Source organism: Setaria viridis, chromosome 8, assembly GCF_005286985.2.
Source record: "Setaria viridis chromosome 8, Setaria_viridis_v4.0, whole genome shotgun sequence".
Lineage (NCBI taxonomy): Eukaryota > Viridiplantae > Streptophyta > Magnoliopsida > Poales > Poaceae > Setaria > Setaria viridis.
In genome coordinates, this window is record NC_048270.2 from 10,860,053 (window position 1) to 10,931,603 (window position 71,551).

General features: G+C 44.3%; 4 protein-coding genes, 1 long non-coding RNA gene and 1 pseudogene across 9 annotated transcripts in view; 1 reads left to right on the forward strand and 5 right to left on the reverse strand.

Moving 5' to 3' along the window:
• Window positions 1-6,477: 6,477 nt before the first annotated feature.
• LOC117866629 (cysteine-rich receptor-like protein kinase 43) lies at window positions 6,478-17,642 on the reverse strand. Of its 5 annotated transcripts, none has more exons than XM_034750905.2 (14): window positions 17,450-17,641; window positions 16,959-17,060; window positions 16,663-16,844; window positions 16,308-16,566; window positions 15,217-15,439; window positions 14,977-15,100; window positions 13,117-13,374; window positions 12,958-13,026; window positions 12,294-12,437; window positions 11,936-12,191; window positions 8,415-8,627; window positions 8,201-8,324; window positions 7,402-7,593; window positions 6,478-7,317 (listed from the first exon to the last, which is right to left on the reverse strand). In XM_034750905.2, exons 3-12 carry the CDS (start codon window positions 16,819-16,821, stop codon window positions 8,278-8,280), a joined length of 1,752 nt encoding a protein of 583 aa, XP_034606796.1. In that variant the 5' UTR covers window positions 16,822-16,844; window positions 16,959-17,060; window positions 17,450-17,641; the 3' UTR covers window positions 6,478-7,317; window positions 7,402-7,593; window positions 8,201-8,277. The 5 variants fall into 5 exon arrangements, with proteins under 5 accessions (XP_034606796.1, XP_034606795.1, XP_034606797.1 ...); XM_034750904.2 differs by having other exon boundaries at window positions 16,959-17,294; XM_034750906.2 differs by having other exon boundaries at window positions 7,402-7,587; window positions 16,959-17,300.
• LOC117834293 (vesicle-associated protein 3-1-like) lies at window positions 6,907-7,488 on the reverse strand. The gene is made up of 2 exons (XM_034713901.1): window positions 7,402-7,488; window positions 6,907-7,317 (listed from the first exon to the last, which is right to left on the reverse strand). Exons 1-2 carry the CDS (start codon window positions 7,486-7,488, stop codon window positions 6,907-6,909), a joined length of 498 nt encoding a protein of 165 aa, XP_034569792.1.
• A 2,669-nt stretch (window positions 17,643-20,311) lies between the features above and the next one.
• On the reverse strand, window positions 20,312-33,210 carry LOC140223653 (L10-interacting MYB domain-containing protein-like). Its single transcript, XM_072295714.1, has 3 exons — window positions 32,949-33,210; window positions 28,033-28,036; window positions 20,312-20,897 (listed from the first exon to the last, which is right to left on the reverse strand). Exons 1-3 carry the CDS (start codon window positions 33,173-33,175, stop codon window positions 20,337-20,339), a joined length of 792 nt encoding a protein of 263 aa, XP_072151815.1. The 5' UTR covers window positions 33,176-33,210; the 3' UTR covers window positions 20,312-20,336.
• A 15,405-nt stretch (window positions 33,211-48,615) lies between these two features.
• Window positions 48,616-51,775, reverse strand: LOC117866159 (cysteine-rich receptor-like protein kinase 41; annotated as a pseudogene).
• Window positions 51,776-61,302: 9,527 nt separating this feature from the next.
• On the reverse strand, window positions 61,303-62,481 carry LOC117866160 (uncharacterized). Its single transcript, XR_004642780.2, has 3 exons — window positions 62,169-62,481; window positions 61,955-62,052; window positions 61,303-61,871 (listed from the first exon to the last, which is right to left on the reverse strand). It is a non-coding gene; the product is annotated as an uncharacterized lncRNA (long non-coding RNA).
• An 8,130-nt stretch (window positions 62,482-70,611) lies between these two features.
• The window catches only part of LOC117833061 (disease resistance protein Pik-2), a 6,748-nt gene continuing 5,808 nt past the window's right edge, over window positions 70,612-71,551 (forward strand). Inside the window, exon 1 of the mRNA XM_034712430.2 lies at window positions 70,612-71,551. This exon is cut by the window's right edge and continues 216 nt beyond it. Within this exon, the coding sequence (XP_034568321.1) occupies window positions 70,697-71,551 (855 nt within the window). The 5' untranslated portion in view covers window positions 70,612-70,696.

Genomic DNA, 71,551 nt, shown 5'->3' on the forward strand with positions numbered 1-71,551 from the left:
TTGATACTTATTCTATATATATTGTTTAGAAACTATGTTTGTTTAGCATAAGTGCCAATGTAGATTAGTTAATGAACTTAGAATCGTAGCTAAAATATTGAAAGTAAGGACCTACTGTAGTCGCTTTTGGCAAAAAAAACCCCTCAGCCAAAGAGCCTTACATGTTTAGAAGTTGGTGGAGTAGTTTCCCACCAGTCGGTTAAGTCTTGTTGAGCTTAGCAGCTCAGCCTTGCTTGTGGCATCTCTTTCAGGTGATGTTGAAGCTTCTGAGTGTGCTGTTGTTGGCACTTGGCTTCCCCAGCTTCCTCCTGGGTGGACGGTCGAGTGGGATCCCTCCTTGAACGGCGAGGAGAAGGATCATTGAAGTCCTGTTCGGCCTCAGCAGTGACATCCGACACGGTGCTAGCCTCCGCTGTTTATCTTTTCCGCTGTTTTATCTTTTCCGCTGCTCATGAACTTTGTAAAACTCTGATTTCCGAACCAGTGTTGAAAGAAATAAATGTACTTGTTTAAGTGGATGATCTGTTGTATTCTCTGGAACCACTCACCTTCGTGTGAGCTATGCTAACTCGGTCCTGTATAGTGGTTTATCGAATGAAATCCGATGGATCGTCGAGTTAACTTGATTAAAGCATATGATCGCGTGTTAGGCGACTTAAATGTGCTTTAGCTAAGTTAATCCGAGTGGTTCCGCCACACTAGGGTTAGCGAGCTCAAGCGGTAGCGCTAGAGCTTGCGGCTTGGAGATTTCGACAAAGGAGGTCGCGGAGGTGGTGTTGGCAGTTATAAAGGCGGTTGTGGCCACTCCTTGGCATGTGAGCCAAGGCCGGGAGGTGGAGGCAGCGCCCTAGAAGGGATGACGTGCGGGCCTGCATGTCAGCGGCAAGAGGCGGGGTGGGAATTGGGCCATGCTGGCAAACGGCCTAGCCACTAGGCCGACACATCCGAGTAGGCTGCCGGCCAGGCGAGTTGCAGAAGCTTGCTGAAGCTGCGCTGGTTGAAAAAATCTAGCAGGTCGAAGGAAAAGGAAAGGCGAGGAAGAAGAAGAAGAAGAAGAAGAAGAAGAAGAAGAAGAAGAAGAAGAACTTTGCTATTTTTAAAATAGATTCAAACTGGAAATTTGAACTCAAAGACAAAAACAATGCACTAGCATGAATGCAATAATGAAAACCTATGATTCATTAAGTAAATTTCAGAAATGCATTTAAATGGCTAGGTATCAAATAAAACCTTAGAAAGGTCCTTAAATCCTTAAACCACTCAACAAAATCTAGAAAATTCTTGCAAATTTTATTAAATTGTAAGAATGGAAATTTAGGGTGCTCCAAATCCTACCCCCTTAAGATGAATCTCGTCCTCGAGATTCGGATGGATTTGCAAAGAGCTTCGGAAATTCTACCTTCACTTCATCCTCTCTTTCCCAAATTGCCTCATCCTCTGCATGGTGGCTCCACTGCACCTTCCACTCCCTGATCACTCTGTTCCTAGTAACACGCGCAAGAGCATCCATGATTTTTATGGGGTATTCAGTGTAGGTGAGATCATCCTTTACATTCAACTCCTCCATAGGTAACTGTTTCTCTGGAAATCTGAGGCACTTCTTACTCTATCTGCTGTCCAGACACCCACCAAAGTTGAAAAAACGGGTTTAAGTTTTGTCCAAAACAAAAATATACTGAAAGAAATCCTCAATGTGCACATAAAAAAGGAGTCTGTGTGCATGGCAGCAAAATGTTTAGGGCCTGCATATAATCCAAAAGTGGGAAAAAACGTTATATATGTTTTAGACCACCGCATATGTCGAAAAAGAAAAATAGAAAATAGTAGGAACGTTGATAAAAGAAAAATAAGGGTTGGTCCAGAGGCAGGGGAAACTAATGAGATGAAGAGGGAGGAAACAATTTATATTCCATAAGCGCACCACTCTATGGTCCTGCACATTATGCATTAGCTGACGCCCTGCATTGCCAGTATGATTTTGTTTCAAGAACTATTCGTTGTTCAGATGCTCCTTTTTTCTCAATGAATTGCATGAAAACTCATAGCAAATTAATACTCATAGACTCACTAAGGATGTTGAAACCTATCTAAATATTAGTGAGTAAATATGTTGGGACTATTCACCAGCGTATGATGCAAGCTGTCTGTCCGCACCCTAAAATTTTTGGATTTCATGATGTAATTAGAAAGAACAATTAAACAATAAATTTTCTTATAATTTTAAAATTTCCCCTACATTTATTTTCTTGACAGAAAATTTAGTATAGGAAAATAATTAGTTGTTAATTAATCAAGGTTGTTTGATGTGTGTTGTATTCATGCTGGTGCATTGATTTTTTGGTTGTTTGAATTCATTTGTTTGAATCATTTTAACTAATAGGAAAAACCTTTCTTTTGCTTTCCCTTTTCTTCTTCTGCTTCGGCCTACCTTTTCTTTCAGCCTGACGCCACAACGCATGTCAGCCCAGCAGGCTAGCCTGTTCCCGCCACCTTTGCAGCATAGCTCGGCCCACCTCCGCGCCTCCTCCGCACCGCGCCATCCGCCTCCGCTCTTACCCGCTGATGCTGAGGCCCCACCTGTCATCCGCCACCTCCGGTTGCCCAAGTCCGAGCCACACCCCGCCGCCTCCAGCCTGGGCGCACACGCCAAGGATAGCTAGCCCCTATATAAAGCTGCACTACCACTGCTAGCCGCCCCACCAAAACCCTAAACCCCGCGCCCCAAGCTCTCGAACCGCCGCAACCCTAGCCACATACCCGCTGTGCTCGATCTCTGTCGCCACCGCCTTCTCGATGCCACGAGCACCGCCCGGAGCACCGCAAGGAGGTGACGCTCTGTGAAGATCTCGTGCCCCCTCGTTCCTTCTACCACGCAAACATGCTCCTCCTCCACCGTGCAATCAACCACAAGAACACCCTAGATGTGTTCGCCGTGCTCTCAGCTTTCTCCAGGGCCAAATCCCATCGCAAACCGCGCCCGGACGCTCGATTCCAAGCAAAACCAGGTGTGTTCCCTTAGCCGAGCAGCTGCCGTTGCTGCCCCGCACCCTCGCCACATGCTGCGCACCGCCACCTTGCCGCATCGCGTCCCCTTCAGCGCGCCCGTCGCCACCCGCGCCGCTGGCCATGCCCTCCCCCCTAGACCCGTGCGCCTGCCACCTGCGCGTTGCCACCGCCGAGGCCCAGCCTCCACTATCTCCTGAGTCCTTGGCCCGGCCGCTGCAGCCGCCAGGCCTGGCCGCTGCCAGCTGGAGTCTATCCCCGGCCATGGGATTGACTGGATGGAAGGAGGTTGAAGATGATGTGGTCGTTTGCAGTTTAGCCCTCAAAGAAGGTTGTAATCTCATGATCCAGTCCAACCTTTAAGTTCTTATGCGTTTAAGCCCTCGGTTCTTCCAGTTAAGCTCCTGAAAGCTTAGTTTTTCTCGTAGTTATGCCCTTGTATCTTGTTTAGCTCATAGATTTCATGTTTGAGCTCCATTTCACCTCATTCTTGTTGCGTTAGATTCATATCAATTTAAATTATGCATTAGAAGCAGTGTTGATCATATTCTCTATTTTGTAATTTGTTCAAAATATTAATAGGATTAAGTACTTATATACTTACTTTTCTAATTAAAATCTAATTAGAGTTCAACCCCGCGGTTTCATAACTAATGTAAATTTGGTTAATGTTTATTTAAATAATTTTTCCAATTAAAAGCTAATTAGAGATATACCTCAGCTTTTTATAAATTAAACTTAAATTGATTAATTCTTATTCAATTTTTTTATAAATAAAAGCTACCTAGGTTATATCTCAGAGTTTTTATAATTAAATGTTAATTTGACTAAAGTAAATATAAATGTGTTTTTGAATTATATTTGGTTAGTTCAACCTGAATCATAAAGATATGCGCTTAGATGTTTACATATACTTTATTTTCAAATTAAATGTTTAATTTGCATAAATTGTACTTGAATGTTTATAAATAAAATTAGACTAAGCTTTACATCATCTTTTCATATATAAATATGACTTGATGAATTTCAACTAAGGGTATTTCTCTGAAAAATTTGAAGATTAAGAGTTTCAAGAGAGCAAGAGCTGAAGAGCAGTAAGAGTAACTTTTTGTTGGAGAAAGTCAAGTGTCCCTAACCATCCTTCTATCTATGCTTTTTTACAAGAATATAATGTATTAATTGGAACATGGAGTGACCTTCTAGAAAAACAGTACAACCATAAGACCAAGTCTTGGCTAATTAATTGGAGACTCTAGTTTGTGATAGTCTTACCGAAAGGGCAAGAGAGGCTCATAGGTTGTGCGATGGCTTGTCCAGCCAAAGGGTGTACACACCACTTGGGGGAGGGTTCACCCATTATGAGGAAACCTTAGTGGGTTATCACTTATTAGGGAATCTTTGTAAAGGCCTTGTATCGTCCCTATACAATCACACCTTGGTAGTGTGATAAGTGCTTTGCACAACACGGTTGGGTCTAAAGTTCTTCTAAACTTTTACGCGACTTGTGGTGAAAGTGTACAACTTCTGCAGAGTGTAAAATTAATATATCAGCCGTGCTCACGGTCAAGAGCGGCCTGAACCCTCACATGATTAATAAACTTGAAGATGGACTTAAATCGTTATTCGGGTTATTTCCTATGGCCTTGCTGAGTACCAACCATAAGTGTACTCACCCTTACTTACTGGTGCTCAGAAGAAGAAGGTGTGTGAAGTTTTATGAAGATGATGCTGAGTTCTAGGCGTACGCAGCCCCTAGTCAATTGCCTGTGAAGTTTGAAGCCTCCGTTTCCAGGATTAAGCTATATATCTCTAATAGACTCGTAAGTCATTATTTATATTCTTTACGTGATACTATTATTCACTGATGATGTCACTGTATGTATGAAATTAGATCTTGACATACATATAGGTAGCACTTGGTTTTATTTTAAAACCGGGTGTGACACTCCTTGTATGTACCATTACTCGGATCAAAAAATAGAGACAGCATCTAAATACGATGACACAAACTAGTAAATTTGTGAAGCTACCAGAAAAATTAAACTACTAATTGTGAGTTCTAAATCTAAATTAAACTGCTAACAATGATCTGCTTTCTATTATCACAATGGGCAGTGATACTCCTTGCAGCATCCTAAATTCAACGAAGTACATTGAACAAATCTAAGATCAGCCTAGATGGTTATGCATACGCACAAAAAGGCATGAATGTAGATATGTAACTGGATCAACTGCAGAACACTCCAACCTCATATGCTCAGCTTCTGAGATGCAGAAAATCAATGATTCGGCAAGCTATTTAGCATTTCAGCTCAATGATCTACCAACGCCTGAACAGTCAACAGCTAGTCAGGAAATTGGAATCCATGTGATTCAGAGAAGCAAGGTTTAAAGTTAAGCATCAACAACTAAGCAAAATCTCGAATAAATAACACCCTGTCGTCTATGACGCATCAAATACAGGATGACAGGAACGACTTTCAATCCACAAATCCCATCTCCTGCACCTTCCCCTTGCTTTAAAGAGAAAAAAAAAATCCTACCTTGCACCAGAATGAGTAATGGGGCAGCACCGCGGCAGGCAGATGCGATGCACGGCCGTCGAGACCAAGACCCGGAAGCCCTTCCTCTTCAAGTTCGAGCTGCTAGTCTGCTGCTGGCTTGAGGTCAATGATATGGGGCTGCAGTGCCGGCGGCCGTGATGGGAATCTCGCGGCATTGGTGGGGGGCGACGGGGCTGGAGAATGGGAGATGGATTTGGGGCCGGTGGTGGATTGAAGAACTCTAGTCAACTCAGGTCAACTTTTCCTTTCTTTTCTTTCTTTTAGGCAAAAAAGCAAAACTTTTGTGTACGCAGGGGAACGGAATACTCAGCAATAAAGACGCATCGTACTCTGCATTTTTTTTATAAACACCGTACTCTGCATTAAGGTGCAGTAAGAAGACAAGGAAAAAAGCATATTGGTAATTTGGTATCATTTGGGTGCTGAGGAAAGATATTGGTGAAAATTGTGGTTGGCGCCGGAATTGAAAGTAGGCAACTCTATATCGATAATCTCAAAAAAAAAGAATCAATTCACAAACAAAGTTTATTTACTCCCCTTTTAAATTACCTTGCTAGGATGTAAATCATTTTGGCATGATAACTCTGACAATACCCTTTCATCTATTGTATACTCGCTAGTACAATTTTCATCAACTTTCAAATAAAAATATATATGGCAAATTTACATGCCAACATTTTTTAGGGAATCAGCAGAGGACACCCCTACTTTTTTATATGAAAATATATACAGCATAGGAAACTACTCTGCTATTGTTTGATCCTCCTACTGATGGTTAGTTTTGCTCTAAGAGTAACCAGCTTAAGCTCCTCCACCGTGCAAAAGATCTAGGTTCATTGTCAAAGATAATGTTGTACCTGTGGGTCCAAATAGCCCAGCAAGCTAAGATCACAATTTCTTTGAAAATGCATGATCCAAACTGCTCCCGTGTCTGTATAATCATGACCGGTGTCTGTGACATAAAAATACTGTAGCAAATTTACATGCCAATTTTTCATACTCTTGCCAACAATGTCCAAATGGATCCAGTCAACCTACAATACCCCTCGTTCAAGTGTTCCGAATATCACAAAATTGGAGAAAAAATATGATTCCAGCAATATACTACTCTGTCCGTTTCAAGTTGTAGGTCATTTTAGCTTTCCTAGATATACGTTATGTCTAGATACATAACAAAATCTATACATCTAAAAAAGTTAAAACTACCTACAATTGGAATGAAGGTAGTAGTAATCATCTGATGACAAATGCCACATCCATATATAGGTCTCAGTGTTGAAACATATGTGCAGTCTCCCCAGGTGACTCTGCTACCTCTTGATAATTCACAATATTTTATTTAGGATTCCTCTTCCAATGGTGGCCTGCCAAGAACAACCATCACATTCACCTCATCAACCACTTTACCCTCCTCCTCCATGAACATGCCTTTAGTTATATCCACAGCACTGAGACCTCCATCTAGTCTTGTGCTAAGCACGGTGATCTCCTCCTTGTAACGATTATTTAGCAGTACCATGACCTGCGCTTGCATCATTGTTACGGTGACACTGCACTTGGATCGTGGTGGCACAATGCCTTTGTCTGGCTCTGTCCGTAAGCGGTGTAGACTTGGCTTTGTGACGAAGGCAAAGTGATCATCTGTATCGTTGCTCAGCTCTACTGTGTGTGATACCTGCCAGTAATGTTCAAAGGGAAACTGTATTTCCAGCGGCTCAATCCCAAGCATGTCCTCCAAGGAAGGGATTACCTGTGATGGGAGAGAAAAATGCCTTATCACAGCTTGTCAAAGCTAATAGTGCTCTTGAGGTTCAAGGTGAATATATGCTCTTACCTGGAATTGGTGATCATTACTATCTATTTCGTTGAGCTCTTGTACTATATCTGATATGTCAGGTCTGTCTGCCGGGTCATGTTCCATGCATCTTTGCGCCAGATCAATGCATTTTGTCACTTGTTGATAACCCAAGGGTGTATGTTTCATTGATTTAATCCACCTGTGCCTCCATTTTCTAAGCACCTGTGCCTCCATTATCAAAGGCTAGTATAAGATTACTATACATCAAAATATTTAATGCATATGATATGAATATGCACCAGCTTAAAAATATTAGCTATTGAACTAAATCAATAATATGGCCCGTATATGTCAAAAAAAATCTTGATTCCAGTCAGCATTAAATTATTCCCGTAAAAAACCTAGAAAGTTCATGTGCAAGTACCTATATATGAAATCCTTTGTTAAAAAATGGTGCCAAAAGATAAACATGTAACAGGTATAGTCATTTTTAAAATCCAGAACTGCGGAAAAGAATGAACTGACAATAAATAGACACTGTGAGACCAAACAATTAAATAGTAACTTTTTGTCATTATCAGTCTCACTTTGACGACATAATTTGATTCAATGTTCATCGAATAGGTGAAATCCAGCAAAAACATCTCAATATCTAACATGTACTGTAGATTAAATCAGAACTGTAATTGTATTTGCTATAGGACTGATACAACTTTGGTCCACCTGAAGAATCTGTGTGTAGATCTTTCTCCTTTTCTATTGTTTATTTACTGTGTTATCTGGAAGGCCACCGTAACGTGCAGAATGCAAACTTTCAAACAAAGGAGTTACTTACTTTAGTAATGTTAGGATTATTTTTGCTCCCTGACACCAGTTCTAGTATTATTACACCCAAACTATATATATCTGACTTCAATGATGATTTGCCTTCTGAATGGTATTCTGGAGCACTATATCCTCTGCATGATAACAACACATAATGACACTGTAACATAAAGAACTTGTAAGATTTCAGAAACAGCAATATATTATTTAAATATGCAGCTTACGGTGATATAAGACGTGATGTGGTTGTAGCTTGTGGATTATTATCGAGTCACCAAAATCTGTAATTTTTGGCACCATCTGATCATCTACTAGTATATTGGCTGGTTTGAGATCCATATGGGTGATATTCTTCTCCTTGTGAAGATAACACAAACCATTGCATATTCCCACAATAATGTCGAAACGTGTACGCCACTCAAGTCCCCTTAATTCATCTGCAAAAGCATATGAAGAATCAAGAGTTCCATAGAAGCTGAAAATACTCAGGTAACTAATTTACCTGTGTTATACCCAAATATTGGTCACTTTTAGTTGTTGGATCTGCTCACTATTATTCATCCAGTCTGACTTAAAGTTCGTGCCAAGTAGGGAAGATGTTGCAATAAAGGAAAAACCAGATCATATGAAAATGTGATTCCTTAAGCGTTCACTGCTTTGGTTATTGGAACATTTATATTAGAAAAGGAAATTGAATATTTAGCAGCAATTACATAAGCGCTTATCAGGTTTCTTCAAAGTCCAAGGTGAGAGGTGGTGTTAGAATCTGATACCTCTCGTTATACGCAGCAGCCCCTCGTTCTAGAAAGGATATTGTGAGTACGACACGAGGTTGCACCGTATCAAGAATAATGTAGATGAATCTCGTAAAAAACCCTAGATGACGGCGTTGAAGCAACCGTGACAACAGAATAGGATTTTGGTGAAGCCTACCGCAATTTCTTTAAGCACAACTCCAAAAGAGTACAAGTAATTATCGTTCCCTCACAACCCTACTCGACCCTGTAGGACCCTTTGATTCTTGCCGTATACAAGAATCTAGTGCTATAGAACCCTCTAGCCTATCCCTCTTGAGCGCTCCTAATTGCCTCTCACAAGCCTTGGATGAGACCTTGGTGTTTGCCTTTGGCTTGGTTTATTCCTAGAGGCTCCACCTTCTTGTTTATATAGTCCCCTCCAAGGCCCTATATACAAGTAGGAGTCCTACACCTAGTTGGATTCAACGCCCAAGTCCAAGTAGAACTACCAGTCCTAATAGCACACCCCTATTGAGTCCTAATCTAAGTAGGATTCGAGTCACCATACAACAATCCCACCTTGATTCTAATCATTCAAAGTCATTGTGCTCCTCCAAGAATTCGCTCCAAATCGGCTTCTTTTTTTCTTTTTTTTATTTTTTTATACTCCCACCATAGGAGTGCCCCCACCACAAGGCTCGTGCACATCACCGTGATGTGCATGTTAGCGTCGAGGCTTGAGTACCTAGACCCTCCACCTGAGAGCTCCTTTGTTGTGTAGTTTGGTTAACCACACTGCCCTCTCCTACAGCCCTCCATACCATAGGTTTGTACCGTCTTCGAGCTCCACCTACTCGTTGGTACTGTGTGGTCGGTCCCACCACGTCTTCCTCCTTCCAACAGCTCGCAGCTTCGCCTCTATGACTGTTAGGTTTTGCAACCACCTTTGCAGCCTTGCTCTTGACTGCAAATCAGATTTGAGTACCGGTTGTTGATAAGACGACTTTCTTCTCCTGATCAGAATTTTTACTAAATTTCCCAATAGTTGCACCACCTTTAAGATTTCCAATCACTCGGTATCCTCCATTAATCTAGATACTTTTCATGATTACTTACCCTTTGCAAGTAACTCGCATAACTCCACCTTGAAGCGATAAGCCACAACCTTGGAGTTCTAGCGACTTCACAGATATTAGATTCTTTTTCAAACCCGAGATATACCGAACTCCCGTCATTTTGTAGTGTGTTCCATTATGCATCTCCAATGTAACCGTTCCCACCTCAGTGACTGCATACTCCTTGCAATCCGCCAAGTGAATAGTTCCACTCACCAGGCGTAGAGATCCTTCGTCAAATATCTCACTCGCCGAATATATATGGAAACAACTCCATGAATCTAATATCCATTCATAAGTAGTATCTGGTTGACCGACGATAAGTACATCACTTTTATCCTCACTTGCCACTGAGCATACTCATCTCATAGTCTTCAAATTTGGACAGTCCTTTATCATGTGACCCTCTTTATCACAAAGATAGTGTGTACGATTGCCCTTACTCTTGCCTTTCTTCTTCCCATGATTCTTGACTTTGCCTATTCCTCCTGAAACGGTCAATGCTTGATCACCCGAGGATGAAAATTCATGTGGCTTCTTCAAGAACTCTGCCTCCAATAGGTATGCAATTGTCGTGTTGGAGTTGAAAGTAGTTTTCCCGATGAGAATTTTCATTACCAATTGTTCCCATGATGACAGTAAGGATGAAACCAATATGACGTCCTTATCGTTCTCCTCAATATTCTCATCCACAATAATCAGTTGTGTGACAAGCTTGTTGAAGATATTCAGATGGTCGACGAATCGTGCGCCTTCCTCCTTGCGCAACCTAAATAGTTGACACTTCAGCACCCACCGATTTGTCAGCGACTTTGCCATATACAAGTCTTCTAACCTCTTCCATAATTTCTTTGATGAATTCTCCTTGATTAATGAGTACTTTACCTCATCGAAGAGATATAGTAGAATTGTACTGACAGTCTTCCACCTCATCACCTTCCATTCTCATCAGTTGTGCTCTCCGGTTTATTCCCTCAAGAGCATCAATCAACCCTTACTGGACAAGCACATCTGTCACCACGCACTGACACATGTTGAAATTTCCTTTGCCATCAAATTTCTCTACTTGATTCCACCTCCTTGACATTGTCTTATCATGCTTCCCAACCTCCTCGCAAAATAAAATCAATCCGACTTAGGCTCTAATACCACTTGTTAGAATCTAATACCCCTCGTTATGCGCAGCAGCCTCTGGATCTAGAAAGTATATTGCGAGTACGACACGAGCTTGCACCGTATCAAGAATAATGTATCTGAATTTCTTAGAAAACCCTAGATGATGGCGTTGAAGTAACCACGACAAGAGAATAGGATTTTAGCGAAGCCTACCGCAAATTCTTTAAGCACAACTTCAAAATAGTACAAGTAATTTTCGCTCCCTGACAACCCTGCCTACCGCAAATTCTTTAAGCACAACTCCAAAAGAGTACAAGTAATTGTCGCTCCCTCACAACCCTACTCGACCCTCTAGGACCCTTGATTCTTGCCCTATACAAGAATCTAGTGCTATTGAACTGTTTAGACTATGCCTCTTAAGCGCTCCTAATTGCTTCTCACAAGTCTTGGATGAGACCTTGGTGTTTGCCTTTGGCTTAGTTTATTCCTAGAGGCTCCACCATTTTATTTATATAGTCCCCTTCAAGGTCCCATATGCAAGTAGGAGTCCTACACATAGTAGGATTCAACGCCCAAGTCCTAGTAGAACTACCCGTCCTAATAGCACACCCCTATTAAGTGCTAATACAAGTAGGATTTGAGTCACCATACAACATGTGGTGCTACTGGAGTTGGCTCTTCATTTGCTTATCTCTGTTTTCTCCGAGTTGTGCTGACTAATATTTATACGCTATGCCTTCTCCTAGTCTGTCATCTTTTCCGTGAAAATAATCGTACCTGTAAGATGCCTCTCAAGGCTTCCGTTGCTGATGTACTCGAAACAGAGCAGCCGCTCCCGTATTTCGACCATAACTGTTTGTCCTTCAACTGATATCGCGCGTTCTTCTGTAAAAGAACAATAACCAAGAAACCGTACTATATTTTGGTGCCTAACGGTGATCAAACTTTTAACCTCCCGATGAAACATCTTGTCTTTAATTGTACGGTTATTGAAAAGTTTCTTCACAGCAACATATGCATTTCGGAGGATCCCCTGTTTAACATCTCTTGTGAGCATGACCATGTGCATTATACAAAGTTCTGCTGTTTACTTAGGTATCATGAAGGGGTGGTGCCATAAACAACTAATACTTACCATGTAAACTTCTCCACATCCACCCTGGCCGATTCTTCTGTTCTTAGAGAAACTTTCCGTGACGCTATATAGAAGTGGCAAATCTAGATGGCTCGGTTCTTCACGCCCAGCTACTATGCGCTCCAGGATGTTAAGCTCCATAATCTGTACCGATGCAGGGTAATAGTGCATGCTTATTTTAATTGAATACTAATGTAGTGTTGTTGACTGTGTAAATAATTGCTTTGGAAGAAATTCTACAAGGAAAGAAAACACTGTGGACTCCCAAAACAGCCAACGGTCAATGTGTGACTGTTTTATAAACAGCTAGGGGCGAAGCTACAGCAAAATGAAGGGGGTGCAACACTTTACCTATAATATAGTCATTTTTTTTCAAGTGAGATTGTAGCTCAAACGTAAATTTCAACACTGATAGTTCAACATTAACCATGGATATGTAAAACGAGAATGAAATTGTGGTAAAGTATTCACTAAACAAAGAAACCACTTTTCGAATAATGCCGCAGTACTAATGCAGGCTTCAAAACTAACAAATCAAATGACCAAAAAAGATGTTTTCTATCCACCACTATTCGAAAAGGGTCACTAGTAAATTAGCTGGTATGGGACAAGAACTGTTGTCGTTCGTAAAAGTTTAAAATCATGAAGTTGGTGCAGAACTCACCTCAGAGCTTTCTACTCCAGATATCGTAGGAGTGCTTTGCTGCACCCCATTGGAAGGTTCTTCTGCTGGCTGAAAAATTTATGAGTAAAGATCATCAACGATTGAGCATGCAATCTCAAAGAAAAATGAGGTTAGGTGAGATGTCCATGAGTGTCCTACCGATAAAATATTCATGCCAGATTCGAATTCGATAAACTCGTCCATGCTTTCTGTGTCATTAAGCATCTCAATTATACGTTGTGTGTCCGGCGTCATGCTTTCTGTTTCATCAAGGGCCTCGATGATACGCTGTATTGCTGGTCTCTTTTGGGGGTTATAGTCCGAGCAACGTATGCATATCTCGGCGCATCCTCTTATCTGTTCTAATGGTGTGTCTTCCCCTGACTTCCCCAACCGGTTTCTCCAGCCTTCGAGGACCTAGGAAATTACATCATTTAATTAATTTTTGTTTAAATAATTAAGAATATATTTTCACATGGGCTGTAAATAGAACATAGCAACGAAGATTATGCTGTTGAAGGTTTTCCTCCTTTTTTAACTAGACGTAATCCTGTTCTAACTAGTATTATATTAATTACAACTATTCTAGCTGAGGATACGGATTCAACCATGTTAACGATTTGTTTTGGCAGCACATACAAAACATTGCAGTTTCAGCAATCAGCACCTTTCACTCCTCTGAATATCTGGGACGATCCCTGTCCCACTGGTAGTTTCTCCAATGACATTGCTCTTTATCAAATCGAGCTCCATGGTTTTTCTTATTTGTCATGTAAAATATTTTAACTAAAACATATTTTCTTTTTTGTGCTGAAGTTTGCAATCATAATACATTCCTCCTGCTGCAGTGGCATTGTGGCAAGTATTCAGTTCCTATATCTTTCCTTTTCCTGTCAGTTAACTAACACCCCCTCCATCCTAAACTACTATTTGTTTTGGCTTTTCTAGATGCATAGCAAAAGTTATGCATCCAGATTGATATTATGTCCAGATACATAACCAAAACGAATAGTATTTTGGGACGGATGGAGTACTGTTCACTTATGCCTGTCTCTGCATTGGTGTGATACTGATGGGTAGTCAGCTGAATCATATCCCCACCACCACTCCTTTTCGTACAGCTGAGCAACTACATAATTTTTTTTGAGGGAACTACATAATTTTTATTAGTAGGTCAGCAACTATGCATTTTAGTTTTAAATGACTGACATGGTTGAAAGAAACAATCCTTATGTTACATATCATCTTAACTTTGTATAGTTGTCAGACCACTAAAGGCAAACCAAATTGACACACAAACCTTTTTTATTCTAATTTCTATGTTCTTAAAGTAATTCACCTACGGAAAGAAAAAAGACTTGACAGTCGCCTTGATTTGGCCCTTAAGAAGGTTCTACCAATCTTAGAACCCGGACAGCTGACAGGGGTTTCATTGACTCCCGGATTTCAGCGGTCTAACTAGTCCAACCCTATCGGGAGAAGTTTGAGTGATTCACCTGTAGATCTATCAGCATGGATCAGTATGTGCAATATTTCCATTTTTGGCCATTGGTTAGGTTGGGTGGTTTTACTTGGAAAGTGGAGAATATTCTTCTTTTCCTCTATAGTTAGTTCCATGGCATCAAGTTACTATGTTGTAACCTCCATCATTTATCTTTGTTTCTATCTTCAATATTTCTCAAAACATACCATGGTTTATTGTCTATCATTGGATTTTTTATCAGTTGACAAACTTTGCTAAATTCAAGCATATAGAGAGTTTGTTATAGCACATGTTTTTTTATCCTAATTTCCACTTATTTTTATAATGTATTTTTGTAAAGCTCTCTTAGGTAACTCAAAAAAAATATGTGAAAATTATCCTTTAACAGTTCTACTGTTACCATCATAGTACGAGGAAATGTGATTAACCTCTGCTTTAAACTGCTCCATGTGCTATAGCTAAAATAAGGTGTCCAAAGTCAGACATGGCGTAATGTTTCAACGTTGAGTCTTTATATCAGTACTTATTGTTCTTACATTCACAACGGAGGAACATTGCTTCCCCCCTGTCAGTATCTCTGAGATTATAATACCAAGGGCATATATGTCCGACTTGAATGGGACCACTCCAGTAATATACGTTTCAGGTGCCAAGTACCCACTGCATGAAAATATAACAGATCGCATGATTAATGTGGAGAACGAATGAAATGCAGTTTATATCTATCTAAAAATAATGAAAAGGAAGAGAGTTTTTGAGAGACCAAGCTAGCTTACAGAGTTCCGTAAATATGTTCTGTAATTTCTCGGGTTTGACCTTCACCAATAAACCTTAAGGTACCAAAGTCACAAATTTTTGGCACCATGTTATAATCCAACAATATATTCCGAGGTTTGAGATCTAAGTGAGCAATACGCTTATCATGAAGATGATGCAAGCCCTCACAAATTCCCCTGATTATTTGGTAGCGCATTTTCCATTCAAGTCCGAGAGATACATCTGCAACGGCAGCAAAAGTAAGTCCCTAATTTTGTTAACATCCTTAAAGCACTTCAGTTCATCTTGTTTGGCAGTCTCACACAATGTATAAATATTCTTTTGAGCAAATATAAGATAATCATGCTTATATTATGTGAAATAGATGACATCAAGCCCTATGTTCTAGCGTATTCTCATGAAAATTATCATAAAACATAAGACAGACTATTTCTTAAGATGCGATATATATGTCGCCAAAGCCCATACTAAAACATAACTTGCATAAAAAACATAAAAATACAAATATAGTTGTGTAGTGAAGTATATCCTCATTTTGATTGTCCGTGAATAAAGTGAAATGGGAAAGTACTTCGGTGGTAGTATGGAGAACTGGGAACTTCTAGGGAGTAAATTAGACTTCTCCGCAGAAAACTGCATATTTGTTTAGCTCACATCGGTACTATACATATAATTGACATCCTGGCCCGCACGTGAACATTTTATTTCACAGGCTCTGAATATTTATTACCTGCAGCCAGGCATATGTCAGTATAGTTTTGTTGTATGGTAGAGGAACTTCAAAACTACTCCATCAGTCAAAATTTGCGACAGAGGTGTACATAATTCACTCATTTATTTCATTTCTAAACTGCGCTATGCTATATTTTCTGTGTGGAGGAAATGGTTGCCACAAATGTGCCGAATTTTTGGTATACAAATTCAAAACCATGTAAAATTTGTTTTGTTCTATGCGAACCAAACCTCCCCCTAACATGAAATGCTTCATAATATTTGCCTACAGTACCTTGTGTAATAACTCTATGTTTTTGTTTAGTATATAGATGTTGTCAACGGAATATTATGTGTCACAAGATATTCTCTTACGCACCAGTGATATAATTGTCAAGGCTTCCTCTAGGTACGTACTCAAAGCAAAGCAACCTTTGCCGGACCTCAGCCATGATATAGTTTCCCTCATGATCGAACACTTTCCTTTGTGTGTTAGAACAATATCCCAGAAATCGGACGATATTTTTGTGCTTCACCCTCATTAGATGATTAACTTCATTGTCGAACATACTGTCTTCTTCATGGTGAGCTCGAGAGATCAACTTCTTCACAGCAATCGCTCCATTTTGAAGCAGACCCTGCAGTCACATCAGCATTGCTTGTCAACAAGCACAAGAGTTTTTAGATAAACTGTTACTCAAACAGAAGGCAGGTTCGTGGGGGGTTAGTCGCACCTTGTAAACCACAGCACTCCCACCACTGCCAATTTCCATGTCATTAGAGAAATTATTCGTGATGGCTATTAGCAGTGATAGGGGCAAGTCTGTTGGCTCTGCACTTCCATCAAGTAGCATTTGCTCCAAGAGATTGCGCGCGCTAGTTTCTGGATCCATTTGTAATTACATATAACAGTACCCTTCAAACAGAAGACGGACAGAATTAAATGAGGCAGATGAATGTTCAAATAATCAGGAGGCTTTGATGCTTATCCTGGTGCTATTACTTGTTTCGATCCAAGAGAGTAACTTACCAGCAACCAGCCAACCGAAAACAAAGCTTGAGACGAAGGGTCAACTCCCCGGTGTAACAGAGAGAAGAAAGGAACACAGCTGTACTGTGAAGAATACTCAATCTGAAATGAAGAACAAAAAGAGAAGAAAGAGTCAGGGAACACAAGCTAGATCTAAACAAGTTGAGTGGAATCCACGGAGAGGCAGGGGAAATCCCTCTGCAGAGCGGCAGGTTGGAGAACAACTATATTGCAGAGCGGCAGGTTGGAGAACAACTATAGATTTAACTTCAACAGGCTTTCGTGAACATTAACACAATCGGAGCAGCGAAGCTACAAACGAACTGTACTCCAAATCTGGATCTGGTCAAGTACAGGATGAGTGCCATGTCGTTGAGAAAAAATAAACACTTGCGAAGAACAGTTAAAAGTATCCCCTCGAGTTCAGCATGGATTTCAATAGAACAGGAGAAGAAGAAAAAAACTAGAAATCGGAATTGGTGCACACGCACCTGTTCCAAACTGAATAAAGCTGGCGAGGGAAGAAATAGGTTGGAACTGGATCTACTGCAGCAAGCCAGAAGACCACCTCTGGAGTGAGTCCTCGCTTCTTCCTTTCTTACTTTTCTTTGGTCTGGAACACTTCACACATTCTGGACAAGTGCCCACGTGAGGTGAGGTGTCCAGCCTCTGCACATTGTTTCTTAATGGCTGCCTTTAGAATAAGAAACGGATTTACTACGGAAACCAAGCAGACTGGTCCTCTCATCACATTACCACGTTATTTGGTACCATATATTCCCTCCTTTTTTTTTGAAAAATTGGAGTATTTCATTTCATTAGAACAAGACTTTAAGGAACAAATTAATTACTAAATTAATATATTAGTTATGTGATCCAAAATCGTATCCATAAGTATGTTGTACTTGTATTAACTCTATTTTTAAATATATGATGTTTAGAACAAACTAATGTCCAATTTGTGCCATGAAATTTATGTATTAATAGAGTAATTGTCGGTCAAACCTTGTTCTACCAAAACAAATGTGTCTTGTAATTTAAAATTAGTTTCAACTCTTCGTGCAAGAATTAGTGGCCTACCTCACTACTATATAAGCAGGGGCTGTCTCAATTAGCCTAATATCTTAACCACAACTATACTCCCCCTATAAAGCTCGACTCTTATGTCTCCACGACACCTCAAAATTTAACACCATCCGATCAAGAGTTGTCGGTCAAATCTATCTGTCCAAATGCAGCAATACATATTGACTCAGTCCTACCCCGGTTACCCATACGCACTACCACACTACCGTGACCACAAAAGGCATTGTGTTGCTTCACCTCCCTCTTATGCTTTTGCCTCCTGCTCTGTCCCACTCGCCTCAGAGCCGGCCTGATCTGAACCACCAGGCCTACCGCACCACGGCCTTCCCTTACAAGATGAAATTAACCTACGCACCTGCAACCGCATCTAATATAATGCGAGTTGCGGATCAAACCCCCACATGGTGTAGGTTCACCATGTATAAATACTGTAGTGTAAATTCCGATCAAGCAATGAAAAGGGGTTCACCGCTATTTTCATTGCCAGAATTGATGCAAACGGGTGAACATGCCGTGGAGCCCATAGATACAGGTCACCCACATCTAAGGCCCTGTTTGGCATGACTCCAACTCTGGGTGGAGCTGCTCTACTCCAGAACTCCAGGTGGAGCCAGCTCTGAGTGGAGTTGGAGCTGTCTGGTGAGGGTGTTTGGCTGGGAGGGTGTCCCTAGCTCCAGAAAAGAGGAGTTTGAGGGTAGATTGTCTTTCTTGCCCCTGGTTCGACTTGAACTACTTATCACAAATATAAAATGAAACTACATACATTGAAGTCCAAAATAATAATAAATTACATGTTCCAAAAATTTAAAATTTCGAAATAAATTTATAGTTCCAAAATAAGGTCGTTACAATAATCATTGCACTAATTCCATGTTAGGGCAATTGATGTAGCCATACTATCACGAAAGGTGTCCATAGTCACAAAGCTTGATTCCGAAGTTGATCCATCGGAGGCATGTTGAGACACAACATACTTATTGTATCTTTCCGAAATAGTAGGCATGTAGATAGGATCTCTATCAAAATTAGCAAAGTCCACATCAACGCTAGCATGTTCACGTATGAAATTGTGTAGAACCATAGTAGGAGCAACAATCTTCTTTTGTGTGACCATTGAATAACCGGGCATCTTGTAAAGGATTTGCTATTTCATTTTTAATACTCCAAACGACCGCTCAATAACATTACGATAAGATGAGTGTATACGGTTGAACTTCTCTTTTGGAGTATTTGGTTCCATACCTCGATGCCACTCGGGTAAGTGGTACCTTTCACCCTTGTATGGAGCCAGATACCCCGGACGATTAGGATAGCCCGCATCTACAACATAGTACTTGCCTACACATATGTAAAATAAAATAAGTTTGTGCATACAAATATGAAAAGGAACATAAGGAAAAATATTTACCTTGAGGAGGATGTGGGAAGACATTTACATCTGCTTCCAATGCATGGTACAATACACTAGTGTCATGCAAAGAACCCGGTTGACCCGCAGCCACATAGGTGAAGCGCATATCAAAATCACAAACGGCAAGCACATTTTGAGTTGCAATTCCAGTCTTACCAATATATCTCACTTGTCCTTCAGGTGATAGATACACACGAATATGGGTTCCATCAAGTGCACCAATGCAATCTTTAAAGTGTGGGTATGCTCTCTTGTCATTCCTAATTCTCTTGTGCACATTGCGAAAATTAGGATCTGTTGATCTCAAGAAATCATGTGCCATGGCAACCACACAATTTAGAACTTCATGAAATTTTCTACTAATGGTTTCACCTGAGTGTTTGAACTTATTCTGTCCTCTTCTATTTGACTCACACCCACCACATGTGAATAGGAAAATGGCAAGCATTTCAAGAGTATTCACGTGCTTCGATGGTTTTAATCCGTACCTCTCAACCAACACATCATGAAGATCCTGAAAAATAACCTCATTCATCCGAAGCATTCGATGGCACTCCCCTGGAGTGTTTACCGTCTCCATCAGCCATCCCATTCCACTCTGTTGTGAAAACATAAATCTCGGCGGTGCCTTATCCATATATGAGTCATGATAACTTTGTGCTAGCTTACCATAGCTCTGAACCATTTTAAAAAAATATTCACCATCAGAATCACTAGATTCATCAGACTCACTTGAAGACATCTGTGAACATTGACATAAATGAAATGTAAGATACAACTGTCATACATAAATAAAATGCAATAAAATAAAATGTACCACACATGCGACAAAAATGAAATAGTAGCATACACAAATGACATCACTCTCACTAAGCCAATTTCTATTTTTCATATTTATCATTGTACTTCCTCCTAAGCCAATTGAACCTAATCTCATTAGTAGGCAAGGTCATGAACATCTCCCTTTGCTCCTTCTTCACAAACAGTTCAGACGCCATGTAATGTTCATTGCTATCATAGCCGGCCCCACAAGCAATCACAACCTCCATCACTTCCTCAATAGAATACTTTCCATGTCTCTTCGAAACATATTCATTGGCTGAACTTGCCATACTTGTTACTGCTTCTTTAATTAGGAATGCATTTCCAGACTTCGCTTTTTTACCACTCCTGTCAACAGGCCTTGCCAGTCTCTTGCCACTCGCAAGTGAAGGAGAAATACCAATATCCTCCTCTTGTGTTTTAGGAATGAAATCATCACCTTCTGGCTCAAAATTGGTTGCCTCATCTTGTGTCACATCAACATTTTCGGTTGCTTCAACATTCACAACATGAGGAGACCAATGATCAATACCAATAGTAGTAATGTCAGCGAAACACTTAGCTAATTCATCTTCATTCTCAAGGCCCTTCTTTTTGAACTTGCCACAACCCGGAATGTCCTGAAATAAGCACATAATATTATTATAAGTATTATCAACAGGTTTGACATATGCAAAAAAATATAGCAAAATTTTTTAACCAACTTACAGCTCTAGCTTTTTTCCACCATTGATCATCCATAGCAATAGTCTTCTTTATAGGATCCCAACCAGTCCTTGTTTGCCTTAGCATTAGTTTGTAACGCCCGCAGAAATCACCAACTAAAAATCACCCGTTAAAAACCGTCCTTAAAACCTTTTTACCGCTGAGCTCCCTGAAATCAGAAATCTCCCCGGCGATTTCGCCGTCCCGGTACCCATGCCGACCCCCACCTATCTTTTTACCCGTGCCCGTGAATCTCGCCGAGCGCCGTCGTCAGACCGCCGCACGCGTGCTCCGACCGCGTGCTGCAAGTGCCGCCGGTCCCTTTCATTTTCTCTCTCTTTCTTCCCCTTTTTCTTTTTCCCTTCCTTTCTTCCTCCTTCTTCTTTCTTCTTCCTCCTTCCTCCTTCTCTTTCCTCCTCCTTCTTCCTCCTGGTGGCTAGCGCATTTACTCTAGGCGCCCGGCCTCCTGGCGCCATAGCCCGGCCCCCCGCACCGCTCGGACTTGTGCCGCCCGGCCCGGTCCCACCGGCCGCGCTGGCGCCCTCGGAAGGCGCGCCGCCCGTCCGCCGACCCCGCGCCAGGACCCCATACGCCGGCCCCCTACCTCCCTTGCTCCACCTCTGGCCCGGACACAGCACCGGTGCCGTGCCGGCCACCGCCGCCCGCTACCCCCCCCCCCCCCCCCGAGCCGAGCCCCTACCGCCGCCGGCCCGGCTTGCTCGGCCCCCACCGCCTTGCCGTGCCGCCGCCGCCACCACCAGCCATTGCCGGACCCCTACCCCGCCGGCCACCTCGCCGCCTATAAAAGGAGCCCGCCCGGCCACCCTCTCCTCCACACACCGCCACCGCCACCCTGCCGCCCGTCGCCAATCCGCCGCCGCCGCCTCCCTGCCGCCGCCGCCGCATCCCCGCCGCCGCAGCCGCCCCACGGGCGCGGGTGCCCCGCCCCACCTCCGATGCCACCTGCCCGAGGTGAGTCAAAATGGGGCCCCCTCGACTCCCTTCACCGCCCCTCCGCCCCACGGCTCGCCGCCGGCGACGCCCGGCCGGCCGGCCGCCGGCCCACCCTTTCCCCACTCTCCCTCTCTCCAAGTTCCTGGAGAAGAGGATAAAATACCCGGATTTTAGATCCGACCCCCAAGTTTCCCAAAATTGCACATAGGCCCTCCCACCACTCTAAAAGCATTCTCGCGGATAAGCCCCTCCACCTCCAAAAGTATTTACAAATAGGTCCCTGATTTATTATAAATCAGTCCTAAACCTCCGTTTAAACCCCTAATCCATGTTTAACCCGTCATTTCATGCGCCAAACTTCCTCCAATTAGTCCCAAATTTTACCACGTCATCCTCCAGAATACTTCCGCCGATCTATATCCAAATTTCCCAAAAATAATCCTTCTACCTATTTTCCGTTCACGTTTCCTGTTCGGAGCTCACGGTTAAAAATTGTTTCCTCTTTTTTTTTATTTGTGTGTTTGTTTGTGTGTGCCGTAGATCGCGGATTGCCCGAGGAGGAGCCCGAGGAGGAGTTTGACCGCGAGCCCGAGCCCGAGGACCAGTACCGCGAGCCGGAACTCCCGGAAGGCTTTGAAGACGGCAAGTCCAATCTCACCCTTTGATGCATATTTATTACCCAATTTTTCAAACACAACCCATTGGCCTGTTTTACAAAGTGCATATTATTTCATCGCAAGACATGGTTGGATAGCCACCCCTTGATTGTTATGAACATCCCTTGCTATCCTAGGATTATCTCTAAATATGACTCGCTCTGTTTAGATGATAACCACTGCTAGAATGCTTAGGAATTTGTTACTCAACTGCAATCATTATTACAATGGTGTATTCGGAAAATAAATATGTGTGTGTGTGTCCAAGTAAGAGAAATGGCTTTTGGGTTCGGGAAAAGGGGATGTGTAGACGGGATGGATGGGTGTTCCTTGTGTGGGATGCCCTGTTGTGGTGCTCGTACCTTGGTGGTTGAGCCATGTCGGGAGATATCCATCTTGTCATGATTAAGGACCGAGTTGATGTGTCATCTTGCCTAATTCAACCATCGTGCAACCACTCGACCGTTGTATGGGCAACGGCTTAGCATAAACCCCACTAGCTGAACTGTTAGTCCTCAGGGGTGCTGGTGAGCAGCGGGAGCCCATGGAAATGGAGTAAGATCTTGGTGACTTAGGTCCTGGTTACGGTCTTGTGGACGAGCCGTGAACCCCTTGGGTGTGTCCGCGAGGGCTAGCCAGCCTTAGCTAAGGTGGGTAATGGCTTTGTTAGGATCCGCACCGACGCTACGGTGATCGTGCTGCGGTACCCTACTTGTGGGAAAAGTGTACACCCTCTGCAGAGTTAAAACCTATCCGGGTAGCCGTGTCCACGGCATTGGACGAGTTACGGCTTGGTCACATAACTAGCAATTGGGCAAGGATGTCATGTGTGTGTGTGTGTGGGGGGGATTTTAGGAGAGTCCGGCAGGTGTGCCGTGCGCTATGACGGACGGGGAGTCCGATAGCGATAAAAACTTGGATCCTTGTGTAGGATCAACCCCACTCAATGTTTCGGGTATTAAAGGAAAATTTTACAAAAACCCCTTTTGGAACGACCCCCTGCATGTGTTAAAATTTAGCTTTACCGCAAATAAACTCTAGCCTATCCTTGTTATACTTGTGCATAAACTTTCTTGTATCCCCCTCCGTGGATGGGGTTGGACTTGTTGAGTACGTTTGTACTCACCCTTGCTTCGTTGCTACAGAGGAGGACCCGGACTTCGTCGCCGAGGACCTTGAGTAGAGGTTGTGTCCGCACCCGACGCTGCCTGTGGTGTTGGCCTGCCCAAGATGCTGCTGCTGCCGTGTAGTCCCGAGTGCTGTCTTTTAGCAGTCGCTTGGTTAGTCGCCGTTATTTATTTACTGTTTATCGCCGCGTGGCTTTCACGCCCACTCCCTCGGGAGTTGTACGGTAACTGAATTATCTGTCGAATAAATGTGTTATCAGCCTCCTGGGACTGATATTTGTATCACATTTAGTCTCTAGTTATGTGGGGACGCTTCAGGTGGTATCAGAGCCGTCGTTGGCTGTAGGACGCGACCTTAGGACCGGATTAGCCCTTTTGACCAAAACAAAAGAATTACAAAATTTCTTCCTACCTTTGCTCTATTGTAAAACTAATTTGTGCCCCGGATCTTTTCCAGATGGCCGAGGAAGGATGGGTCAACAGCCACTGCCTGGAGGAGCCTGGTTTTCCCAGATTGCTGTTCGTCTGCATGGACCGCCTCGGGATTTATGAGCGTCCGGAGTACACCAGCAGGGAGTACGAAGACCGCGGGACCCCTCGGTGTGAGATGATTATCTACATCGGGCAGAATAGCCGCTATCCGGACATCCAGCCATGGAATGTGACTGCCACCGGCTTCCGGCACAAGGATACTTATCAAGTGGCAGCCCGGAAGGCCCTCCGTTTCCTGTGCCAGATCTATGAGAGGCACATTGGCCGCACTCCAATGAGGTTCTACCCGCCTGTCAAGAAAAAACGCCCGGTTTGGCTAGCCCGGGTACGGACCTTGGAAGGACGTGGACAGCGCAAGGATAACCCCACTGTGTTGCACATGGCTGCCTACCTTCTCACCTTGGATGAGCTCTACGACGAGTAGGCTGCTAAGTTGAAGCAGCAGACCCGTAGGGCTGAGGACGCACAAGTTATGGTGAGGAGGCTTCAGGTGAAGTTAGCCGCCGCCGAAGCCCGAGCCGCGGCCGCTCAAAGCAATGAGGCCATTGCAGTTGAGGCTCTCAAGGAGGCTGAGGATCGGCACTCCAAGGAGCTGAAGGATGCCCACCTCACCGTTCGTGCCAGAAGGAGGATGGTGGCCATCGAGGATGACGAGGCTCCGATCCTTGAAGGGATCCCCATTGTCCCAGGGCCCAGTAAGCGAAAAAGCCCGGATGCCACCCCGGCACCACCACCTTCGGAAAGGAACTCCGAGGTGTCGGATGGAGTGGTTCCCGAGACCCCTCCCACGGGCGGGACTCTGAAGGATGAAGTGCTGGCCCTTCTCCTTCCATTGGAAGATCACTCAGTCCAGGGAGAAGACTCGCCCCGCGAGTAGTATGCCAGCCAGGATTGCCCAGTGAATGAAGCCGTCATGGTCCGCAGTTTAGAGTTGTACCCCTCTAGTTGTGTTGCTGTAACCGGTCGTGTAGTACGTGTTTTGGCCTTACCCCCAGCAGTGTTGTACCCCCCGTGGCAAAATAAATAAAATCGCTTGAGTTTGTTGCTTGTTAGTCTGTGTGTTTGTCGACAGGAGGTGGATTCTGTCTCTTCGAAAATACGAGTTAACCACTTTAAAGATCACTAAAATCCAAATCACACTCTCATAAAGTCTCACTCAATCTGCAGATGCCGCCCAAGCGTGCCACCAGGACTTCCCCAAGTCAGGCCCATGCCACCCCCAGTGCAGAGAGGCAGCCCGAAAGGCAGGAGCCGCCTCCGGCAGTGCTTTCTGAGGAGCAGGAAGTGAGCCAGCCAGAAGGAAGGGGAGAAAGCCAAGTGGGAACGCAGTAGCCACCGCCCCCACCGGTTATCGATCTGGTTCAAGTGATGAACAACCAGACCCTTCTGCTGGAAGCTCTAGCCAACGCCGTTACTCGCCAGAGGCCCCGCGGGCAGAACATGAATGAGAAGTTGACAGACTTCCTCCGGACCAAGCCACCCACTTTTAGCGGGTCTGTCAACCCTCTGGATGCAGATGACTGGCTGCGCGTCATCCAGAGGAAGCTGGAGCCATTTGGTTGTGAGGGCAGGGACAAAGTTCTCTTGGCTGCCCACCAGCTCACTGGGACTGCCCTAGCTTGGTGGGAGAACTACTGCACTGCCGCCCAGGATGCCTCCACTATCACCTGGGATGAGTTCGTGACGGAATTCCATCGCTACCACATCCCCGCCGCCACCATGAAGCGCAAGGCGGATGAGTTCCGTGAACTCCGCCAGGGCAACCGATCTGTGGAGGAGTACACCTTCCAGTTCATGGAGCTGGCCCGATATGCTCCAGAGGAAGTGGACAAGGATGAGAAGAAGTAGGACATGTTCAAGAAGGGCTTGAACGCGGAGCTGAGAACCCTGCTCACTCCCCAGATCTACCCCGACTTCAACACCTTGATGAACATGGCCATCTTGACTGAAAGGGCTAAGGCAGAAGAGCGGAGGGACAACAAGCGTCGGTTCCTAGAAAACAAGGCACACCAGCAGGACCGATTCCAGAAGCCAAGGAGCTTCGGTCACCCCTTGCCCAGATCCCAAGCTCCCATGCATTATCGGACCCAGTCCCAAGCATCTGGCTCGCATCAGACTGCTGCCCCATTCAGGAGCCAGAACTCTATCAAGGCCCCACAGAGCAGTGCCAGCCAGGTCACCAGCAATGGTAGAGCATGCTTCAACTGCAGAGAGCCAGGGCATTTCATCGCTAATTGCCCCTATGCCAACAAGCCAGCAGTATCAGCCTTGTCCAACTCAGTAGCTGGGCCCAGGGCCGCATTGTCAGGAGCCAACCGTGTACCAGTTCGCAGTAGCGGCAACCCCAGCAACAACAACAGCCAGCAGATGAGGCTGCCCCAATAGTCATTTGGACGAGCCCGCGTCAACCACATCGGCGCGCAGGAGGCTCGCGACGCTCAGGGCGTGGTGCTCGGTGAGTTCCTAGTCAGCTCAGTCTTGGCAACAGTACTTTTTGATTCTGGAGCATCACATTCCTTCATATCCTCAAGTTTTGTGCAGAAACATCATATACCTACAGTACTACTAAGGTTACCCCTATTAACCCGGACTCCTGGGGCCGACATTCAGTGTCGACTAGGTTGTTCTCGGGTGAGGATCAATTTAAGTGGGGTAGAATTTCTAGCGGATCTAGTAGTACTTAAGTCTAAGGGGATAGATGTGATTCTTGGAATGGACTGGTTGAGTTTGCATGACGGTCATATAGGTTGTGCGGATAAGGTGGTGCACCTGACCAATCGGGATGGAGTGCAAGTGACCTGTCACACTAGGGGAAGTGGTCCAGACCCCATGGTGTTCAGCATGGAGACCAAGACCTTAGAAGGAGTTCCGGTAGTGAGTGAATACCCGGACGTCTTTCCTGAGGAACTACCTGGAATGCCCCCTGACAGGGACATAGAGTTCGTAATTGACCTCATCCCCGGAACCTCCCCTATAGCCAAGAGACCCTATAGAATGGCAGCCTCAGAGTTAGCCGAGCTGAAGAAACAGTTGGGAGAGTTACAACAGAGTGGCTTTATCAGGCCCAGCTCATCCCCGTGGGGAGCCCCCGTACTTTTTGTCAAGAAGAAAGACGGGAGTATGAGGATGTGCGTGGATTATCGCGCACTAAATGAAGTCACCATCAAAAACAAATACCCCCTCCCCAGAATAGATGACCTGTTTGACCAGCTGAAAGGAGCCAAGTATTTCTCCAAGATAGACCTGAGATCAGGGTACCATCAGCTCAAGATCAAGGAGAGCGACCTCCCGAAGACAGCCTTCGTCACCCGTTATGGTCAATTTGAGTTTACAGTGATGTCCTTTGGATTGACCAATGCATCGGCATATTTCATGAATCTCATGAACAAGGTGTTTATGGACGAGTTAGATAAGTTTGTCGTAGTCTTTATTGACGACATACTTATTTACTCCAAGAGTGTTCAAGAGCATGAACACTACTTACGGGTGGTCTTGGAAAAATTGAGAGCCCACCGACTCTATGCTAAATTCAGCAAGTGCGAATTTTGGCTTGAGAAGGTGGCATTCCTGGGACATATCTTGACCGCGGAAGGAGTAGCAGTTGATCCGGAGAAGGTTGAAGCCGTCTCCAACTGGCAGCAGCCCACTAATGTTAGTGAAATCAGGAGTTTCCTGGGTTTAGCTGGATATTATCGGAGGTTTATTGAGGGATTCTCCAAGATAGCCCGGCCCATGACAGAGTTGCTCCGAAAGGACAAGAAGTTCACCTGGACCGAGTCATGTGAACGGAGTTTCCAAGAGCTGAAGAAGAGATTGACAACAGCCCTAGTGCTAACCCTGCCAGACATCCAGCGAGACTTCGTCATCTACTGCGATGCATCCCGACAAGGATTAGGATGTGTTCTCATGCAAGATGGGAAGGTTGTGGCATATGCTTCCCGACAACTTAAGCCCCATGAGCAGAACTACCCAACCCATGACTTAGAGTTTGCAGCCGTAGTGCATGCCCTCAAGATCTGGAGACATTATCTGATTGGGAATAAGTGTGAAATCTACACCGACCATAAAAGCCTAAAGTACATCTTTACCCAACCCGATCTGAATTTAAGGCAGAGGAGGTGGCTAGAGCTGGTAAAGGACTACAACCTAGAAATCCATTACCACCCCGGCAAGGCTAATGTTGTAGCTGATGCCTTGAGCAGAAAGTCCTATGGACAGCCCAGACCCGAGAATGCCCGTCTACGAGAGGAAGTGGCCTGGTTGAATGTGCATATCATCCCCCAGAAAGCTAGCCGTAGGCTAAGTGTCCAGCCCACCTTGGAGGATAAAATCCGAGAAGCCCAGGGTTCAGACCAAGACCTAGTGAAAATCCGCAAGCAAACCGGAGAAAATAAAGCCCCGGATTTCAGGGTAGATGACAAGGGAACCTTGTGGTATAAGAACAGAATTTGTGTCCCCAAGGACGGAGAATTCCGGCAGACCATCATGAATGAAGCCCATAACTCAGCCTACTCCATTCATCCCGGATCCACCAAGATGTATATGGATCTAAAGCAGAAATACTGGTGGAATGGGATGAAGGCAGACATAGCTCAGTTTGTCGCCCGTTGTGATACCTGCCAAAGAGTCAAGGCCGAGCACCAGAAGCCAGCCGGCTTGCTACAACCCTTGCCTATTCCAGTTTGGAAGTGGGATGAGATCGGCATGGATTTTGTAGTAGGCTTGCCCAGAACTCAGAAGGGAAATGACTCCATATGGGTAATAGTGGACCGACTCACTAAAGTTGCTCACTATCTACCCATACGGACCACATACGGTGGAGAAAAACTAGCTCGACTCTACGTCGACAACATAGTGAAGCTGCATGGTGTGCCCAGCCGGATCGTCTCGGATAGAGGAACTCAGTTCACCTCTAGGTTTTGGAGGAGCTTACATAAAGCCATGGGCACCAAACTGGATTTTAGTTCAGCCTATCACCCCCAGACCGATGGCCAAACAGAATGGGTAAATCAAATCATGGAAGATATGTTGAGGGCGTGTGTCCTCACCTATGGAAAGGATTGGGAACAAAGCCTACCCTATGCGGAATTCTCTTACAACAATAGTTACCAAGCCAGTCTAGGCATGTCACCATTTGAGGCTCTTTATGGTAGAAAGTGTCGAACCCCTTTGATGTGGTTAGAAGTCGGAGAACGCTCCTTAGTCGGACCAGCTTTCATCAAGGAAGAAGAAGACCGTGTGGCAGAAATCCGAGAGAAGCTGAAGGCTGCACAGTCCAGGCAGAAGAGCTACTCGGACAAGAGAAGACGGGAATTGTGCTTCAATGAGGGAGATTTTGTCTACCTCAAGGTATCCCCGATTCGGGGTACGCGAAGGTTTCAGGTGCAAGGAAAACTAGCCCCTCGGTATATTGGACCATACCAGGTGTTAAAGAGAGTTGGAGCCGTAGCGTACCGTATCCAACTGCCCGAAGAAATGTCGGATATACACCCGGTATTTCATGTCTCCCAGCTAAGAAAATGCTTGAGAGTACCGGAGGAACAAGTGCCGGTGGAAACAATAGACCTACAAAAGGACCTTCGGTATCAAGAAGTGCCTGTCAAGATTTTGGACACTGTCACCAGAAGGACAAGGAATACAGCAGTTCGGATCTGCAGAGTACAATGGAGTAGGCATGGCGAAGAAGAGGCCACGTGGGAACGCGAGGACGCGTTAAAGAAGGAATTCCCCCATCTCTTCAGGACTCAGTCAAATCTCGAGGACGAGATTCAATTTAAGTGGGGTAGGTTTGTAACGCCCGCAGAAATCACCAACTAAAAATCACCCGTTAAAAACCGTCCTTAAAACCTTTTTACCGCTGAGCTCCCGGAAATCAGAAATCTCCCCGGCGATTTCGCCGTCCCGGTACCCATGCGACCCCCACCTATCTTTTTACCCGTGCCCGTGAATCTCGCCAAGCGCCGTCATCAGACTGCCGCACGCGTGCTCCGACCGCGTGCCGCAAGTGCCGCCGGTCCCTCTCTTTTTCTCTCTCTTTCTTCCCCTTTTTCTTTTTCCCTTCCTTTCTTCCTCCTTCTTCTTTCTTCTTCCTCCTTCCTCCTTCTCTTTCCTCCTCCTTCTTCCTCCTGGTGGCTGGCGCATTTACTCCAGGCGCCCGGCCTCCTGGCGCCATACCCCGGCCCCCCGCACCGCTCGGACTTGTGCCGCCCGGCCCGGTCCCACCGGCCGCGCTGGCGCCCTCGGAAGGCGCGCCGCCCGTCGGCCGGCCCCGCGCCAGGACCCCATACGCCGGCCCCCTACCTCCCTTGCTCCACCTCCGGCCCGGCCACGGCACCGGTGCCGTGCCGGCCATCGCCGCCCGCTACCCCCCCCCCCCCCCGAGCCGAGCCCCTACCGCCGCCGGCCCGGCTTGCTCGGCCCCCACCGCCTTACCGTGCCGCCGCCGCCACCACCGGCCATTGCCGGGCCCCTAACCCGCCGGCCACCTCGCCGCCTATAAAAGGAGCCCGCCCGGCCGCCCTCTCCTCCACACACCGCCACCGCCACCCTGCCGCCCGTCGCCAATCTGCCGCCGCCGCCTCCCTACCGCCGCCGCCGCATCCCCGCCGCCGCCGCCGCCCCACGGGCGCCGGTGCCCCGCCCCACCTCTGACGCCACCTGCCCGAGGTGAGGCAAAATGGGGCCCCCTCGACTCCCTTCACCGCCCCTCCGCCCCACGGCTCGCCGCTGGCGACGCCCGACCGGCCGGCCGCCGGCCCACCCTTTCCCCACTCTCCCTCTCTCCAAGTTCCTCGAGAAGAGGATAAAATACCCGGATTTTAGATCCGACCCCTAAGTTTCCCAAAATTGCACATAGGCCCTCCCACCACTCTCAAAGCATTCCTGCGGATAAGCCCCTCCACCTCCGAAAGTATTTACAAATAGGTCCCTGGTTTATTATAAATCAGTCCTAAACCTCCGTTTAAGCCCCTAATCCATGTTTAACCCGTCATTTCATGCGCCAAACTTCCTCCAATTAGTCCCAAATTTTACCACGTCATCCTCTAGAATACTTCCACCGATCTATATCCAAATTTCCCAAAAATAATCCTTCTACCTATTTTCCGTTCACGTTTCCTGTTCGGAGCTCACGGTTAAAAATTGTTTCCTCTTTTATTTATTTGTGTGTCTGTTTGTGTGTGCTGTAGATCGCGGATTGCCCGAGGAGGAGCCCAAGGAGGAGTTTGACCGCAAGCCCGAGCCCGAGGACCAGTACCGCGAGCCGGAACTCCCTGAAGGTTTTGAAGACGACAAGTCCAATCTCACCCTTTGATGCATATTTATTACCCAATTTTTCAAACACAACCCATTGGCCTGTTTTACAAAGTGCATATTATTTCATCGCAAGACATGGTTGGATAGCCACCCCTTGATTGTTATGAACATCCCTTGCTATCCTAGGCTTATCTCTAAATATGACTCGCTCTGTTTAGATGATAACCACTGCTAGAACGCTTAGGAATTTGTTACTCAACTGCAATCATTATTACAATGGTGTATTCGGAAAATAAATGTGTGTGTGTGTCCAAGTAAGAGAAATGGCTTTTAGGTTCGGGAAAAGGGGATGTGTAGAAGGGATGGATGGGTGTTCCTTGTGTGGGATGCCCTGTTGTGGTGCTCGTACCTTGGTGGTTGAGCCATGTCGGGAGATATGCATCTTGTCATGATTAAGGACCGAGTTGATGTGTCATCTTGCCTAATTCCACCATCGTGCAACCACTTGACCGTTGTATGGGCAACGGCTTAGCATAAACCCCACTACCTGAACTGTTAGTCCTCAGGGGTGCTGGTGAGCAGCGGGAGCCCATGGAAAAGGAGTAAGATCTTGGTGACTTAGGTCCTGGTTACGGTCTCGTGGACGAGCCGTGAACCCCTTGGGTGTGTCCGCGAGGGCTAGCCAGCCTTAGCTAAGGTGGGTAATGGCTTTGTTAGGATCCGCACCGACGCTACGGTGATCGTGCTGCGGTACCCTACTTGTGGGAAAAGTGTACACCCTCTGCAGAGTTAAAACCTATCCGGGTAGCCGTGTCCACGGCATTGGACGAGTTACGGCTTGGTCACATAACTAGCAATTGGGCAAGGATGTCATGTGTGTGTGTGTGTGTGGGATTTTAGGAGAGTCCGCCAGGTGTGCCGTGCGCTATGACGGACGGGGAGTCCGATAGCGATAAAAACTTGGATCCTTGTGTAGGATCAACCCCACTCAATGTTTCGGGTATTAAAGAAAAATTTTACAAAAACCCCTTTTGGAACGACCCCCTGCATGTGTTAAAATTTAGCTTTACCGCAAATAAACTCTAGCCTATCCTTGTTATACTTGTGCATAAACTTGCTTGTATCCCCCTCCGTGGATGGGGTTGGACTTGTTGAGTACGTTTGTACTCACCCTTGCTTCGTTGCTACAGAGGAGGACCCGGACTTCGTCGCCGAGGACTTTGAGTAGAGGTTGTGTCCGCACCCGACGCTGCCTGTGGTGTTGGCCTGCCCAAGATGCTGCTGCTGCCGTGTAGTCCCGAGTGCTGTCTTTTGGCAGTCGCTTGGTTAGTCGCCGTTATTTATTTACTGTTTATCGCCGCGTGGCTTTCACGCCCACTCCCTCGGGAGTTGTACGGTAACTGAATTATCTGTCGAATAAATGTGTTATCAGCCTCCTGGGACTAATATTTGTATCACATTTAGTCTCTACTTATGTGGGGACGCTTCAAGTTTCTTCCATGCTTTGAAATCTTCCTTTAACTTGTCCCATTTGTTCTTGATCTGACCCTTGGTAGCCACAATTCCAGTCCTTTCCTTGAACCCCTTCTCAACCTCAGCATAACCAAGTGCATTCAAGTGTGTGTTTGGCCGATTTCCTTTTTCAACTTGTTCGGCAAACAACACACACAACACTCGAGTGTTCTCCGAATTCCAATCAATTTCTGGCATCTATCGAACTCACAAATTTCATATTAGAAGGCCTCGAGTATATCAATTTTATACACACACAGCACTAGAGTATATCAATTTCATACACACACAGCAACCTCAAAGGCACAATCAAAGGTGTACTCCTCTTGATGCATTTCAGTTAATGAAAAAAAAGTTTTTGCCATACCTTGTGGCCGGCGGAACTCCTCGAGATGCCAGGGACGGCGGGGGATCTCCTCCTGATGTGTTTTGGATATGTGCTCTCTGTAATAATTGACAATGATTAGAAACATATCATAAACAGTGATGCAAAATTCAGGTTTCTATGTTAATTGCTATTAACATCTAGTAAAATATTTGTTGTGACAACAATAGAAAGAGCAGAAGTCATAACAAAGAGATCATAAGAGGGTGTTGTTAAGCCGCAGGAGCACTATTATGAGGCTGTAACTATCGTGGCCTTTGGTTGGATTCCGTCTACCAGTAGAGACTCTACAGTCTCCATACTTGAAGAACAGCTTTGGCAGAAGCTCAACTTGGAGTGGGGGGTTAAATTTGAGCTCATTCTCCAGGTCAGGAAATGTCTCGAGGGAGCAAACCTATAGGTGCAGTATCCATCATTCCATTCCAAGATTCTCAGAACTAGACTGACGACTTTGCTACATGTATCGTTCCCATGCATCTTAAACTAGATGATGAGGACATCACATGCTTGGATACAACCATATTGGCATCTTTTGACTCCGAGGTGAAATAATTCTTTATCATAATTATATGTGACACATTTGATGAATTGATGCTGCACCATGATGTGTATTTGTTGTCAATTTCAGAAATACGTACATGGATCAAAAATAGTGTTAAACACACATGGAAGGCATGGAGGATCAAAGAAGTAGATTGGGAGCCAAGTCCAAGTATTCCTAACGTCCTCCACCAGGCCACCACGTCACTTTTGGCCCAAGGAAAGAAAGAGTTCCAATCAAATACGTTTTGGGGCTGGATTCGGACTGCAGCTTTGTGTCAACTTGCAACGGCCGCCACGACCTCATCCGGACTCCGTTTTAGGTGTTCAAGTATTCCTTGGAATCCTTATGAAGTCTATTTTCACATGGATCTGGACTCAAGTCTATATCTGGTCTGAGGAGGTCGCAATGACCAATTTACTACCGATAGGTTTTCTGGTGCTGCGTCACCTTATTTTGGCCCGATGGGCCGTGTATCAAGTTGGGTCCATTAGGGACGTGTCCTAGGGTTGGAGCACGACCCCAACACCCCCCTGGTCATCCTCCTAGGTATTAATAAGGATTAGAGCCGCCACGAACAGATTGGGTTTTGTTTAGATCAAGTTTAGCTCTCGCTACTTGCTTGTAAGCGCGCGTGCTGGATCAGCCGCCCGTCTTGCTGTCTTCGGAACCCCACCTTATTGAGATTGAGTTAGAAACCTTCATCTTCATCTAGTAAATTCAGTACTTGTTATACTTGTTCTTGCTAGTTCTTCGATTGCTTGCAGGACGAGTGCCCTAGTGGCCGGGTGACGCGCTCCACAAGATCGCGGCAGCCATTGGAGGTGGTGTATCGGTTGCTAAGGCGCAGCTTGGAAGGCTGTAGTCGGGCCGTGAACGTCGTCTCCATCGACCAATCGAGTTATCCCACGCCTCTCATTGAAAGATCGGGAATCAACCCTAGTGGGTTCATATCACTAGACAACATGGTTATAATCTCATTCCAAAAAGGATATTTCTACATGAACCTACTCGACCTATGCCCTGATGTACACCTTTCCGACCATATATGTCTAGATGTATCAGCAAGTCATAACAGCTTTTGTATGACTCAGCTCAACTAACAAAATCACCTTCCCTGACCTCTCCAGTTGCTGACTGCACACCGAACTGCATCTGAAAAACACACATATCTAATAATCTAACTATCTAATCTACTGTATTAATCAAGATTCCAAACACGTCCAAATACTACTTCAATGGGGGAATATCATTCGAATGAATCAAATTAAAATTGCTCAAAACTGACGCACAACTGTTCATCCTTCGCTTCCTCTTCTCTCCACGCCGCCAATAACAAACCAAAAGATCCATCAATTCGCCACTTCCCTCAATCTACCACAGCAATCCATAGGACCCTAATTCATAGAGGGGGACTCGAACTGGCGGATTGGCGCTGGGGATTTCTTACCAAATCTGGGGGCGTTGCGACCGGCGGAGGCCTTCGGCGGCGGGGTGCTCCGGCCGCCAGCGGGGCGCTGCGGCCGGCGGTGGGGCGCTGCGGCCGCCGGCGGGCTTCGGCGGCGGGGCGACACGGGCGGCGGCGGGGCACGGCGGTGGGCTTCGGCGGCCGGCGTCGGGCCTTCGCGGCGGGCTTCGGCGGCGGGCGTCGGGCCTTCGGCGACGGGGCGCTCAGCCGGTGGCGGACTTCGGGGGCAGGCTCGTCCAGACGCGGCGGGAGGCGAAGCTAGGCGGCCGGGCGGGGGTAGGAAACCGGCGGCGGGCCTAGGGCAGCGGGCGGCGGGGCTCGGCCGGCCGCCGGCGGGGGTGGATGGCCACCGGCAGGGGCTACGGCGGCGGCGCGGCTAGGGTTGCGCCAGCGCAGGTACGCGCGGCGCGGGCGGGACTAGTCACGCGAGGGAGAAAAAACTGAGGCGCGAGGGAGAAGAAGAAATAATGAAATGTTATTTTTGTGTAATCAGTGGCAATGGGGGGTAATTACCCACCAACTCCACGAGGAGATTCAAAAGAGGGGGTTTTGGAGCAGCAAAAGAGGTGCTCCAAAACTCCACCCCCATTTGTACTACAGCTCCATGGAGTTTTGGAGTTGGGGTGTTTGGCTATTTTTTTGCTGGAGTCGCTGGAGTTGTGGAGTGGAGCTATACCAAATAGGATCTAAATAATGTTAATTATTTGGAAGCCCGCCACCGATCCACCATTTGGTGAGATTGTAGTAATATAAAAACCTGACGTGACTCCTACGATGTGATGCTAGCACATTAAAATCACTCAGCATTGAGAAAATCGACAGCGTCTCGGCCATAGTTTGGTTCCGGTGCGTATCACATCGAATATTCGGAAGCTGAAGGACTAAATATAAGTTAATTATAAAACTAATTACACAGATGGAGGCTAAACGGCGAGACGAATCTATTAAGGCTAATCAATCCATCATTAGCAAATGGTTACTTTAGCAGCACGTTGTCAAATCATGGACTAATTAGGCTTAATAAATTCGTCTCGCCGTTTAACCTCCATCTGTGCAATGGATTTTTATAAAAAGTCTACGTTTAATACTCCTAATTAGTATCTAAATATTCGATGTGACAGGAGCTAAAGTTTAAGGGGAGGAACCAAACGGGACCCTAATAGTGAGCAGTGACACATCATGTAATTTGGTGACATAACCGAAATTTTAATAGGGAAGAGAAGGAATCAATTTCATCTAAATGAAACCAGCCTAGCACCAATAGCAACTCTTAATTAGTTATCAAATTAAATACCCTGCATAGTCTATGAAACAACAATATTAAATATATTGTACAGTGGGGGATAGATTCAAACACTATTTCATTTTCTTCTAGCTCATGTGATTATCTTGAAAACATCAGTATGAAACCCGCCACACTCCAATTAAATTTGCTCCAATTTCTTTCATGCAAGAACTATTTTTGGTTGAATTTCTGAACTTATCGATGTTTTCTTAGGGGGCGTTTGGTTCCCTTTGCTTATTTTTAGCAAGTGTCACATCAATATTTAGACACTAATTAGAGGTATTAAACGTAGACTATTTACAAAACCCATTACATAAGTGGAGGCTAAACGGCGAGACGAATCTATTAAGCCTAATTAATCCATCATTAGCAAATGTTTACTGTAGCAACACATTGTCAAATCATGGCCTAATTAGGCTTAATAGATTCGTCTCGCCGTTTAGCCTCCACTTATGTAATCAGTTTTGTAAATAGTCTACGTTTAATACTCCTAATTAGTATCTAAACATTCGATGTGACGGGTGCTTATTTTTAAGCAAAGGAACCAATCCAGGCCTTATGTTATGAAGAAAATACTAATGTTTTTTTCTCTGGTACCAATAATCCTAGCTACCTAAAGCGATTCAACGGTTGACTATTGCAGTGGTCTTCTGGAGCATGAGGAGTACCTCTCGAGTCATAAAAGCCCCCTTATTAAACTTGTGGACCTAATGTTCAAGTTCCAAGTACCACGACATAGATTATCGTCAGCGCAAAGTTTGCGGACACACTAAGTAATTTAGCTTTGAACATACAGGTAGGAGTACATAATTTGTTTGTTACTGCATCCTTCCAAATTAATATTCATTTTGGTTTTCTAGGTGCATATCATTTGTTACGTATCTAGACATATCATATATCTAGATGTATAGCAAAAATGATATACTTAGAAAAATTAAAACAACAATAATTTAGGACGAAGGGAGTATAATATTATCAAACATTGTCAGGTATTGCGCATGGAACTTCAAATCGATAAGCACAAATGCGACTTGTTGATTCGTCACCCACCTCTACATAGAAAGTTAGAAACTAACCTCTCCGGTGATTGTGACCGTGGTTGAGATACAAATAAAAAATATTTCATCTCTGCTATATGCACAAAAAATGCTAGAAACATAACCGTATCTTTGAGGATCCTGTTCCTAGACCTCTACAGTTACTAGGCTCTTTTTGACTTTTACTCTACTGTTTCTATTCTCATCGGCCACATCCATCATTGCTGATGTAGAGGCTGAGGAGTTGGGATAATTTCTATTCCATCATCTGAAACCTCTATATAGAACTGTATAGATACCCTACTCCCTCCACCTCGGCGTCCTGTTTGTTTCAGCTTTAGATTGTGGATTTTGGCTTTTAAAAGCTTTAGCTGAATCCAACTACTAGTTTTTTCTCTCAGATTCCACAGTTCAGATTGCACAGAGTTCATAATCTCTAGCTGAAACAAACATGCCCTAACAGTACATGTATCTTCAACACTTGATTTCACTACAAGAAATGACTTTTCATCATGACCATGATGATTAGCCTGGCTTGTTTCTCATGATAAACACACGAGTAGAGCACGTGTTATTCTTACTTTATAAATTTTGACGCATGCTAGGACTCGTGTAACCACTAGGATTTGGTTTATTTAAACTTGAAAAACTCATTGGTTTTCCTAGAATTAGAATTTTTCTCAACTATCTTTAAGTTATTTCATTCAAAATTCCTCTCTCTCTTTTGGCCAAAATTAGAACCTAAACCTACTTCCCCGTGGTTGAAATCAAAATTGCTTCATCTCAATTCATGAGAATGGTGCAACCAAAATTAATGTAGTCAGAAATCTTTCGACTTACAAAAAATTTTGATCCTTCAAAACTCCTCTAAAATATATTTGAACTCATTGCTAGCTCTAAGTTGATTTTTAATTTCCAAAATTAGAGGAGGATTAAGCATCTAAAAATGATTTGGAGGGTTTATGAGCTTCATTAACACTAATGGCTTGATTTGTGATCACAGGAATCATGGAGGCACTCTCACCTACCACACATGCATAAAGAAACAAAGAGTGGCCTTCCATGTTTGTTTGTTGCAGCTCAAAAGACAAAGCATTGAGTGAAATTGAGAAAACAACAAGGCTATGACACATAGGTGCATGATTTTCAACAAAATGACAACACAAAGGAGTGAAGGAGATTGATTTGACGATACCCTTCACGTGAAGACCTGAATTTTCAGTGAAAGAATGATCAAGTGACCATGTGAAGAAAGATGGGGACCAGAGGAGACAAAAACACGCTAGGCCGATCGGCCTGGTGTGCTTCAGGCCGATCGTCCAGGGGTGTTTTTAAGCCCTCTCATTGTGTCCTTTGGCAGTGTGCAGCAATGAAGAGCATCGGAAGGCTTTTTGGGAAGTCAAAGAAGTCACGATCATCGGCCAAAACTTCGTCTACGTCAAGCGCTTCATGGTGGTACTTGGTCTCCGAGTCGCCGAGAGGTGGTGACATTGACATGGAGACACCACGCAGCGACTGCATGTTGCTTAGTGGGACGAACACTAGAAGCTCTTCCATGCAGTTCAGTGAACCGTGTAGAATTCCCGAAGCTGCACCGCAACCTTCAAGGAGAGCAACTCTCTCTCTCAGAGTGGCTACAAAAAAAGAAGTCGATATACGGCTTCACAATAAAGAGCAAGGAGGAAGAGGAGAGGCTCAAGAATATTGAAGGAAGACTTATTACCAACCATGACTTCGATGACAATTTTCTTCAGAACATTGGTTTCCACAATGATATCTACAAGTTTCTAAGCAACATTGGTTGGATGCAATTTACTCTCAACAGTCTTGTCAGCGTACAAAAAGGATGTGGCTGTCGAGATGTTCATGACTATAAAACAAGTCATGAGGTGGAATGATGAGATGACCAAGAAAATTCCATATTTATCCTTCAGGATAAGAGATGAAGAAAAGATTATAATATATGACGGCGTCACGGATGTTCTAGGTTTCAATCCATAGGCCCTAGAACTTAGAGAAGTAGAAGAGGAAGAAATGAAGGAATTTAGGAAGAAAATTTCCAAAGAAGATAATCAGCAGAGGAAAAATATTTGCAATCCTATCCTGCAATATTTCATTTTTGGATGTGTCATCGTGTCTCTGGGAGGATGAAGGAGACCAAAATTACTGACCTAGAGATGAACTGGTTTTATTGAGAATTTCTGAAGAAGCAAGTCATTGTCCCCTCCTACATGATGATCAAAAGATAGCTCGCTAAAGCTATGTCTGAAACTGGAGTTGTTGGGTCAGGCTGCTATCTCACTATGATAGTGACATGCTTAAATCTAGATCTTGAAAGACTCCCTGTTTGGTTTATAAAAGCTAGAAGAATCGATGCCAAGACTATGAAGAATGCACATTTGATCGATGGTGATGAAGAAAATGGCTACACAGTTTGGGTCACCAATTTTAAGCTGCCCGATAGAAGACTTGAAATTTATCATGTGAGCAAAACTGACTAGCTAGAAGAGGAAGTATTATTCCCAACAAAGAAAGGCAAAAGAGGAAAAAGAATCGAAGAAGGCTCATCCTCGTAGGCAGCTCCAGAAATACCACTACCTACTTCAAGTTCAAGCTACTAGCAAACTAAGTTCCAAAATGCACAAAGCTACGAAGGAGTTTCTGAAGGATGGTAGAAGGAGCAATTGCCGGAGGCACCGGCAGAAGCATGGGTGCAAGGCCCATTTACACCACATTTTCAGCAACAGGCGTATCAACCACGTCCATAATTTCAGCAACTGGAACATCCAACACCGTCACCACCATATGCTTTTCATGGTTACATACCACCTCCTTTTCAGAGACCCCCATCATATGCTCCATTGTCTGCTCAGTTCAGCCACATGCCACAGCCACAACGAAGTGCGCGTATCATAGGCGCATATGTGCAAAGAAATTTACAACATGTAGATATTGTAAGGCAAGCCATTGACAGGATTGAAGACGGAAGCATAAGCATCATTTATCAGTTCGGCATGATGGGAATTGTGCCTCCTGATCAGTATCAAGGTGAAGCACAGGAGCCTTACGAGCAGGGATATCACGTGCACCAGCATTAGGGAGAGCCACATTATGAGCCGCCACAAGATGACCTAGATTAAAGATCGAAGGAACCAAATAAATACGCACACGTGTGGTTTGAGTTTTCTTTTCTTTTCTTTGTTTAGTTCAGCATGTGTGTTGGGTGTTCATAGTGTTTTCTATTTTATTTTCTTTTTATTTTTAGTTTGTGTGTTAATTTCACCATGTCATACTTAAATAAAATCTGCATCACCTAAACCTAATGATATGTGATTAATTGTGATGGTTTAAATTCTTGTCATGTTGAAAGATGATGATCGCTGCTGCTTTGTTTAATTTTTATACTTGGTTATTACACCATTGAACTAATGCTCTCTCTAACACGAAATGAAATTGACATAAACACCAACTTATCTTTTTGTGGAGGTTATGATAATTTGGACCCATATATTTGTTTATTACTCTCTTTTAAATGGATCAAAGGCTCTTTTATTTTTTGTTATAAATCATGCTGACCTTGTCAATAATACTTCTTCCAATTGCTCTACCCATCCAAAACCAAATATTTATATATCATGATGAGCTGTAGATTGCAAAATTTATTTTCGGTGAATTGATTCAGGATCTACTTCTGCGGTATGAGACTTAGAAGCTCGTCATTACTTTTTGTGTAACATTTTATTGCTAGCCTTTCTGTCCATGCATTGTGAATTTTTACACTCGAAATCTCACAAACCTCGCTGGTCATACAAACCTAAACCCAAATATATCATTTTTGTGATGACCTCCCTTACCACAACCCAATATGAGTATGAAAATTATTTCAACAAAGATTCGGAAGATTATTCAGTGCCTTTTCGATAAAATCAAGACCTAGAGGCAACCACCAGTGCGTGGAATAAAAAACGAAGGAAATAGATGCCAGAGGGTGTCCAGGACGATCGGCCTGGGGTCTTCCCCCCTTTGTTGCCCCTGAATTTTGGCATGGAAGTACCTCGAGAGGAATAAAATTACTTTTGCCAAAAGATCAAAAATTTTGGTACTTACATCAGGAGTTTATCTTTCTTGCTCAAGGACAAGCATCATCGTAGTATGGGGGAGAGTCATCGCATTATCTCTGACTACTACTGTGTAAGTAATATGTTGCAAACAATTCTGAGGAGAAAAAGAAAAAATGTGGAAAAAGAAAGAAATAAAAAGGAAACAGAAAGAAAGAAATGAGAAAAAGAAAAAGAGAAATAAAGTACTTCTCGGTTCTTTGAGATTCATAAAGATCCCAAGTGCTTTCAAGATTTAGGATTATTCCATACGTATTTGTGTCTCACGATCACTCTTTGCCCTTGCACATGTCCACTATATAAATGTGTGTGTTCATTCTCTCCCTTTCCATAAGCAATTATTTTTCATGACCTTTTTAACAAATCTTAGTAAGATCCAACAAAAGTCTTTCTTGTTTTGATAATATCCAGATTATAATACTTTTGCTAGGACTAACCTTCCCAAAGGTCCAGATAAAGCCTTACACGCATTTTATGTGTGATGACAGGTTGGAGAAGTTCTAGCATAGGTTTGAGATACTTGATGAGCTGAGAGAACATGAGGAATTGCAATGAAGTTTAAATTGTTGATCTTGGTTCAGTTTCTTTTTGAAAAAGTTTTATTGAAAATCTTCTCAGGTTTGTTTAACATTAGGAGCAAAATAATTAATTTATTGTGGGTTGTGCTTAATGATATCTACCCTCCATATTAGAGAAGGTTGGTTGCAACTTTAATATTAATTGAAAAATCTTATGAGAGAATTATGTTTTCTTATATGTGATCAAGTGCAGGATTGGACACCGAAAGGCAACTGTGATTTCTATTGAAGATGTACTCGAGGACGAGAAAAGTTTAAGCATAGGGGGATTGTTGATGCTCATTATTGACATATTTTTTACCCTTGTTTATCTTCAATAATGTCACGAATTTAATACTTAAACTATTGATTACACCTAATAAATCGGTCATTTTCACATGTGCAATATATTTTGGAGGATATTCTATTTTGCAAGGAATTGGACATAAAAGTGAATTTTTGGAAACGAACCAGTCGAAGATGAAGGCCAATGGGCTAGGAAGGGCCTAGGATGATCAGGCTAGAGGAGCCCAGGCCGATCGGCCTAGGGTCCTATGGCGCCCCCTAACACCCATCTTTGGCAAGCAATCCTCCGAGATGACTTTAGGGATAAGTTTGTGAAGATAAGGCAAGGATCACTTCGGAATCTAAGAGGAATCAAAGAAAATCAAGCGGAGATTTGAAAAGTTATTGAAGATCAATCTCATCCCAAAGCTACCGACGTGGTAGGCCCACATGCAAGTGAAAATAAGACTCATGAGCATCTAAGAAGACCTGGGGACGAAATAGGATGCGAGAGGGCATAAGAAAGGCCCAGGCCGATTGGCCTGGACCCTCCTAGGCAGATCGGCCTAGGGGTTTCCTTCGCTCCCTTGCCTTTAAATTTTTGCGACACGCTCTCTGGACTATAAATACCTTGAAAAACCATCGAGCCCCGTATCCAAGATGATGTACCCGACATGAAGCAACAGAGAAGTAGAAGGAGCTTAAGGGACACCTCTCCGGAGCGTCGAGGGCCGTGCAGTTGTTGGGGGTTACCATAGCTAAACCTCTATCGGCGTGATCACTCTACGAGGAAGATCACGCTGGAGTTCTAGAGCTAGGAGTCATCAAGATCAAGGTAGGATCCTGGTGGTGATCTTGTGATGTACAATCATTCATGGTGAAGTAATAGATGTGTTCATGTTCTTAGCGATCTAAATATTCCCTTTGATGTTTTATGCTTTATTAGGTTTGCTTGCTTTTCAATCTATGAATTGATAATAGATTATTTAGGGTGTTCTTGTGGTCGTGGTGACCGGATTTGCATGCATGATCTACCGATGGGTATGACACATTCTCTTAATCGTGCCCTTAACCTCCTTGCGCTGATAGAGGTGATCATGACAGGATCTTTCTTGTGTAAAGTGGGGGTTTTCGAGATCCGGACTGGAGGTGTAGATTTAAAGACGCTTTTTACTAGGATCATATATGTGTTGCTTTGTTATCCATGCTCAGAATTACAACATATGCATAGTCTAGGTTGCTCTAAATTGGTTACCTCTGCTCTATCTGTACATGCTTAGTAGATTAGATCTGAATCTCTCATAAACACCAAGTTAATACTAACAATGCTAGTTGAAATAGGTCTTGTGCTATAAGTTCCACAGATTGATAAACCTTGGGGGAGTACTCTAAGGGAAGAGCTACAACTGATCCGTGCGCTTGCGGTTCACAATTAGCTTGCTAACAGCCGTCAACAGTTATTTATTGTGTTCGCCTTGCCATGTTGTCTCAAAGGTTCTGACTGAGAATTGTTTATATAATGGAGCTCATCTAGCTCTTCTTGCAATGCTGCTAACTGCTCTCTAGCTTGAGCTAACCTTGTTGCTTTTTTGGCTGCTTGGCCGTGGTGGGGAAGCGGCATGGTGGCTTGAGGTGGCAGAGGATCAGAGGAGAGTACGGGATGAGGTGGCACGTCTGCTTGGGGGCGAAGGCAGCGAGGGGGGATTGTTTGGCGCGGGCACTCGGCACAGCAGCGCAGCGCAGTAGGGTGGTAGTGCGGCGCAGGGCGGTGGTAGTGCGCCGGTAGGGGTGAGCAGGCAGGAGGGGGAAGAGGGATAAGAGGCCGGCATTAATGCGGTGTGATCATGGTGGAGGAGGTGTCAGCGACGCGAGAGAAAAAGGGGGGGATGCACCCCGGGTGGCACCGGCCGGCGGCGCGACGTCCACCGGCACTGGCACGTGCGGACGGCGCATTGCCGCGGAGCAAGGGAGGCGCCGGGATATTGGTCTGGATGGATGCGGCATGACGAGGTGCACGAGGTGCTTCCCTCGACGGGGCGGGAGATGCCCGGGACGCGGAGATCATCCTGGCGGCCACCGGCGGCGTCGCTGTGAAGATACGTGGAAGGAAGGGAGAAACCGGAGGTGGGGGACGGTCGACCGGGATGGGCTGGGCCGTAGGCGGTCGAGTGGGCCTGGCCGTGCACGCTAGAGGGAAGGAGGGAGAAAGGCAGTGTCGGCCATTCAGCATTTAGAATGGTTTTTATCTGTTTGAATGTGGGTTTGATTCCAAATTTGAAATAGGGATGAATTCGAGGGATGGGTTCGCATAGGCTCTTGATAGAGAATGTTTTAGCGGAGTTTTGAAGTTTGGAGGAGCATGACATGGCTAAGATTGAATGGAAACTTCTTAAGGGTTGAGTTGGGAATTAATATTCAAACTAAGTTTGAATATTAATTTTTAGGAAAGGAACTATTATCCTTAGGATTTAGGGTTTTGATTTAGGATGGATTTCTAAAAACAATCAAATGCATCACCTATGTCGGTTTAAATGCATAGTTTAATTTACAAAATAGGTTTTGAAATATTTCGGGAAGAGGAGTTTAGTTTGTGTTTAAAGAAAAAATTTAAAAGTACGGATTTTTAAATGCTCTAAAAAGCGGATGTTACACATCGACATCCAAATTTCATATAACATATTATGTTATGGCAAAGTACAAAAATATTCTATTGAAAAATATGCAGTTCTCATGTACAAATGAATGATACTTTTATGCCACCAATTAAGAATACTGCCTATATACATTAGTACTAATAAAATAAGAAAGTCAATACTCAAATTCACAAATATTTTGATTTCAAGACAGAGAGATAGAAGCTAAACTTAAAAATGTCCATTTTTCTACATTTGAAAAATAGAAAACTTAAATCAAAAGCAATAGATCAGTACTTCTTCTATATAATATTTTTGTGCAACACATGAGAAAACACAATTTGCAAGAATTCATATCTTGATAGAGCAGTGGAGGTACAAGAGTATCCACATAGAATTAAATCCTAGATAGATATGATTGCCCTTTTGCATAGAAATAACTTTTAAATGTATTTTATATATAACAATTATTGTTTTTAAGCCATGTAATCTTAGTGATTTTTTATATATTTTAATGTAAGGTACTCCATAAAGTGAACAATTTCAACAAGAGTCGTTGAACTTGATAAGTTATGAATGCATATTTTCTCGTAAGTTACTATTTGGTACACATGTGACTCCAAATAAAAACATTAATCAATTACAATGAAATGATGCACAGCTTATTGACATCATCAATTTCCTTCTAAAAGTTGTATCTATCCGAGTTCATATAAAAAAACTATGAATCTCCAAAAAAAAGATCACCGATTATTGTGATTCATGGCTAAAACCAACAGTACATTCTGTTTGCACCATCATTGATGCTAGTAACGAACCGTAGCATTAGCAATTCTAGTTCATGGGAAGGGCATACAATGCTAAGAAATATATACCATCGGTTCTTCACACCCTAAGCATTTGTGAGCATTTTTTAAATACGACCAATGGAACAAAATATTTCTAGAATCAAAGACCAAAAACTGATGGTAATTACGGAACCACCACTATAAATTCTTACTGTGCTAGTGAATATTATAATTATTAATTATTACCAATACCACAATGACCCCACCAAATTAATTAGTATTGTACATTGCATGTACGGAGATTTAGGTTAAAACAAACAATAATAGAGAAAGAAATTTCTATGAATGTATTTTTGGGAGTGTTCACTACTGGAAAACTGAGCATTGGGCCTAGCCCTTAGTATCGGTTGGTTTTTGTAGACACCCATGACCCTTTAGTACCGGTAGAGCTCCCAACCGGTACTAATGTGCCTGAGGGCCTTTAGTACCTCCACCCGGTACTAATGGGTGATCTTTAGACCGGTTGGAGCTCCCAACTAGTACTAACTTCCCTCCTATAAATCAGGTGTCTCCTTCCTCCTGCCCAAGCCATTTCCTTCGGCTCGGGCTTCATCCATTCATGGTGAGGGGAGGTGTGCTGGATTTTGACCATTCCGTGGGGATTTCACTTATTCAAGTGTTTTAAAGGTTAGAAACTTCATCCTTCCTTGATACATGGTTAGTATATTAAGTTTTATGCTTCAAAGCTAGAGTAATTTCTGATTTTTAGAATAAGGTATAGTGGAGAAAATTTTCATTACCTGCATGTGTTATTTACAGCTCATATTTGTGATTTTTAGAATAAGCTACAATTTTTTGGATGCTATGTTTCATATTAGTCAAAGAATTTGATATAAGGTTAGAGGAATAACTTCATAGTTTAGTCCTTTACAAATATGAGATAAATAAATTATAGGAAAAAATATAATTTGTTCATATTTTAGTCATTTGCAAATATGAGCGAGATAAATTGTAGTACATAGAGATAATAAGATGAAATAGAGGTACGTAATTAGTCATTTTTAGAATAAGCTACAATGGAGAAACTTTACATTTATATGTTATATTTGAGCTAAATAAATTGTGGGGAAGAAATATAATTTGTTCATAGTTTAGTCATTTGCAAATATGAGCTAAATAAATTGTGGTACATAGAGATAGCTACTGCTGCTGTTGGAGGTAGTTTCAACAACATTTGAGTCTGTCGTAGTGTATCATATTATTTGGGTCTAAAATTTAAATTTGTGTATTTCTATCTAAACATTCAGCAATGGATGTACAATGTCGAATAACGCTCCATGGAGTATATTAATGGCTTTCATGGTTTTCTCGATCTCTCAGAGTCCAACAAGTCGTCGTCTGGTTTCATTTGTTGTCCATGCCAAATTTGCAAAAATGAGAAGGATTACTCATCCACAAAGACTATTCACGCCCACATATATAGTTCAGGATTCATGCCTAACTATTTCGTTTGGACCAAGCATGGGGAAAGAGGAGTTATGATAGAAAAAAAAGGAAGAGAAACCACCGCTATCTGACTATGTCCGCTCAATAACAAAGACTTTTAAGAAGGAGAAAAGTGGGTCAAGTATTCCAATGCTTGGAATCCAATCCAACCAATTGATTGCCCCACTCCAGGTATTTTTGGAATTTGATAAGAACCTACTTCTATTTGCCGATACAAATCTTACCCTAGGTCAACTTCAAGAGGAGGATCATGTCCCAAAGCACCCTAGGGCTACTAAATGAAAATTTGAGTTAGGGAAATCGCTTGTGTGGCCGCTGTTGGTGGATCGTCTTCCAACGAAGATGTACAAATTGCACCAATGGTACATGGAGGCTTCACCTACTAGTTTACTCATGCTCAAAGTTAAGATTGGAGATCAACATTATTTCCGTGGGGAAGACATTATAAATATGCTGCTAGAGAAACTCTATTTCCTTTACAATCAAGATGCACTTGACAAGTCGCTCATCAGTTCCTAGGTTCTGTAAGTCTTTAATTTGCTCTAACTTAAAAAACCCTGCTCTAGTCATTGTGCGATGTTTTAACTCCTATTCAATTTTGTATCATGCAGGATGGAGATTCAAACTTGCTGGAGGAAAGGATACTATGACATTCGCTTTATGGATCCAGATATTATAAACGAGTCAACTATAAGAGATAGATCAAATCGGATCTTGAAGAACATATATAAGTTCCTAGACAACCAACATTACAAGAAGTACATACTTCTACCATACAACTTCAAGTGAGCGTGTTTCCCATCTCTTTTCTTTTTCGAACTAACAGTTAAACATAATATTAACTAGCTTTGGCTATGCATACATATACAACTTCCATTGGATACTCCTTATTATCACGGTTGATCAAAGTGCGGTCTATATCATGGACTCTTTGAGGAAATCAAGAGATCAATACAAAAACCTCACAGACATTCTTAACAAAGCATGGTCTCGCTGCCGTCGACATCACATAGGTGAATTCAACGAGGAACTTGATTTCAAGCCTGAATTCCCGGTATGTATTGAATTTCCACATCTTGTTACACTTCCTTGAACGCAACAAATATTTCATAACTTCTTTTGTCATATATATAGTGTTTGAGACAGAATTTGGGGTTTAATTTATGCGGATACTACGTATGTGAGTTCATCCATAGCTTTGTAGGTCCGAAGCGTATAACCGACCACAAATTTAGAGTACGTATTCAAATTTCTTAACAATAAATTTGTTCTAGTTATGCAGACCCATTGATCTACTATATAATAACCTTTGCCAATGACACAGATGAGAGACATGAAGGAAGCACTCGAGATGGAAAAAATCAAGGCAATTCAAGAACAACTCAGTGGATTTGTTCTGGAAGAGGTAGTAAATCCAGCGGGGAGTTCCATAACGATGGTTCAAATCTGCATCACCATCAGGACTCGGGTTCAGAATAGTTGATCCAAATGTTGAACTTCAAGTATTGATGCAATGAAATATTATTCATATATGTGAATGCAGAAGATGTCTATATATATAATATTATAGATAAATACAACTTTATATATATTAGCATAGGAGAACTAGTGCATGTAAAGGAAAAAAATACAAAATACTAATATAGAATAAAAAGATAGAAAAGAAAATGAGAAAAGAAACATAAAAGATCAACCGGTACTAAATTGGCCTCGGCCATGTGCGATTATTTGATCCAGTACTAAATGGCCCCCTTAGTACCGAAGTAGCAATACAGGTTGGACAACTGGTACCAAAGGTTCTCCGGCGGTGGTTACACATGTTCTGGCCAAGTGATACTTGTGGATAAGATATTAGCTAAATAAAGGGGAGCATCGTGCCACTCTGAAACCTGACTTTTTTTCAGAATCTCACAGTGGGCTTCCTGAGATTCCATTTTTTCTAAGAATTCTTGATTACAGAGGTATGCACATGTTTATTAACAGTAACAGAAAAAGGTCTTCATTATTGGAAATTAGTAAAATAATACATTTAATTTTTAAAATATGTAATTGAATGTAAGCGGGTGGGATTCAAACATTAAACTCTAGGTGAACTTTTGCAAACAAAACTGCCAGAAAACTATATACCATGTATCCCTCGTTGTTGCAAAAGCAAAGCATCTAGAAAGATAGAATCCGTGCAGTTCAATTTTCATACCATACCTGTGATACATCAAGCCTGCACTGCAAATTTTCCATTGATGAGCTTGTCAACAATGTCTGCAATAGAAGGCCGTTCCTTCTGATTGACATCAACACATTCAAGAGCAATATGAATGCATGCTTTCACTTCCACAAGGCGATCTGCCCTCAATAATGGGTACATGGATGCTATATGGTCATCTGTCCAAGTTTGACGTATCTGCAAAATTGAAATCATGAGCATGCCAGGTGATCACAAGCATACAGAAAAAAAAATCCCGATCGAGTTTTAAACCAGCTTTTAATGCTTACTTACCCTATCAATAAAATTTCTTCCAGCCATGTCTTTGTCGTTGGAACAATTCTTCTCTCCCGTGGTGATCTCAATGATTACTACACCTAAACTATATATGTCACACTGGGGCGAGATTTCACCACGGTACAAATACTCAGGTGCCATGTACCCTCTGAAAGATATTGATATTTATAGGGTCATAAGCATTAGTGTCTTAGTGATGCAAATGCAAAAATAATGACAAACATACTTACTTTAGCCCCATAACATTCATTGTGTATGTCCGGGATTTGTCCGTATCAAAGAGTTGCGAGAGACCAAAGTTTGCAATTTTTGCACCTTATTGTTATCCAACAATATATTGGCAGGGTGAAGATCCAAATGAACAATACGACCAAGCATCATCCCCTCATGTAAGAAACTTAGACCCTGGCAAATGCCCTTAATTATTTTGAAGTTTGTATCCCAGTCAGTCTTCCTTGTACTATCTGAAGGAGAACACGAGCAATGTGAGTATTACGACCCTTTATTAAAGTGTGAAAGCACCGTTATTTGTAAGCCAAATGAGATCTGAAACATTATTTTTTATTTTAGATTTTTCTTTCAAGTGGCACAGAGTTTTTAATCCAATGTGAACATTTCTGAGGGAGAAAACGAAGTATTAACGAACAATCTTTAACAACGAATACCCAACAAAAGGTACAGTTGACCCTTTAGTAACTATCACTCAGGAAATCCCCAAAAAAACTAGAAAACCCTTTGGCCATTTGAAAAAATATATAAACAACGATAACCGTAAGCCATTTGTAAAGGAATATTATGGAAATTTTTGCGATCTTACAGTGGACAGTGTATTTTCGTACCCGACAGATAGTCATGAAGGCTCTCCTTATGTAAAAATTCATAGCAGAGTACACATTCATCCATGTCAACAAGAATAAATCTTCCTTTGTCCTCCACCACTTTCTTTTTTGATTCGCTGCAGCAGCTAAGCAACTTTACTATATTGTCATGTTGAACTGCCATAAGATTTGTTGCAGCGTTGAGAAATCTTTTTCCAGCAGGCACTTGCACATATGGCGCTAGCTTCTTCACAGCAACCAGTTGCCCATTTCGTAGAACTCCCTGTTAGGTCACATATAAGATGCTATATATTGGCATGTTTCCGGAAAATCCTTTTCATTGGCAAAAAATAATGTTAATTCATGTCGTTACCTTATAAACTGTTCCAAATGCATCTTCACTTAGTCTTCGCTCGTCAGAGAAGTCTGATGTAATTTCTCTCAAAAAGTCTAATGGTACTTCATTGGGTAACGTGCTGAGAAGAGTTGGCTCACTTTCTGAGCTTGCCCGCATAACTTCGGCAACCATTTTTGAAAGATATGGATGTTAACTACAAAACCTTGTGTTAAAAGCTTAATTTACAGAAAACACCGCATTGTTTACCAAAATATGTAAGATTTATCTAAAAATCTGTGGATAATATAATAGACTCTTAAAAGTACTAACCTGGCCACCTGGGACGAAATTGATCCAGAGTTGTAACGCGGAACAGAGCAGAAGTGGCCAGAGGTTGTGTGATGAATGGCTATGGGGGTGCTAATGCACACATATAAGCCAAAACCACGAGATCTCGATTGGGTAAACTATAATATGTTGACTTGACTACAGCCGAAGTGCATGCTATTAGGTTCCTTGTGCCCTCCTATGCGTGGAGAAGGATAACCAAGCGGTATTTTGGGCCCTTATTTAATTCACCCCTAACTTTTAAATTTGGCACAATGCAAAAAGAAGATTCCCCATCACATCAAACTTGCGGTACTTGCATGGAGTACTAAATGCAGACGAAATTAAAAACTAATTGCACAGTTTTGTTGTACTTTGCGAGACGAATCTTTTGAGCCTAATTAGTCAATGTTTGGATAATAATTCACAAATACAAACGAAACGCTACAGTGTGTTACAGTGCTGTAACAGTAATTTGACACCTCCAAACTTTAGCAACTAAACAAGGCCTGAATCGGGATGTTAATGCAGCCTGACCCACCAGTGGGCTTGGCATCTTGAATCAGGACGGTGACAGTCACATGCTTGGCCTTGGAGTTTGTGGTTGACGTCCATCTCGATGCAGCTTTAACGTCTGACGGTCTGAGTGCGTATGGCGCAAAAACTGGTCGTTCCGGTGTCGCGTTCAACAACTTGCAGCGGGTGGGCGCCCACGAGGCGAGATTCCACAGTTGGGTTCGTCATTGGTTGCTTTGTTTCAAATTCTTCTATTGGCTAGAATAATTTGTTAGGATACGAGTTAGGCTACGCTAGCGCAAATCAAAATTTCTACCGCGTATAACCAGGAAGAACTGCCGTATAAGGATCACGGGATTACCACTCGACGCACTACTGGTGCGGAAGATGTAGATATGCGTCGGTGCAGTGAAGACGATCACGTAGTCGTACGTAGTCGAACAACGTAGTCGTACGTAGTCGATCACGTCCAGCGGCTCCTCAGCAGCTCGTCCACGTGCACAGCAAGATCGCCTCCGGTGCCGCGGCTCGTCGTCGGCTCGTCGTGGCTCGTCGGCGGCTCGTTGATGGCTCGTCCAAGTGCTGCAGGCGCAACACCTCCAAGGTATCCACACGTGCAGGGAGGAAGCGTCGCAAGCCGGATTGCTAGATCCGCGAGTTGCAACAGGCGAGGGCGTGGGAGGCGCGGCAAGTGTGTTCAGCCAAAAGGTGTAAACCCTAGGGCGCCCCCACCCCTCTATTTATAGAGGTTCCTGATGGGCCTCTGGATCCGAGGCCCATTAGCACTCCTAAACCTAATCCAACTCGGATCAGATCCGAATTGGGCTTCCAGCCCCTTAAGTGTGTGACCCTATGGGTTCGGATAAGTATAGACATGTCCCGAGTACTCCTACTCGGCCCAATAGTCGGTAGCGGCCTCTAGCAAGACGTGCCAACTCCTATACGCATACGAAGATCATATCAGACGAACCATCACAACATAATATACATGCTATTCCCTTTGCCTCACGATATTTGGTCTAGCTTCAAGCTGACCGCTCTTTCTCGATCCTGTGATTCGGAATCCCTTTGTAGGTTAACTCTTAACCGTACGTAGCATGGCCATGCATTTTCGGATCCGATCACTCGAGGGGCCCAGAGATATCACTCTCAATCAGAGAGGGGCAAATCCCATCTTGATTGACCATGTCTCATAGCATGCTTCTTGACAAACCCGAAAGCTACCTTTATAACTACCCTGTTACGGCGTAGCGTTTGATAGCCCCTAAGTAGGTCGATCCACATCTAGAATACATGCGACAATCTCAGGTCTAAGGACAAAGCGTATATGTTGTTTAAAGAGAGAACTACTTCTCGTGTTGGGTCAGTCCTAACACATGTCTCCACATGTGTCCACATTATTAGTTCAACATCTCCATGTCCATGACTTGTGAAACATAGTCATCAACTAATACATGTGCTAGTCTAATATTCATGTGTGTCCTCACATGAACTCCGACTAGGGACAACTTTAGAATAACCATACAAGTAAAGAGTTTCACATACAATTCACATAATTGCAAATCAATTCAAGTAGCCTTTAATGGATATTCAATGAACACAATATACAAATCATGGATACAAATGGAATATCATCATCTCTATGATTGCCTCTAGGGCATACCTCCAACAGTCTCCCACTTGCACTAGAGTCAATCTAGAAGGTACCTAATACCCATAGCTCTTACATGCGCATCATGCTTAGCCTGCGGGAGTGGTTTTGTCAACGGATCAGAAATATTCAGATCCGTGTGTATTTTGCATATCTTGATCTCACCCCGGTTAATGAAGTCTCGAATGAGATGAAATCGCCGCATTACGTGTTTGTTCTTCTGGTGGTTCCTTGGCTCCTTTGCTTGCGCAATTGCCCCATTGTTATCACAGTAGAGATTCAATGGGCTGGACGCATTCGGGAACACACCAAGCTCAATGAGGAAATTCCTAATCCAAACACCTTCCTTCGCGGCTTCCGAAGCCGCGATGTACTCGGCTTCCGTCGTAGAATCGGCCACCGTCTCCTGCTTGGAACTCTTCCAACTAACAGCACCACCATTCAGTGTGAACACAAATCCTGATTGTGACTTTGAATCATCTCTGTCGGTTTGGAAACTAGCATCGGTGTAACCTGTTACAACGAGCTCCTCCTGACCTCCATAGACGAGGAACATATCTTTAGTCCTTCTCAAGTACTTAAGAATGTTTTTCACCGCTGTCCAGTGACTCTCACCTGGATCAGATTGGTGTCTGCTTGTCATACTTAGCGCATATGAAACATCTGGGCGAGTACTTATCATTGCATACATGACAGATCCAATAGCCGAGGCATATGGTACTCTACTCATGCGATCCCGCTCATCAGCAGTCGAAGGACACTGAGTCTTGCTGAGATGTATGCCATGTGACATAGGCAAGAACCCTTTCTTTGCCTCTTCCATGCTGAACCGCTTCAACACTTTGTCAATATAAGTATCTTGGCTCAAACCTATAAGCCTTCTCGATCTATCTCTATAGATCTTAATGCCCAGAATATATGCCGCTTCCCCTAAGTCCTTCATCGAAAAACTATTTTTCAGTGAAGTCTTTACGGACTCAAGCATAGGAATGTTATTTCCAATCAGTAATATGTCATCCACATATAAGATTAGAAATACTACAGAGCTCCCACTAACCTTCTTGTAAACACAAGACTCTTCTTCGTTCTTGGTGAAGTCAAACCCTTTGACCACTTCATCAAAACGAATGTTCCAACTCCTAGATGCTTGCTTCAATCCATAAATGGATCTCTGAAGCTTGCATACCTTTCCAGCATTTTTCGGATCGACAAAACCCTCGGGCTGTATCATATACACGTCCTCAGCTAGGTTTCCATTCAGGAAAGCTGTCTTGACATCCATCTGCCATATCTCATAATCGAAGTATGCAGCTATAGCTAGAATAATCCGAATGGACTTAAGCATCACTACGGGCGAGAAGGTCTCGTCGTAGTCAACTCCTTGAACTTGTCGAAAACCTTTTGCGACAAGTCGTGCTTTATAGATGTGAACATTTCCATCCATGTCCTTTTTCTTCTTATAGATCCACTTGCACTCTATGGCTTTAACACCATCAGGCGGGTCAACCAAGTTCCAAACTTGATTGTCTCCCATGGACTCTATTTCGGATTGCATGGCACTCTGCCATTTTTCGGAGTCTGGGTCCATCATTGCTTCTGCATATGTCGCAGGCTCATCATTGTCCAACAATAATATTTCTCGCATTTCGCGGAGCCTTGCCGACCTTCGTGGTTGTGGCGGTGCTTCTCTTGCCATGGGTATCTCAACTTGTTCTGCTACGTTAGCATCACTCATTGATTCTTGCCCGATTGGCTCATCTTGAACTTCTTCAAGATGCACTGTCTTTCCACTCTTTTCTCCTTTGAGAAACTCTTTCTCTAGGAAAACCCCGTTCCGAGCGACAAACACTTTGCCTTCTGATCGGTTGTAGAAATAATATCCCAAAGTTTCCTTTGGATATCCCACGAAAATGCACTTATCCGACTTGGGTGTGATCTTGTCCGACTGAAGTCGCTTGACAAACACTTCACATCCCCAAATCTTTAGAAAAGACAAACTGGGAACCTTTCCAGTCCATATCTCATATGGTGTCTTAACTACGGATTTAGATGGTACCCTATTTAGTGTGAAAGCTGCTGTTTCTAGAGCGTATCCCCAAAATGACAACGGTAGGTCCGACTGGCTCATCATTGATCGAACCATGTCTAACAAAGTTCGATTACGTCGCTCGGACACACCGTTTCTCTGAGGTGTTCCAGGCGGCGTAAGTTGTGGAACAATTCCGCAACTCTTTAGATGATTGCTAAACTCGTGGCTCAAATACTCGCCTCCACGATCAGATCGTAAGGCCTTAATTTTCTTGCCACGCTGATTTTCAACTTCATTCTGAAATTCCTTGAACTTTTCAAAGGTTTCAGACTTGTGCCTCATCAAGTAGACATAGCCATATCTACTAAAATCATCAGTGAAAGTTATGAAGTATTGGAATCCTCCTCTAGCCGTCGTGCTCATTGGTCCGCATACATCACTATGTACGAGTTCCAACAAGTCTACTGCTCTCTCAGGAAATCCTGTGAAAGGCGTCTTGGTCATCTTGCCTAGCAAGCAAGCCTCACATGTCTCGTATGATTCAAAATCAAACGAAGTTAGAAGTCCATCAGAATGGAGCTTCTTCATGCGCTTTTCACTTATATGACCCAAACGACAATGCCACAAGTAGGTAGGACTCAAATCATTAGGCCGAGGCCTTTTAGCATTTACATTACAGACAGGTGAACCATCAAGATTTAAAACAAACAATCCATTCACAATGGGTGCAAAAGCCATAAACATATTATTCTTAGAGATCACACAACCATTGTTTTCACTCGCAAATGAATAACCATCCTTCATCAAGCATGAAGGAGACAAAATGTTTCAACTTAAACTAGGAACAAAATAACAATTATTCAACTCCATAATAAATCCTGACGGGAGGTGGAGTTGCATCGTCCCGACGGTCAAAGCAGCAACTCTTGCATTATTGCCCACGCGAAAATCAACTTCTCCTCTTTCCACGCTTCTACTTCTTATCATTCCCTGCATCGAATTGCAAATATGAGCAACCGATCCGGTATCAAATACCCAAGAATTAATAACTGTATCAGCGAGAAATATGTTGTCTATAACATTAACAACAAGCGTACCTGAGGTAGAAGTACTCTTACTTCCGCCGTTCTTCAACGAAGCTAGGTACTGCTTGCAGTTTCTCTTCCAGTGACCAAGTTCATGACAGTAAAAGCACTCTTTATCTGGAGCAGGTCCAGGTCCAGCTTTAACCTTGGGTGGTGGGTTTGGCTTGGACGTTCCAGCCTTGCCCTTCTTCTTCCAAGAATTGCCCTTCTTTTTAAAGCTGAGCTTGTTCTGTATCGCCATCACATGGCTGGTACTAGCGCTTTTCTTGATGTCAGCCTCTGCTGTCTTGAGCATACCACACAGCTCATTCAATCCCTTCTCCGTCCCATGCATATGGTAGTTCGAGATGAAGTTCCCATAGCTAGGCGGAAGAGAGGAAAGAATGAAATCAGTGGCCAACTCTTGGCCCAGTGGGAAGCCTAGCTTCTCCAACCGTTGAGTGTAACCAACCATCTTGATCACGTGTGGTCCTACTGCTGCGCCTTCTGCTAGCTTGCTCTCAACAAAGGCCTTAGACACATTGAACCTTTCAGTCCTGGCCTGTGTTTGGAACATGTCTCTAAGCGCCACGATCATATCGTGCGCCTCATGGTTTGTTTCGAACTGCATCTGCAGCTCGGGTTCCATGCAAGCAAGCATAAGGCAGCTTACTTCAAGGTTAGCATCACATGCTTTCTTGTAAGCATTCTTAGCAGCAGCGGGTGCATCCTCAGCAGGTTCTTCTGGTAGTGGGTTGTCTAGAACATCTTCCTTTTTCTCAGCCCTGAGAACAATTCTCAGGTTGCGGATCCAATCCGAGTAGTTTGTTCCATTCAACTTGTCCTTCTCAAGGACCGAACGCAAAGCAAACGATGTGGTGGTGTTGCTAGGTGCCATTTAATCTACAACAAAAGTAATGCAAAATACACTAAGACAAACGTATCCATGATAGAGCAAATTACATTAAACTATTTTAACAGAATCTACTCCCACTAAAATCAATATCCCTCTATTGAAACTTAGTGATTCAGGATCCACAACTAACAAGTCTACTAGTGAGCTTTAGCATCACCGCTAGCAAACGAGGTAGATCGGTAAGCAACTTTTGCTAATCATATCACATATGACTCCTGTTGTTGGGTGACATCTCTATGTCTCGGCGCCCAACCTTTATGCCCCAAGGTCCTTAACCGTTAAGATGACCTCGTTAAGCAAACCAACCCTTATGCGTGTAAGTATCCGACACAAACCCATCTAGTCAAGGAAAACTAGTGGCACCCTAATTTCATAGACCCACCACTAATTGTACAAGACATGGGACGGTGCAAGTTTTAGTTGGGAGGGCATACTAACTTAAAATTTGCGAGGGATCGTTCTACTTCTAACATCACAGCATGCAGAAAGTAAAACATAAACAGAATAGCATTCACACAGCTTGTGACACAGTATGGCCCGTTTTCATATGGTGATCTCCATCTCCATAGAACCTGTTCACCATGGTGATCTCCATCTCCATGTTCCATGTGCGCCATCCTCCTAGTGATGAGTCCTCCAAGAACTAGAGCATGCTATTACGCCTAATAGCTAGTAAAGAATCTAGTAATGAAGATTACATAGTTGCTTGGATCATCACAGATTGGTACGCAGACCATTAAATACAATAAAGTGACAACACATATGGCTCCTGCCGTGTTGCCGTACGCGCGACAAGCAGGTCACGAATTAGTTACACACATGCATCACATACACAAGGGGGCCATACTGATCACAAGATACATCCTGCAAAAGAGAGTTAGGCGTCCTAACGTTCCAAACTTCGGAGGCCCGAAACTCCATCTTCCAAGCCGAATTTGGCAAATCTAATTTCGCCGAAAACGGCAAAGCGGTTGAAATTCACGTGTAACTTTTTTTGTAGATCAATTTTCGTATAGAAATCGCCCCGATCCGAGATCATACCGAAAAGTTACGGCTGATTTACCGAAGCATGCGCATACGGTAAAATCCCGACCCCGGCAGTAGATCCCATCTACCATTGCACATCTAATGCGCCTGGCGTATGACCCTGGATCTCGATTCGACCAATCATATTGATCTTACCTCACTGCAACTGGATTTACGTGTATCACTTAACTCCGATGGCGGAAACCGACCGGTAGGAGTATGTCGTTACACTACCATTGCAGCAAGGGCACGAAACCAGGACATAGATCAAACAGAAAACTCGCATATCTCCATATGCACACATCCCGAATCCAAAACTAAGCAGCTAAGGCTCTTGATACCACTGTTAGGATACGAGGTAGGCTACGCTAGCGCAAATCAAAATTTCTACCGCGTATAACCAGGAAGAACTGCCGTATAAGGATCACGGGATTACCACTCGACGCACTACTGGTGCGGAAGATGTAGATATGCGTCGGTGCAGTGAAGACGATCACGTAGTCGTACGTAGTCGAACAACGTAGTCGTACGTAGTCGATCACGTCCAGCGGCTCCTCAGCAGCTCGTCCACGTGCACAGCAAGATCGCCTCCGGTGCCGCGGCTCGTCGTCGGCTCGTCGTGGCTCGTCGGCGGCTCGTCGATGGCTCGTCCAAGTGCTGCAGGCGCAACACCTCCAAGGTATCCACACGTGCAGGGAGGAAGCGTCGCAAGCCGGATTGCTAGATCCGCGAGTTGCAACAGGCGAGGGCGTGGGAGGCGCGGCAAGTGTGTTCAGCCAAAAGGTGTAAACCCTAGGGCGCCCCCACCCCTCTATTTATAGAGGTTCCTGATGGGCCTCTGGATCCGAGGCCCATTAGCACTCCTAAACCTAATCCAACTCGGATCAGATCCGAATTGGGCTTCCAGCCCCTTAAGTGTGTGACCCTATGGGTTCGGATAAGTATAGACATGTCCCGAGTACTCCTACTCGGCCCAATAGTCGGTAGCGGCCTCTAGCAAGACGTGCCAACTCCTATACGCATACGAAGATCATATCAGACGAACCATCACAACATAATATACATGCTATTCCCTTTGCCTCACGATATTTGGTCTAGCTTCAAGCTGACCGCTCTTTCTCGATCCTGTGATTCGGAATCCCTTTGTAGGTTAACTCTTAACCGTACGTAGCATGGCCATGCATTTTCGGATCCGATCACTCGAGGGGCCCAGAGATATCACTCTCAATCAGAGAGGGGCAAATCCCATCTTGATTGACCATGTCTCATAGCATGCTTCTTGACAAACCCGAAAGCTACCTTTATAACTACCCTGTTACGGCGTAGCGTTTGATAGCCCCTAAGTAGGTCGATCCACATCTAGAATACATGCGACAATCTCAGGTCTAAGGACAAAGCGTATATGTTGTTTAAAGAGAGAACTACTTCTCGTGTTGGGTCAGTCCTAACACATGTCTCCACATGTGTCCACATTATTAGTTCAACATCTCCATGTCCATGACTTGTGAAACATAGTCATCAACTAATACATGTGCTAGTCTAATATTCATGTGTGTCCTCACATGAACTCCGACTAGGGACAACTTTAGAATAACCATACAAGTAAAGAGTTTCACATACAATTCACATAATTGCAAATCAATTCAAGTAGCCTTTAATGGATATTCAATGAACACAATATACAAATCATGGATACAAATGGAATATCATCATCTCTATGATTGCCTCTAGGGCATACCTCCAACATAATTTAGGAACCCCACGCGGTGTTTGCTACGTATCCATAGCAAAAGTTAGGGCCTGTTGGTATAAGCAACTTATGCCTGGTTTGGTTCGTTTGCTTATTTTTAAGCACCTGTCACATCGAATGTTTAGATACTAATTAGTAGTATTAAACGTAGACTATTTACAAAATCGATTACATAAGTGGAGGCTAAACGGCGAGACGAATCTATTAAGCCTAATTAGTCCATGATTTGACAATGTGTTGCTACAGTAAACATTTGCTAATGATGGATTAATTAGGCTTAATAGGTTCGTCTCGCTGTTTAGCCTCCACTTATGTAATGGATTTTTGTAAATAGCCTACGTTTACTACTCCTAATTAGTATCTAAACATTGATGTGACATTTGGATTAAAGTTGCTTATTGTAGTTGCTTATTTTTAGCTCTAGGTGTTTGGTTTGGGTTGCTTATTCGCAATAAATGAGACTGCTATTGACACATTTGTCCCTGCCATCCCATTTCCCTCTACCCCTAATCAATACCCGGCTCCTAGTCCTCCTAGTCCTTGGCGCCAGAAGGAATTGGCGTCAGGAGCTTCCTGGCCTTGGCGCCAGAAGGAAGTTGGCCCGCTCCTGGGCGCCAGAGAAAGAAGCTGGCCTTGGCGCCAGAAGGAGCTCCTGGGTGCCAGAAGGAATTGGCCCTAGAGAGAGAAGCTGGCCTTGGCGCCAGAAGGAACTGATTCGCCAGGAGGTTGCAGGCCCTTAGCGCTAGAAGACATTTTGCGCCAATTCAGTACTAGGAGCCAGCATCCTGTTTTCGTTCGGGCTTTCTTTTGGCTGCCACGGTGCTGGGAGCCAAATTTATTATTCAAATCAATTGTTGTTCAACATTGTACAAATAACATCGTTACAAAGCAATAAAGCTAAGATCTATTGAAGAGTCCATCGGCAATCCAATCCCTAAATTGGTTCATGTCTTGATCTTCGTCCTCGTGTTGACTAGTATCCGCATTGTTTTGTGACAACGATGCGTCCGAAGGCGCCACATAGCATTCATCATGATCCGCCCTCTCAAAGTCCACATCAGCAAGTGCACTCTCTCTAATGAAGTTATGAATTGCCATGCAAGCGATAATTATGCTGCTTTGCTTTGCCATTGGATATGCCGGTAAATCACGCAAAATACGCCATTTGTTTTTCAAAACTCCAAAAGACCTCTCAATCACATTCCTTAGTGATGAATGGGCATAATTGAAAAGCTCTTTTTTACCTCTTGGGAGTGGTCCTTTTCGAAACTCTGGGATATGATATTTCGTATACCCTTGTATGGTGCCAGGTAACCCGGTCTGTTTGGGTACCCAGAGTCCACCCGATAAAATTTTCCTACACAATAATTTATTTTCGTGTTATATTGAACCAATAGATAGATATTGTGACAAGTATTGGGACATAGAATAGGGAAGAACCTTCAGGAGGACGAGGAAACGTGCTGAGAAGAGTTGGCTCACTTTCTGAGCTTGCCCCCATAACTTCGGCAACCATTTTTGATAGATATGGATGTTAACTACAAAACCTTGTGTTAAAAGCTTAATTTACAGAAAACACCGCATTGTTTACCAAAATATGTAAGATTTATCTAAAAATCTGTGGATAATATAATAGACTCTTAAAAGTACTAACCTGGCCACCTGGGACGAAATTGATCCAGAGTTGTAACGCGGAACAGAGCAGAAGTGGCCAGAGGTTGTGTGATGAATGGCTATGGGGGTGCTAATGCACACACATAAGGCAAAACCACGAGATCTCGATTGGGTAAACTATAATATCTTGACTTGACTACAGCCGAAGTGCATGTTATTAGGTTCCTTGTGCCCTCCTATGCGTGGAGAAGGATAACCAAGCGGTATTCTGGATCGGGAGCGAAGAGAGGAAGAGAGAGAAGGGGAAAGAGAGAGAGGAGGATGCAAAACACGAGTTAAAGGGATAACGATGATGTTAATGCAGCCCGACCCACCACGTGGAGAAGAAAGAGAGAGCAGTGGGATGGACCGGGTGGGGTAAAAATCGCATTATAACGTCCTGTTTGGCATGACTCCAACTCTGGGTGGAGCTGCTCCACTCCAGAACTCTCCAGGTGGAGCCAGCTTTAGATGGAGTTGGAGCTGTCTGGTGAGGGTGTTTGGCTGGGAGGGTATCCCTAGCTCCAGAAAAGAGGAGTTTGAGGGTAGATTGACTTTGTTGCCTCTGGTTCGATTTGAACTACTTATCACAAATATAAAATGAAAGTACATGCATTGAAGTCCAGAATAATAATAAATTACATGTTCCAAAAATTTAAAATTTCGAAATAAATTCATAGTTCCAAAATAAGGTCGTTACAATGATTCACTAATTCCATGCTAGGGCAATCGATGTAGCCATACTATCACGAAAGGTATCCATAGTCACAAAGTTTGATTCCGAAGTTGATCCATCGGAGGCATGTTGAGACACGGCATACTTATTGTATCTTTCCGGAATAGTAGGCATGTAGGTAGGATCTCTATCAAAATTAGCAAAGTCCACATCAACACAGCATGTTCACGTATGAAATTGTGTAGAACCATAGTAGCAGCAACAATCTTCTTTTGTGTGACTATTGAATAACCGAGCATCATGTAAAGGATTTGCCACTTCAATTTTTTAATACTCCAAATAAGCGCTCAATAACATTACGAACAGATGAGTGTATACGGTTGAACTTCTCTTTCGGAGTATTTGGTTCCATACCTCGATGCCACTCGGGTAAGTGGTGCCTTTCACCCTTGTATGGAGCGAGGTACCCCGGACGATTAGGATAGCCCGCGTCTACAACATAGTACTTGCCTACACATATGTAAAATAAGATATTTGTGCATACAAATATGAAAAGGAACATAAGAAAAAATCTTTACCTTGAGGAGGATGTGGGAAGACATTTACATCTGCTTCCAATGTATGGTACAATACACTAGTGTCATGCAAAGAACCCGGTTGACCCGCAACCACATAGGTGAAGCGCATATCAAAATCACAAATGGCAAACACATTTTGAGTTGCAATTCCAGTCTTACCAATATATCTCACTTGTTCTTCAGGTGATAAATACACACGAATATGGGTTCCATCAAGTGCACCAATGCAATCCTTAAAGTGTGGATATGCTCTCTTGTCATTCCTAATCCTCTTGTGCACATTGCGAAAATTAGGATCCGTTGGTCTCAAGAAATCTTGTGTCATGGCAACCACACAATCTAGAACTTCATAAAATTTTCTACTAATGGTTTCACTTGAGTGTTTGATCTTATTTTGTCCTCTTCTATTTGACTCACACCCACCACATGTGAATAAGAAAATGGCCAATATTTCATAAGTATTCACGTGCTTCGATGGTTTTTATCCGTACCTCTCAACCAATACATCATGAAGATCCTGAAAAATAACCTCATTCATCTGAAGCATTCGATGGCACTCCCCTGGAGTGTTTACCGTCTCCATCAGCCATCCCATTCCACTTTGTTGTGAAAACATAAACCTCGGCGGTGCCTTATCCATATATGAGTCATGATAACTTTGTGCTAGCTTACCACAGCTCTCAACCATATTAAAAAAAAATTCACCATCAGACTCACTTGAAGACATCTGTGAACATTGACATAAACGAAATGTAAGATACAACTGTCATACATAAATAAAATGCAATAAAATAAAATGTACCACACATGCGACAAAAATAAAATAGTAGCATACACAAATGACATCACTCTGACTAAGCCAATTTCTACTTTTCATATTTCTCCTCGTACTTCCTCCTAAGCCAATTGAACCTAATCTCATTAGTAGGCAAAGTCATGAACATCTCCCTTTGCTCCTTCTTCACAAACAGTTCAGACGCCATGTAATGTTCATTGCTATCATAGCCGGCCCCACAAGCAATCACAACCTCCGTCACTTTATCAATAGAATATTTTCCATGTCTCTTAGAAACATATTCATTGGCTGAACTTGCCATACTTGTTACTGCTTCTTGAATTAGGAGTGTATTTCCAGACTTCGCCTTCTTGCCACTTCTATCAATAGGCCTTGCTAATCTTTTGCCACTCCCAGGTGAAGGAGTAATACCAATATCCTCCTCTTGTGTATCCGGAATGAATTCATCATCCTGCGGCTCACAATTGATTTCCTCATCTTTTGTCTCCTCAACATTTTCTGGTGCTTCAACATTCACAATATGAGGAGACCAATGATCAATACCAATAGTAGTGATATCAGAAAAACACTTGGCTAATTCATCTTCATTCTCAAGACCCTTCTTTTTGAACTTTCCACAACCCGGAATTTCCTGAAATAAGAAAAATAATAGTATTATTATAAGCATTACCAACAAAATCGACATATGCAAAACAAATATATCATCAAAATTGAACCAACTTACAGCTCTAGCTTTTTTCCACCATTCGTCATCCATAGCTATAGTCTTCTTTATTGGATCCCAACCAGTCCATGTTTGCCTCAGCATTAGTTTCTTCCATGCCTTGAAATCTTCCTTTAACTTGTCCCATTTGTTCTTGATCTGAGCCTTCGTAACCACTATTCCAGTCCTTTCTTTGAACCCTTTCTTAACCTCAACATACCCAAGTACATTCAAGTGTGTGTTTGGCCGATTTCCTTTTCCGCCTTGTTCGGCAAATAACATACACAACACCCGAGTGTTCTCCGAGTTCCAATCAATTTCAGGCATCTATCCAACTCACAAATGTTATATTAGAAACCATTAATCTACAACATTGGTACTGTCCAATTTACCTAATTAGAACATCCTAATTTCAGTCACATTCACATTCTCATTCTCGTTACTTAACAAATCAATTTATTCCTACTAATCTCACATTCTCGGTAATTGTTACAAGTAATTGCATTACAATCGGATTGTCACTGATTAGTATCTCGGAATTTCTCATATAAACAGTAAAATAAGGGAAGTGCAATCTAGATTTTTTACACATAGTTGGACCTATACACATGCTAAACCACACATCTATGTCAAAAATAAAGATAGTAACAGGCCATTAGAATATGCAGATTCCATCAACATATGCAAACTATAGTCTCAACAAAAAACATATGTATTATGTAAATGCTATGGATATCGCCACAGAAACATATATCATTTGCTGATGCATACTTTCAGGAAATTACAAAGCAATAAGGAGAAATGCATCGGTGCCATTTGCAGCTAGGTAACATGGAAGCCATACTCAGTTATATGTATTATGTAAATGCTATGGATATCGCCACAGAAAACTTCAACAAATTATTCGCCTAATAATTTGGTTTATGCCATATTTGTGATTTATCTTAAAAATCACCTAGTAGGGGGAAGCAATCAGTTATAACTGCACCAAATGCATATTTTCACTTCCAGTCCGTGCTTAAAGTAACACTGCCCAAAGAAAGGGGACACTGATCCTTCAGAGTTCAGAAACAGAAAAAAAATGATGGGCCATACCTTTGAACGGGCGGGCTGCGGCCGGCGGCGGCCTTCGGCGGCGGGGCGCTCTGGCCGCCGGCGGGGCGTTGCGGCCGGCAGTGGGGTGCTGTGGCCGGCGGCGGGATTCGGCGGCGGGGCAAGATGGTCGGCGTCGGGATTCGGCGGCGGGGCGAGATGGCCGGCGTCAGGGCATCGGCGGTGGGGTCATGCAGCCGGCGTCGAGCTTCGGTGGTGGGGCGCGACGGCCGGCGGCGGGCCTTTGGCGGCGGGGCGCTGCGGCTGGCGGCGGCCTTCGGGGGCAGGCCTCGTCTAGACGCGGCGGGAGGCAGCTAGGCGGCCGGCCGTGGCTAGGAAACCGGCGTCGGGCCTAGGGCGGATGGCGGCGGGGCTCGGCCAGCCTGCGGCGGGGGTGGACGGCGGGTCTCCGGTCGCCGACAGGGGCTACGACGGCGGTGCGGCTAGTGTCGGCGCAACCTGTAACGCCCGTAAAAATACACCGAGTTAAATCACTCGTTAAAAATGCATTCCAAAATTTTTCCGACCGCTGAGCCCTGTCAAACTCCCTTCTCTCCGTCGGATCCGCCATTCCGGTCCCGACGTCGTCAATCCTCCTTTTTCCGTCCCCGTAATTTTTGCCGCGTGCCCGTCAAGTCCATCACGCGTGCCGTCAAATCCCGCAATTTCCGCCGACTCCCTCTTTCCTTTTCTGCCTTTTTCCCTCTCTTCCTTCCTTCTCCTTTTCCTTTCTCCTCCTCCTTTCTTTTTCTCTTTTCCTCTCTCTCCCTTCCTTTTTCTCCCTCCTGCGGCTGGTACCTTTTCTTTCTCTCCCTGGCACCCGGCGCTCGGCGCCTTGCCCCTGGCGCCGCACCCTGCACGCGCGTGCGCCGGGCCCACCTCGCCCCGGGCCGCGAGCCGCGCCTAGCCGCGCTGCGCTGGGCTGCGCGCCGCGCGCCCGCGCCTCGCCCGCGCCGCGCCCGCACGCAAGTGCCGCCCTGCCGCGCCCGCCGCGCTGTGCCGCGCCGCGCCGCTCGCCGGTCCCACCCACACGCGCACGCCGAGCTGGTCAACCACGTCGCGCCGCTCGCTCCGCGCCAAGCCGCCGTCCCGTCGCCGCTCCTGTGGCCAGCCCGCCCGCCGGTCACCGCACACCACCCCTCCCAGACGCCTCCCCACGCCGGTCGCCGCCCCCGTACCCTCGTCGACCGAGCCGCACCCTCCACCACGCCATCCACGAGCTCCACCGCTCCGGCACGCCACCGGCCGAGATTCGCGGCGCTCCTCGGAGACCGTTGGCCACAAGCTCCTCCCGCCGCCTATAAAAGAGGGGCCGGCATCCATTCCCTACCTCTCAAGCTCCCCCACGCCACCAACACCTTTCCCAACCGCCAGCCCTCCTCCTCCTACCTTCCCCGACGCCAACCACCGCCGCCACCAGAAGCTCCGCCGTCGTCTTCCCGCCGCCGTCGCCCCCTTGTGTCCGGCCACCAATCGTCCAAGGTGAGGGGTCAAATGGACCCCCGTGCGCCCCCTCCACCTCTCCCCGCCCGGCCTGCCGCCGGCGAGGCCCGGCCGGCCAGCCCGGCGCCAGCCGCCCGCCCCCTTCCTCCCCTTCCTCTGTTTCGGCCAAGGAAGGAGAAGGAGATTCCATTTTTCTCGATCTGCCCCTCCCCTTCTCTCTAATTGCAACCCGGTCCTCCCACCTCTCTCCAGGGATTCTCACAACTAAGCCCTTCCACTTTTTAGAGAATTTACAAATAGGCCCTCGGTTTTCACAGTTTAGTCCTCAATATGGTTTTGAAACCCAAACCTCCCTTTAACCCGTCATTTCATGTGCCAAATTTCCTCCAATCGATCCCAAATTCGACCACGGACTCCTCTCATATATTTCCGCCGAGGCATATCCAAATTTCCTAAAAATACCCTTCCTACATATTTTTCGTTCATATTTTCTGTTCGGAGCTCAACGGGTAAAATCTTTTTCCTTTTTATTTATTGTGTGCTCGTTTGTGTGTGCCGTAGATCGCGGAGTACCCGAGGAGGAGCGCGAGGAGGAGTTCAATCGTGAGCCCGAGCCCGAGGACTAGTACCGCGAGCAGGAGCTCCCGGAAGGCTTTGAGAACGGCAAGTCCAATCTCACCCTTTGATGCATATTTAATACCCAGTTTTTCAGACACAACCTACTAGCCTGTTTTATAAAATGCATATTGTTTTATCGCAAGACATGGTTGGATAGCCACTCCTTGATTGTTATGATTATTCCTTGTTGTCCCGTATTTATCTCTAAATATGAGTTGCTCTGTTTAGATGATAAATACTGCTAGAATGCTTAGGAACTCATTATTCAGAAAATAAATGTGTGAGTATGTTCAACTGAGGAGTTGGGTTTTTCGGGTGTAAAGAGAGGTGGTGGATGAGATGGATGGGCGTTTCTTGTGTGGAATGCCAGGTTGTTGGGCTCGTACCTTAGTAGTTGAGCAGAGTTGGGAGATATCCATCTTGTCATGGCTAAGGACCGAGTTGATGTGTCATCTTGCCTAATTCCATCATCGTGCAACCACTCGACCGTTGTATGGGCAACGGCTTAGCATAAACCCCACTAGCTAAACTGCTAGGCTTCAGGTGTGCTGGTGAGCAACGGGAACCCTTGGAAAAGGACTAAGCTCTTGGTGACTTAGGTCCCGGTTTCGGCCCCGTGGATGGGTTGCTAACCCCTTGGTTGCTTCCGTGTTGACTAGTCAGTGTTGGCTAAGGTGGGTAATGGCTTTGTTAGGATCCGTACCGTCACTAAGGTGATCGTGATACGGTACCCTACTTGTGGGAAAAGTGTACAATCTCTGCAGAGTTAAAACCTATCCGGGTAGCCGTGTCCACGGCATTGGATGAGTTACGGCTCGGTCACACAACTAGCTTTTGGGGGATGACGGGTATTTGCGGTGTGTGTGTGTGGGATTTTGGAAGTGTCCGGTAGTTGTGCCGTGCGCTACGGCGGACGGGGAGTCCGGTAGCGATAAAACTTGGATCCTTTGTGTAGGATCAACCCCTCTTGATATATCGTTTATTAAGAAAATGTCTTTATGAAAATTCTTTAAAATGAAACCCTGCATATGTCAAAAATTCAGCTTTATTGCAAATAAACCTTAGCTATATCCTTGTTGCTTCATATGCATATTCTTGTTGTATCCCCCTCTGTGGATGGGGTTGGACTTGCTGAGTACTTTTGTACTCACCCTTGTGTTGTTGCTTCAGAGGAGGATCCGGACTTCGAGTAGGAGGTTGCGTCTGCACCCAACGCTGCCTGCGGTGTTGGCCCTTTTGCAGGATGCTTCCGCTGACGCATAGTTCCGATTGTAGCCCGGAGTCCAACTGGACTGCAACTTGGATTTGTATTCTTATTGCTTTAGTCTTGCTTTGGGTGTGGCTTGCCCGCCCGCTCCTTCGGGAGTTGTACGGTTTCTGAACTATCTGTTGAATAAATATGTTATCAGCCTCCTGGGACTGATAATTGGATCACATTTAGTCTCTACTTATGTGGGGACGCTTCACAACCCTAGCCTCCAGCGCTCGGGCGGACGAAGTCACGCGAGAATGAGAAGAAACAGAGAGACGCGAGGGAAACAGAAAGAATGAAACGTTTTTTTATGTAATAAGTGGCAGTGGTGGTTAATTACCCACCAACTGCACGAGGAGGTTCAAAAGAGGACGTTTTGGAGCAGCAAAAGGGGTCCTCCAAAACTCGAGCCCCAATTGCACTACAACTCCATGGAGTTGGCAGCTCCATAAAATTTTGGAGTTGACGTGTTTGGCTGGATTTTTTTGCTGGAGTCGCTGAAGTAACGGAGTGGAGCTGTGCCAAACAGGCCCTAGATAGCGGGCTTGGCATCTTGATTAACGAGGACGGTGACAGTCAGATGCTTGGGGGTCGCGTCTGACGGTCTGAGCGCGTATGGGTCAAAAACTGGTCGTTCCGGTGTCGCGTTCAACAACTTGCAGCCGGTGGGCGCCCACGTGGCAAGATTCCACAGTTGGGTTCGTCATTGGTTGCTTTGTTTCAAATTCTTCTATTGGCTGGAATAATTTAGGAACCCCACGCGGTGTTTGCTACGTATCCATAGCAAAAGTTACCGTTGGTAGCTGATGGCGAGTTCGAGTTGCTGATAAATAAATGGTGCAGATCCATTGACCAACAGGCACCCGCTTTGATTTCTCGAAAACAAGAACCGCCAGCTTTAGCACGATTAATTAACGCGGGCTCGGCTGGGGCTAGAATAATTTAGCAACCCGACGCGTTTTCTCAGATCTGAAATTCTTTTTAATATAATAATCAAATGAAAGTTACTTTTTGCATGTTCCGTAGAGGTTAATTAGGTGAACTAATTATAAAACTCATTACACAGATGGTAGCTAATTACCGGGACGAATCTATTAAACCCAATTAATCTATTATTAGCATATGTTTATTGTAGCACCATATTGTCAAATCATGGACTAATCAGGTTTAATAAATTCGTCTCGTAAATTAGATTTTATAATTAATCTATATTTAATACTTCTAGTTAGTATCTGAACGATCGATGTGACACGAATTTTAGTAGCGGCTAAAGAAACAAGCAGGACCTTAGACTTGAGGGCAGAGGCCACTAGCCTCATCAGTTTCTACGGGCACACACAGGGGGGAGAGAGAGATACTGCTAGACGAACAATGGCGGACCTCGCCATCGGCTTGGCCAAGACGGTGTTGGAGGGGGCCCTGACCAGGGCCCAGTCGGCGATCGAGGAGGAGTCGAAGCTGCGGCAGAGTACGCAGCGGGACCTGGTGTTCATCGCCAGCGAGTTCGAGATGATGCGCTCCTTCCTCGAGGTCGCCAACGCGGAGCGCGTGAGGAACAACGTGGTGAGGCAGGTCCGCGACCTGGCCTACGACTTGGAGGACTGCATCGAGTTCGTCATCCACCTCGACGGCGGCAACACCTGGTGGCGCCGCGTCCTGCCGTCCTGGTTCTGCTTCTGCATCGCCGCGGCGGCGGCGCCGCTGCCCCTCGACGTGGCCGTCGCCGAGATCGAGCAGCTCAAGGCCAGAGTCGAGGATGTGAGAAGGAGGAACTCGCTTTACAGCCTCATCAGCGACTCTGGATCCAATCCTGGTGACTCTGCTTCCAGCGCTGCTGTGACCGCAACTGCGGTTGACATGCCAGGTGAGGCCAGGAACACTGTGAAAAAGCAGCCGGGGTTTAGTGATCTCACCCAGTTGATTGCCAAAGATGGCAAAGAGCTTGGGGTGATGTCGGTGTGGGGGAGAAGCGACGATCTTGGTGCCATGTCCGTCATCAGGAAAGCTTACGAAGACCCGGAAGTCCGGAAGACCTTCGGATGCCGTGGATGGGTGAAGCTGGAGTATCCTTTCAATCGCCGCAAGTTCCTGCAGAGTGTGGTTGCGCAGTTCTACACAAACTCTTGCTTGGAGGAGGAGAAAAGTGTAGATGTTGTCGAGCTGGAGAGGATGGAGAACGCAGTGGTGAAGCAAGGCGGATTTGTTCAAGAATTCAAGGCCCAAGTG

What these genes read in the sequence shown, in the direction of transcription:
- LOC117834293 (XM_034713901.1), bottom strand. Translation starts at nt 7,488, where the DNA reads ATGGAACATGACCCGGCAGACAGACCTGACATATCAGATATAGTACAA. An exon ending in GTAATGATCACCAATTCCAG is followed by an intron (nt 7,318 to 7,401) that starts GTAAGAGCATAT and finishes CTCCCATCACAG; the next exon opens with GTAATCCCTTCCTTGGAGGA.
- LOC117866629 (XM_034750905.2), bottom strand. Translation starts at nt 16,821, where the DNA reads ATGGATCCAGAAACTAGCGCGCGCAATCTCTTGGAGCAAATGCTACTT. An exon ending in GATGTGGAGAAGTTTACATG is followed by an intron (nt 12,192 to 12,293) that starts GTAAGTATTAGT and finishes GATGTTAAACAG; the next exon opens with GGGATCCTCCGAAATGCATA. An exon ending in CCTTGAGAGGCATCTTACAG is followed by an intron (nt 8,628 to 11,935) that starts GTACGATTATTT and finishes ATGCTTTTGCAG; the next exon opens with ATGAATTAAGGGGACTTGAG.
- LOC140223653 (XM_072295714.1), bottom strand. Translation starts at nt 33,175, where the DNA reads ATGCCAGAAATTGATTGGAATTCGGAGAACACTCGAGTGTTGTGTGTG.